Source organism: Sinohyriopsis cumingii, chromosome 7 (assembly GCF_028554795.1).
Source record: "Sinohyriopsis cumingii isolate HCF-2022 chromosome 7, ASM2855479v2, whole genome shotgun sequence".
In the NCBI taxonomy this organism is placed as follows: domain Eukaryota; kingdom Metazoa; phylum Mollusca; class Bivalvia; order Unionida; family Unionidae; genus Sinohyriopsis; species Sinohyriopsis cumingii.
This window is the reverse complement of record NC_142967.1, coordinates 18,882,900-18,954,988: the sequence shown is the minus strand read 5'-3', so window position 1 is coordinate 18,954,988 and position 72,089 is coordinate 18,882,900. Positions and strand designations below refer to the sequence as shown.

Genomic DNA, 72,089 nt, shown 5'->3' with positions numbered 1-72,089 from the left:
TAATGTCATTGATATCATAAATTCAGATCACGAAGAACAACTGGTTAATTTACGTATTCTTTTTCATGAATATTTGTCCGATTTGACATCTACGCGTGAAGAAATTATTAAACGAGTAGAAATTTTAAATAATATAGCTGATACTATTGAATATTTTCATAATAGAATCATAAATTTAGTTTTTGAATCATCGGGTTATAATAGAAGGTTTTTCGCAACCAAATACAAAATATCCGAAGCTGACATTGTAACATTTAAATTTCCTGATTATAATCCGGATAAATTAAGAAAATCTGTCAATGATGTCATTGATGAGTTTTTTCCTAAAATACTCGATGCATGGAGAAAACTAGCACCATATCCAACTGTTCTCAGACATGATAATGATCCACTCGGCGGCGGTAGACACGTATCTCCGGGAATCGTTAATATAACATCGACGATCGCGGTTAATCTAGTTTGTGACGTAATCGAAGGTAGTTATCAAATAGATCTTGGAAAATCAAATCAGGCTCAACAAGGATACATCCTATACACGTTCACACCGCAAGTCCCCCCTGGCGATTTGATCGTACAAGTACCAACCAATCCTGTTTATCTACGCACACATAGTCAGTATTTGTCACGAATAAATTTCAAACTCACGGACCACCTTAATCGCTTAATTGACCTACGTGGAGAAGAGCTTGTAATAAATCTGTATGTGAAATCGTAGATCTTTATGTAATGGAGTGTTTTTATACACGAGGATATTCGATCAACTAAAAAAAAATATTTTATTACTGATACAAAATTGTGTTTGGTACAAATTAATCGGCCTTGCAAAAAAAAAATATTTTTTTTTAAGTTGATCATTTTACACTACACGTTGACAGGGACCCCAGTTACCAAAACTTTCATTTTCATTATCATCAGTAACGGGGTTACTTTGGACGAAGTTACTCTCTGACATAATTTTTCTTAATTGTCTTATACGAGTACTAATCGTTTTCTTTGCCTCGTACTCGTGGGATAATAGCGATCTAATTTTTTCCACTGCGGCGGAGAGAGGAACGAATTCCTTCACCTGATTATCTTCTACGGTAGCTAGCGACTGAAACATTGCCGCCTGAATCCGTTTCATGAGCTTATATTCAGATGATAGTGTGTGTATTCCTTGGTTTTTACGTTCTTGTAAAGTCTCAAAATCAGAAACTATTTTTTCAGGATTTAGTTCATTAGATATATTAATTCTGTTTTCTTCTAGTTTTTTTATAGCAACAATTACATCACTGATATTTTCATGGTTCATTATATAATATATAAATCTTTAAAATAAAAAAATAGAACCCCTATCGAGTTCGTCGGGACAGCACAAACATATATTATGAAATGAATACAGCCAAGAACTCGCAGATTGCCACCGCATTCTACCAAGTTCACCAGGCACACGAAATATTACCCTCTATGAGAGCCCCTAACCCGTCAAACAACGGTCTAGAGGCCCAAGAGGGGTAAAGATAGTCCTCATTAAACTCGCAGATTGCCACCGCATTCTACTGAGTTTAGAGGACATAATTAAGGACAGTACAGCCAAGAACTCGTAGCTTGCCACCGCATTCTACCAAGTTCACCAGGCACAAGAAATCCCATAACTCCTAGTTTGCCACCGCAACCTAGCAAGTTCAAGGATATATATAAAGAGTACAACCTCATAACTCCTAGTCTGCCACCACAGACTAGCAAGTTTAGAGGCGGCCCCATAACTCCTAGTCTGCCACCACAGACTAGCAAGTTTAGGGGCAAACACAGCGTATGAGGCCAGTATATATAGTGGAGAAACCTGGAAAACCCATAATTGGGGGAAAACCCAAGAAAAATCACCCATCATCACTACAACAGATCTACTATTACACAATGAAAACGGTTAAGGGGAAGTAACCCAGTTGCATGAATATGCTCAACGGAGTTATCCCCCCTTCAGGTAAGTAGTATTTTTTGACCAAAAAAATAAATAAATATAATTCAATGTGGTGATGATAATTATTGATACTGAAAGGTAATTTTCTGTTTATATTTTTTCGAGAAAGCGGTTTTACATATATTTTCTGCTACTTTTTGTACTGAATGTGAGTGAATATTAAAGTATTTCGCAGCCGCGTTCATAGACTGAAATATAATTACTTCGCCAGTTTCTGTGTTTGTGGCCTTGATCACCCTTCTAGAAACTGTCTTACATCTTCCAGTATTACCACGTGTATTATTCTCGCTGTGTGAGATAGCTTGTAAATTGGATAAGGAGTTGTTCTGAGGATCCCCGTCAATATGATCGATGACAAGACCGTCTATGATCAACCCCTTGTGACATTCGTACGTAAATCGATGACACATATACCTTTTCCCCCCAACAGTGAATCTAAGATAGCCAGTATTAGAAACAACACCAACTGGTCTCTTCAACTTGCAGTGTCTGATGATACCATTAATATTTGATTCATAGTTTGTTATGACAGGATGTTGGACAAATTCATTTTGCTCCATTATAATAATATTATTTGTTTAAATCATTGTTTGTCTGAAATCTTGATATATAATCCTCCACGGATTTTATAGCATTTTCACCATTATTTTTTTTTTTTGTCATAATATCTTTTAAGTTCTCTGAACCGTTTTCCGCCGCACTTTCCACATAATTCCGTTTTTCCTCGCACTCCAATACCACACCGCAGACATGGTAGTGGTCCTAGACTTCCTCGTCGTATGTTTTGTGAGTGCATCCAGCAAAATTCCTTTCTGCAGGATTTGTTGCATCGATTTACTGAGCCGATCATCAACCATTTGCATTGAGACATTGTATATATATAATTTTCTTTATTTAAATATTTGTTTTAATTATATGAACGAGTTTGAGAGATTATCCCAAACTAGGCCTGTTAAATATAAATTCAACCTCGACAGATTATCTTCTGACTTGCCAGTGCGAGATTTGGTTGATCCGAAAAATAAAAGTTTGATCTCGAAAATTCACGACGCCAAGAAGGAATTTTACACGGATGGTGCATCTCATACATGGTCAACGTTCAAGATTATACGCAACACTGACTAAAATCAGTGTCGACTCTGTCACGGACGCCACAATGAACGACAAGCGAGCGGCAACTATCATCAACTACATCGCTGAATACGAGGGTAATCAAAAATATTTCTTCAGAGTAAAATTTATTGTACTAACAGAAACAGGTAGTTGGATTATCCGTGACAAATATGATCCTGTCCTTGGTAATAATAAAACTGTCATATTAAGTAAAAATTCCAGACCGGGTCTACTGACGGGCGTTGACAAACCATATTATGAGCGAGCGTATCCTGTAACAGCGGTTATTTATGGAATCTATGAGATAAATAAAAAACCCAGCGTTGATAAACTAGCGCCGATGAAATTTTCAAGGTTAAATTGTGTACCCGAACGAGTAATAGAACACTTTACAAACGCGATGCGTGGAAATGGATTAACTGATTTAAGGCGTGAAAAAATAAACTCGTGGGCTGATTCAGTTAAGGATACTGGTGCTACAATAAAAGATGTTGCTGAACTAGGAAAACTATTAAAATTTCCAATAACCGTAGCGACAATAACGGGAGAAATTCTGTATGAATCCAAATATAAATCGAAAGGAGCTCCAATAAATATTATCGATCATAACGCGCACGCATGGACTAACGCAGTAACAATATTTCCACGTGATCGAGCTGTTAGATTTTACCCCGGATGCATGTTTGATTTTATTAACGAAATAAGTAAAAACGATCCTGTATCGGTATGGTTATTTAAAAGTAATGAGGAAGGTGAATTTGATCAGTTTGTCATACCAAATGGTGAAATATATCGCACAGAATCCCTCCATGACGAGATGAAAAATCTTGCGGAGATGTTTTTCGCGGAAAATACTGACAAATTACTAACTAATTGTTTTACCGTTCCATCTGTTGCGGCTCATTTTGCTAGAGAAAAAAATTCATGGAAACCAACACGATTTGATTTACTCGAGGACGTACGCGCAAGTTGCGTCGAATACGGACATGGCGGATTATGGAATACCAAATATAATTACAATGATGTTATTTCGGTTGATATGGTTGCATGTTATCCAGGAAGTTTTCTGGGATGCGGAGATTGTTCTGTGTACTTTGAAAGATTTGGTCACCCTACAAACGAGATGACGCGAGTGGCAATTAATGGACCATTACCTGAATATGATCTGACTGGATTCGCCTGTATTGAATCATTCGAGTTTAACGAAAATCTTCACAAGATTTGTTATGTTTGGCTTGGCAGACATTTTTGTGAAAAACGTTGGGCACCTATAGTTTTATTACGATATATGCTAGATTGTGCGATATTAACATCGTTGGTGGTCAGTGAGGCAATTATATCATATCATGCACAGACCAAAGTTTGGTTGCCCATGTCAGATTCTGAAGTTATTAGCGAGTTTAAGGATGATATTCCTAATAAACTCAAAACCGCAAAAGATCTCGGTAGAAAAATTATAGGTAAATTTACTCAAGGTGGTGCATGTGATTATAAAAGACATCACGCACGATTAATTATAGATGATGCCGAGTACGATTTTATAATCGCTGATACAACAGCGAAAAATATATTTGTAAATCGAGAAAGTGTTTATTTATCCGACGGAACAAAATTGGGTACGATCGTTAGTTACATAAATGACGTCTCCCCACAGTATACTCATCTAAGATCTTCCATGTTGGCTTATGTTTCCATAAATTTATTATCGATGATTAATAGATTTCCCAACACCGCAGTCAGAGTCGCAACAGACTCACTTTATATTTCAAGTAAATATTTAGAACCTGTTATGAAATTTATAAGTGATGATGAACGATGGGGTTCGTGGAGAATAAAAAAAGAACTATTACACAATTACACAGAATCGGCAGATGTTCCAATGAGAGATTTTTATCGTAAGGGTAATAAAATATCAGAAATGTCGAAAGCGCCATCGTTGAGTGATCCAATAACTAGATATAAGACAGTATATCTCAATGGACCTGGTGGATGCGGCAAAACGACTCGAGCGATTAATGTTTTTAGAAATTCAGATATTATCGTGCTGACACCCACACATAGACTCGCAAGTGAGATGAAACAACGGCAAGTACAATCGTGCACGTATCATAGTTTCTTTCGGTGGCGTGGGGATGCATGGACTCCTGAACGGATGGGAGAAAAATATATACCTAAAATAATTATTTGGGACGAGATATGTACGGTGTCGTTGGATACATTAAAAATGTTTCTTGATTGGTTGTTGACGAAAAATACCGCTATAATAATGTGTGGCGATCATGGTCAACCGCCGCCTTTTGTTGGACCGTCTCCACATGATTGGTTAAAAAATTTCGTTGATTATTATGAAGAAATAGATGATGATCATAGAGCTCTCGATGCAAATTTAAAGGAGTTTAAAAAATTAATCAGATTGCAATCAAACAAAATTCAGTGTGAAATAATACGTGGAGTGATCTCAGAGACCTCAATGAGTGATTTTTTAAATTTATGGAGACCCACCGATTTGATCGTAGCAAGTAGAAAAATAATCAGAGACGATTTACAACAGCAGTTATTTCAACTACATAAAGAAAAATATTCAGAATTACCCGTACCGTTGTGTTATAGACCATCAGATACACGAAAACAGAATATTAATGTTGATATTCCAGGACAGACAGAGTCAAGGAAACAAAATCTCGTATTAAATGATATTGTCGCCGTTGATATCAGTGTGGTTGAAGATGCATTACATGCTGACAAATCTCCATGGGTGTTGGGATACGCCATGACGATCCACTCATCTCAGGGATTAACTATTTCTGATACACGAGTCTGGATTGTAGACGATCACATCGAGTGGTCAAATTTAGTTTATTTAGCGGTATCGAGGGTCAGAAAAATATCTCAATTACGTAGAATTATAATTCCTGAAATCGTTGATAAATTTAACATCATCGATGATGATATAATAAGAAAAAAATTAATCGGATACAAACAATCTGGCAAAAAAAATAAACGTGACTTCGATCATGATGTTGAATTTATTATTGAGTTAAAACAGCAGCAGAATAATCATTGCGCCAGTTGCAATTGTATAATGTCATGGCGGTATTTGAGTAATGATTCAAGACAATTTACCGTAGACAGAAAAGATAATAGTCGCGGTCATATACGAGAAAATACCATGTTGACCTGTCTTGAGTGTAATCGACGTCGGGGTGCTGGCACTAGCGCTAGTGCTAGTTATGTGATTTTGGCGGTAATTGTGTATCCGTGGGGATTACTTGTAATTGTTCACGTACAAATCCGCGTTGAGGAGCAGCCGAATCTAATCTGTAGATTGCGGGTCTACCTGAGGATCTTGTCACGGTAGATATTTTGTGTGTGGTAACACTCCAAATAGGATCAGTCGCTCTCGCGCTACCACCTTCAAGTTCGCCGGGCTCATATAAATATCTAACTGTAACATCACCCAATATTTTTTGTTTTTCAATATCTTTTCGTTGTGTTGGTATATTTTTTTTTTGACCGCGCTAATGGGTTTCATGTTGGTTGTTCGTGTGATCTCGCTATTTAGCGCAGCTATCACGTTTGGTAATCTTGCAACCCATTCGCGAGATCTTTTATCCTGAATAAATTCCTTCGCGTATTGATATCCAAATAACCGCTCAGCGAGTGTTCGATTAAATCGCTCAACAATTGCCTGATCACGATGAATTGCAGTATGCCCTCGTCGTATTTTGGTATTATGTTGTTTCATCAACGATGATACTGGACCAAGAAATTCCTTGCCAGGATCAACCTGTAGCAGCTGCGGTCATCGCAGACCACCTCGTTGATAAATTCGTTCAAATGCGTCGGCTACTTCAGCAGCTGTTTTGGTCGCTAACGGTTCTGCTTCTTTGTATCTACTTGCAACGTCAATGACAGTTAACGCGTACTTGTACGTTTTTCCACGCACAGTATCATGCGGTAAAAACAGAATATCAGCTTGATGAACTTCATTGGGAACACTGACATCGAAATACGCGTACTTAATTTGTTTAGGACGTGGTAGATAAATTTGCCATATTGCCTGCCTGGACAACCACGCGCTAGCAGTAGAATGTTTAACCGCTGCTGCATCAGCAAGCTTACTAATTGCTGCTTTACCCTTCCAGTATCCAGTTGGTGAATAATAAATCGATTCCATTATATATTACCAGCCCCTAGCGCTAATTTACTTTTCATCGCAGATCTTACTAACCAATTAGCTAATGATTCTCTGATATTTTTATTTTTTATAGAATTTAGTGCATGAATTAATTTCACATCTGCAATATGCCTATCTTGTAGATTTTTACTCTTATAAGCTACATCATGAACATGACAAGCTCGATCAATAGCATTTATTGGTTCCTCGCCTGGTTTTGGTTGATCCTGATTATCAAGCCTGATATCGAGTCGAGTACCAGGACCGCAATAATTATATCCTGGTAAATGTTTTTCTCCGCTGTATTTAGCCCATGGAGCACCTGGAAACTTTGACATCAAATTAGCAATATCACCACCGCGCCTATTAGGTAAAAACGAAAATATCTTTCTACCGCATACGGAACATTTTCCACCATACGCTATTTTTTTATTTTTTGTTATAACCGTAGCTAAATCAGTGGTTGGAGTTTTAACTTTACAGCGTAAACAATATAGATTCATGTTATAACATATATGGATATAATTGATTTCTCAGCAACTCGGCAGCGAGAGCCAGTTAAGCACCATCCTGCACTACCGAATTCCATCAGAATGATTATCATGGGACCATCTGGATCGGGTAAGACGCAATTATTACTTAATCTGATAATGAGATGGTTGAAATGGGATAAGTTGTATTTGGTAGCACCATCCGCTGATGATCAACGATGTTATGAAGTACTTAAAGATTTTAACGAAAACGCGCGATTACTGGACGAAAATAATGATGTTATAGAGTTTATAACAGATATTGATGAAGCACCGTCCGTTGATGTTTTAGACGGATTTATTAATAATTTAGTTGTATACGACGATGTGATGCTAGATAAACAGTCAAATCCAGCCAGAATATTTTCCCGTGGTAGACACAAAAATACAGATGTGATCTATGTTACTCAACGATACACACAAATACCAAAAGTGATCAGAGATAACTGTAATATTTTAGTTGTGTTTAATGGCGTAGACACACACACGTTGCGAAATATTCATCAAACCTGGTGCAGCGGAGATATGGATATAATTAAATTCAGAAACTTCTTTTCACGAGCGCAAACTACTCCGCACGGGTTTATAACAATAAATTTGCACGATCCTAGAACAAGATATCGTATTGGACTTGATAAAATATTTGGATGATAAAATCATTAATTGTACGTGGCTGCGTCAGGGAACCACTAACAAATGTCGTGGAGAATATTGCAAGAAACATAAAGAAAAACCCTCATGCTGGTCCACGAAGATGTGTTGAAAACAACGGCGTTAGAGGATTATATCAGATTTGCAAAAAATCGATACAGAAGTTTGATGATATATTACAAAAAAAGAAAGAACCACATCAGAACTTGAAAGATAAAACAAATAAAGATGAGGAGAAACGACAGCGAGAACGCGTTGAGAAATATTCAATGGTGGTAAATTAATAGCAGCAGAGAGGGTGCCTACCAACGTTGGTCGTCAAAAAAATAAACAAGAATAAATAAACACGTAGAGTACTTTATTTTTTCAGCTACTATTTCGAATTAAGGTTTTATTAGTATAATCGGCCATTACAGAAATAAAACATCTCGTGGAAAGGTTCATTTGTAAAAATCTGGACCTTTCTACGAGATGATTTATTTTGTTTGTTTTATTTGTTTTGTCGGAATTCTATGGTCTGTTCACCCTCTCTGCTGCTCATTGAGAGGAAGGGTACAAAAACAAGTTTTCGCGTGCTGCCAATCGTTGCACATCCAGCTCTTTTTCAGTTAATCAAGGAGTGTCTTGAATCAGCCTGTCAGGATGCAGTACTTCCTGCAGCGTTTCTGCGTGAAAAATATCTGAATAACCTTTTCAGATGAAGTGTTTAAATCCATTCGATTTCATCTTTCATCACATTTTGTAAATTGTCCAAATTTGCTAGTTTAGGATGTTACATTGTACATTATTACATCCGACAGTGATTTGGAAATTTTAGTAACTTTAGCCTTATAAAGATCTCTTATATGTTTTTATATGTTCCTCTTCCGTTTTTACCAGCGTTTTCTCAGTCACTTAAATAACCTAAGACTGACCAGTGGCGCTGAATATTTAAAAAAAAAAAATAATTTAAAAAATAACGAGCATGAAAAGTCCTGAAGATTACATCCGGGATGACTAAGAATATCCTCGATCACTCGAAAACATTGAAACACATTTAGCCCGACAATATAATCTTTTGCAACCCATTTACAATCTCGACTTAATCAAAATCCTAAAAGGCTGTGCTATTTCTGACATTTGCAATATTACTAACGAATGTATCGACAAAAATGCTAACAATGCATTCGCAGATAAAGATTGTGAACTTTGCATAGCACTGAAAAGGTTTGGATCATTAAATGTACATATTACGAAAAGAAGTTGAAAGTAGATACTAAAAACAAGTGCACTTGTAAGAAGTGTTAGAGATTCTTTCTTTGTATATGAACTAAGAAAATAAAATTGTAAAATCTTTAGGCATAAAAGGACGCTTATTTGCGAACCGTGCTTATTAAGGTAATGTTTTTACCACGTTACAAATAAAGAAAACAAATAGGAGAAACACAATCAAAATCGCGTAGCATAACCAGAGAAGTTGTACAGACGGTGCACTTCTCCGAAAAAGATCGGTTGTCAATAGAACATATCTACAGCAGGTATTAGAGGCAAAGGTTATAATAGAAGATTGCTACGACAAAAATTTAAAGTAGATAAAGTAAGTAAACATCCACATGCATTAAACAGATTATTCAATATACAAAGGGAAAAAGACGCATGTAAATGCTGTACAAATTGTAAATTCAACAATATAATACATAAAAATTTATGTTTAAACGTATTTAAAAAAATACAGAAGAGCTAAGACGTGGCATCAGCTAAGACATAGACCCAACAGAAAACGCAGCAGTGAAAGAAGAGTTGGAAAGTGTTGAAAATAAAGAATTTCAAATAGGTGGATATCTAACTGTCGTTAAGCAATATCAATTATTGTGGAAATTCAGCTGAAAGTGTTTGAAAATTGCTGTTAGGTAAAAGATAAAAAAATTATTCAAAGAAAATGGTGCAATAATGGCTGCTATAGATGTGGCTATCCCAGTGACAATATCATCATTTGTTCTATTTATACCAAATTTGGTAAAGGATGCTGTAACTTGTGGTGACGATGGTGGTCCGCGTCAATCTCATACTCAAGGTAAATCATTTTCTTGTGTGTTTTTATTTTTTTTATTTTTTGCTATTTGCTGGCAAAATAAAAATAGCTTGGAGATTTAGTAGAATTTTTATTTGATTTAGTGTGATGAGTTGGTTGATTAAGAGTCCAGTACACACGGTTTATTTTTTCTTTATCTGCAGAACATATTATTTAATTTGTTTTTACATTATTAGAATTCTTACTTTAATTTTTGATCCAAAGAGTAAACATGCCACTAAGAAGCGTAAGAGGGTTGTAATCGTGCTCAGTATGGGTACATTTATACACGTCTGTATTTCCTTTGCTTAGTTGATCTGCTTCATGTAGACCTCACCTTCCGAGAGTAAATCTACATAAATTCAAAATTACAAAATGTTCCTCGTTTCCAACAAATCATATATTTTTTGTAAAACTATTTTCCATTATCAAACTATTTTTTTTAAGACTTTCTCCTTTTGAAGAATTTTTTAACCCAGCGTGTATGGCATCCCTATTTGTAGTTTGTTTTCTTTCACGACCATGCATACTTTAAGGAGGCAGTTATCACCGTCAGGATGTAATTGTATCAATCATGTATTATTATGCTTACATTTCAACAATGTCTTCGGGGCACATCACCGTTACTGATCATTGCCATCTCGCCTCTGTGTGCGTGGGTTCGACTCTTACTCGGGTTCTGCCAATGTGTGTATTCGAGAAAGCTTGTTAGTAGCTTCTCATGGGTCGTTGGTTCTTTCAGGGGTTTTCCCGGGTTCTTTCTCCACCATTTATACTGGCCGCCATGTATAGCTTCTCGTGTGCTGAAAAATGGCGTTAAACCCTACAACAACAGAGAGAGAGAGAGAGAGAGAGTAACAATCATCTTAATTGCAGACGATCAAGCAGGAGATCGCGTGTATCATGGATTGAATAACATCAATGCAAAACCTGACAACGAACAGCGCAAAACTAGTTTATAATTAGTCTTTGCTCCTTCGACTCTCATGGGGTCTCATTGAAAGCAATTACAAAACAAACAAAAACCACAAAGAAAGCCTCGGATTCGCTTATTGTATTAAGACTATGCCTATTGGAAATATGGTTTGAAAAGTTTCCATGTTGCTTATAATTGCTTTGAACTCTCAGATAAAAGGGCAATCTACCTAGATGGTATTGACCTTGAGCAAGAGGAGAAATTGTACTTATTGTTTGTATTGTTTATCCCTGTTCTGTCATTACCTTTAACGAAGACTCGGTGAATTTTTAAAACACTTGTATACTTACACAAGCCAGCATGTATAGATAAGCATTCGCTACAAGTACCTCAGACCAACCCACAATCTACTTCAGTATTAACACGTTTACTTGCACCGTCAAATGAATTAGCTTAGCTCCTTTAGAGTACACCACTAACAAGATTTATATACATGTGTATGAAATTTCTGAACACAGGATCATATTCTGTTTTTACATGTTTTTAAATCATTTTTGTTATTCTGTATACCTGTACACTATATATTGGACGGATTTTGGAAAGCCACTTAGCTCTCGTGTTCTTAGCATAGTACCCTTAAAAACCTATCAACAACTACTTGCAAAAGTCGGAAATATTACAATCACAATGTCGAGCTTGCACCGGTTTGAGAGAGATATCGTATTTACATTCAGGGTTCAACAGTTGTAACGTTATTAAATGGACTATTGGCTCAGTTGCCTATACATCTTAGCGAATGGTAATGCCGTATGCGTTCATCTGTTTGCAATTACTTATTTTTAACTTTGTCAAAAACCACAACCAATTTCAACCAAACTGCGTTGACAGCATCATGACTTGGAGGCCTTTCAACATTGCTGACATCAATAGATGGTTCTTGTGATGTAGGGTTTTATTGATCGTAACTAGAATAACCCGGACTTCATTTGTGTCTTCCAATAATATTAAGATACAGAAACTGAGAAGGATACATACAGCAACAAAAATCGTCCTCAATGCTTTAATCATTCTTAACCTTCTTAACAGAAGTTGCCTAAATTTGACAGGCAGTATACTGGTAAGGCTGGTGCAACGGGTTTTCGAAGATGACACTCCTTCGCGGCAGCCGTTAAAAAGAAAAGAACGAAAACTCTTCTATTAGAGCGTTCACGATTGAACTAGATGACGTCACGGCACAGTGGCCAGCAAAACTGGTGGGAAATGTGAAGGGCAGTAGTAAGAAGAAGAAAAAAACTCGATTATTAAAAAAACGTGAGAAAATTTCACGCATTTCTTTTGATGTAGTCAAATAAGAATGTTTTAACAATATTTCAGTAAATCATAGTCCGAGTTTCATCGGACGCTTTCCATCTAATTTTGTTCATATTAGTACATTCATGTTGAGGTGTATGGACCCCACACTCCAACAAAAATGTAAAATTATCGAAAATGGAGCGTTAAGGGTCAGATGAAACTCTTAGTCAATCAGAGAATCGAAAATTTTCATTAGTTTTATTAACTCATGCAATTATATCTCTTGTCAACAAAGAGTGAATGCAATCCTGCCACTCAGAGTTGGATACGAATACAAATTGATGTGATCATGTTACATATTGCGTGCAAGAACTAGCTTGCTCCGTTGTCAAAAACCGCTCAACAGAATCGGGCCTACTTTGACAGAGAACAACCAAGTTTAATGTGGATTCAGATTTATACAAAAGACATCAATTCACCGATAAATTATGGTCACCACTACTAAAAAATATTTTTTTTTTAATAAAAAAAAAACTTTGTAATGAAAGCGCTTTACAGAATATAACCAAGGTTAGCGACACGCACTCATGCATAAAGGACTTTAACTTTCACCCAAATGATAGCCGATCGCGATCAAATATTCCTGCCGTTACTAAACGCACACACAACCAAAACAGATTACTTTTCTTATAAATCGCTCAACATGGTTTGACCAAATCAGACAAAAAGTACCCGAGAATGAAGTGTTACAACCCCATGGTCTTAAACTAAGTGACAGAAATGATCGAAAACCAGCAAGGTTTGAAAAATTAAGCTAATAATTTAATTCCCTAGAATACAAAGTGAAAATTTAAAAAGAACTTACAGCATTGTAAATTAAATCCCAAATAGTCCTAAAAGTTCTATCACAAGTCCAAATGTATGAAGTTCCAATTGAATTCCAGTGGTATTCTAAATAAATTTCTATATGGAATGTGTTGTTGTGCCTGTAGTCTCGCCTTGTTAATGTGCCAAAGGCCTTGAGTGTGGAGATGTGCTAACAGTCTTTTGATGTATCACAATAATATAATCCAAAATGTTTTTGTATGAATTCACTTTAGTTCCAGAATAATGTTTATTCTAATAATATTATGTAGCTTTGTAATTCCAGTGAATAGTAATCTGAATTAATACATTCAACCAAATTAAGAACTGAACACAACAATAAAACTGATTCTGCTTCAGATGTTAAGTCAGTAATGAGTAATCCCAATGCAAACAAAATTATATACCCCTCGACATGCTTTAGATCACAATTACCATTTTCTGAAGACCATTCCGGTGGCCTGGTGGTTAGAACGTCCGCCTCGGCATGACCAGTACAAAAAACTTATACAAATGGTACTAACAGCTGCCTCGTTAGGCGCTCAGTATTAAGAGGTTAGTGTTAGGACTGGTCGGCCTGGTGTCAGGATAATGTGACTGGGTGGGACAACATGCTACATGTCTGCGGCATGATGCCCCAGTGCTAGACTTGTCTATAACCTGCCATACAAGAGACATCGTAGCCATAGGACTGAAAAATTGTTAAAGCTACCTTTCTGAAAATATTCTGTCAACTAATAGGAAATTTCCATTCTGGAAGTTTCTGATGTCAGAATCAAGACTGTATCTTTAATCAAATTGAAGTAAGTAAAATACTGACTACTAATAATGATCTGAACATTTAATCCACAATGACAGAAAAATATTAGCTATGCATTATGTTGCTTATAAAATAAATGTTACTTTTCAGGTGCAACATAACTTGATTTTGGACAAGGTCAATTACAAAGTACAGATTTACATAACATATAATCATTAACAAAAAGCTAGCAAGTAATACAGATTAAATATACATATCATAAGGTCTTTCTGATTTGTACAAGTGATGCATAGTAACCATAAAATATGGCCGCCAATACAATAGAAATCCTTTTTTGAGAACTTGTTCTAAAAATTACTTTTCAGTATTTTATGAAATTTATGATTAAGCATCCTACTTGAGGGCTCTACAAATTATAACGACTCTCCATAAAAATGGGACAAATTCGTCAGCGAATGCAAATTATAAAACCATCGATTACAGAGCCGGTACGTAATACATTAATACTCTATGGCGTTAATGCAGAATGCATTTTAATATAAAAGGCAAGTATATAATAATTTATCGAATGTTTCATATGGAATCCTGTACAGCCATGAAGTGATGAGCAGTATCAGCAAATTGTGCTCGAAAAATAAGCTTTTTAAAAAATATACGGATTATAAGCGGAGCAAGAGTTCTTCTTTATAAAACTCAAAAATGTAATTGTAAGATAAATGTTAACGTATTGCTCGATTTGAAAGACTTACGCGTTTCAGAGTGAATGATTCTCTCTCGTCAATAAGAACCCGATATAATATCTTCATCCACATTTGCTAGCACATCAGCATTCATTTCCCCAATATTAAAAGGAACCTATGCCAGAGCACTTCTTGTCAAAGTTGTCATATTCGTTTGAGTTTGTTTTTTTTTTTAATTTAATTTTTTCTTTCTTCTTCTCTGTGATGGCCATATTTGGCGACCGATCAGCATCATTTGTACAAGCATGAAATGGTTTCAAGTAGGAATTCTTTCTGATAAATCTGGTCAAATTCTGTTGCGGTTTTTAAGATGTCATTGAAAGCATTTTATATTTTTAGTAATGGAGACATATTTAAAGCCCATAATTAATATCAGAATACATGCTTTAAAATTTGCTGAGAAATTTATAGAAGTGATTAATTTTTGTTTTTCTAATATTTTTAGTAATGGTGGCAGTTTTTATGGTAAATTTAACTCGTTTGTACAAACTTGAAAGGTCTTTATGCAAGGATTATTTTTGTTCAATTGGTCAAGTTATGTCATTTTCCTATGAGTTGTATAATTTTGTTGTTTTTATTTGTTTTTAGTAATGGTAGCCATATTTGATTGTACATTGGCAACATTTATATATCGTTAAAAGACCTGCAGGCCAGAATGATTTTGGTATAATTTGGACAAAGTCTGTTTAGCAGTTTTTAAAGGTTTTTATGTTCTTCCACTTTTAGTAATGGTGGCCATATTGGATGATGGATTGGCATTCATTTTGCAAACTGATATATCAAAGAGATGGGTTTGCTTAGGCTGACAAGTCCATCAACAGGAGTAACTGCAAAAGAGCTGCAAAGGTGTAAAAAAAAAATAATAATCTCAAAATCAATTAATTAAACATGGGTGCCTCACAACAGTGCTTGAAATAACCTCAATGAAAAACTTAACCGAGATATAGCATACATATGTGGAATAGGCACGTATCACTGCTATGGTGAGATAAAACAGAATAAGAGTACTGTAAATGGTGTATCATACCCCACCATGTCACGTTAATTTATTGAAAGCTTTTTCCATCCCTTTTTGACCTTGACTTTTGTTCGATTTACATCAAAATAGGATGGTGTCTGTCAAGTCTCAAAAAATGAATATGGTGTCTTCCTTGTTGAGTGTAGGCCATATACTGTCAAGAGTAGTTCTGCAGATATACACTTCCTTCTTGCAATCATGTGTCCTTGACCTTTTGATCCCGTTATGCATTGTGTGTGTGATTTGGATTTGTAACGTAGCTTTAACTATTTTTCAGTCATATCGCTACGATGTCTGCAGCGTGGCAGGCTATAGTGATGTCTAGCACTGGGGCATCATGCTGCAGACATGTAGCATGATGTCCCACCCAGGCACATTATCCTGACACCAGACAGACTAGTCATAATAATATCCTCCTAATGCTGAGTGCCTAGTGAGGCAGCTGTAAGTTTCATTTTTATGTCTTCGGTATGACTCGGTTGGGGTTCGAACCCGCGACCTCCCGCATCCATGTTGGCGCACAGGCCACATGGACAACGGAGCAGAATCCCATTTTAAAGAGGTGTCTTCCATGTGTGAAAATGATTTATGTCAAGTCCATGTTGGTGGGAAAGCTACACATAGCACGCTTAAGAAAGAATCAAGGGTTTCGTCTGTTTTGGGGGTTTCTTATGTTACTTGTTTAGGCTCGAATAAACAGTACCACAAGAAAGAGTGAAAACAACAAGCTTCGAAAAAATACAATAATTTACTTCCCTGGAAAATTCTGTAAAAACGAAAAAAATATGAACTTACGGTTTTAAGAATCAAATCCAACAATAATCTAAGAATAATCTACGAATACAATTTTAGAAGTCCTAATAAGAAAATGTTCTAATGATTTCAAGTTGGAGTCCCGAGGAAGTGTTCCTTGTAGAAACAAGAAAAATCACTCCAGTTTTGGAAATCTGAATAAACTTTTATACGAGCTGTCTTTGCTCAGGAATTTCATATGAGCACACGTATTTTCCAGGAAAAAAAGAATCGTTTTGAATCCGAGTAATCTGAAATAAGTCCAAAAAGCACGACATGCAACTTCCAGTGCAACAGCCTATTTAACACTGAGAATATCTCTCCAAAACAAAGGTTATATCGTATTCTAAAATGTAAAAGGGGTCACGTGATCATGTCCCAGCGCCTCGTATAAATTATGTACTTGTTAAAGATCATGAACACCCAGTATGGCCCTGACGAAAACCAATTATTTTACTCTAAGAAATAAAATTTTAACAAATTTTTTACATCTTAAACAGGTAGACCCATCATGACCTCGATAACAACTAATAATTTTAAAATAAAAATAGAACTTATTTACGTGGTTGGTACTAAGTTTGAATCATGGTCAGGATCTAGACCAATACCTGTTGTTTACTAAAACAGTCATGGTCAAACTATTTTCTGGAAAAAGTATCAACTCCAGTGAATAAATTTACATTACAATAGCAAGTAACACAAAATAATAAAAAAAACTTTAAAACTGACAATTAATTAAATTGAAATAAATATATATTAAATCAGATATAATTAAATCAAATATACAAAACAGGGTTGAAATTGTTTTCCTTTGCTTATATTGCCTTAAACCTTTTATGGAACTGGTTCATGCATACATAATTGTCACGTTGTGTGAGAAAATTTGAACCGCCACTATCTTGTACGACACTAGGTGAAGTTATCCCGCCCTTGTCGATAAGAGGTATGTGAAGCCAGAGGACAATACAGGGGAGGTAATTGAGGTACAGTACGCGAAGTTTGTACGTTAGCAAACGAGAATCTCAAGCAAGTGAAATCTTGTCAGGCGAGATACAACGAGAAACGCGCTAAAGCACGCAAGTATGAGGTAGGCGACAAGGTGTTGCTCCTATTGTATCGAGAACACAGCAAACTACAAGTTCCGTGGAGAGGGCCGTACGTCGTAACCGAGAAGGTTTGGGGACAAACCTACCGGATACTGCTACGAACTAAGGAGAAACTGTACCACGACAATACCTTTAAAAAATATAGAAGACGAGAACCAACTAGCGATTTTGTTGTTTGAACGATCGTCACCGAAGGCGACCCGAAAAACAGGAACACCGTTCCGAACTGTCCATTAACTAAGGCTGAGACACTCTCAGACGTGGAGGAGATAGAGACGTTGCTGACAGAGTATTCTGATGTACTTACGGAGCTACCAGAGAAGTCTAAGGCAAGGCAGCTGAGAAACCCACAACGAAGACCGGGGTGAATCATTCCTTGGATTGGCTGGTTACTACAGGAGGTATGTGGCCAATTTCAGCGCGATTGAGCAACCGTTGTCTGATCTTCCCAGGAAACGGGCCCCGAACAAGGTCTTTGGGACGGATACATGTGAGCATGCCTTCCAAACTTTGAAAAATAGACTGACGCTGTTGTCCGTTTACCACATTTGTCCAAAGAATTTGTATCACGCACCGACGTGTGTAATACGGGTCTTGGAGCAGTGTTACTGCAGGAACATGATGGGATACGTTTTCCAGTTTCATATGGCAGTCGGAAACTGTCCGCGGCCGAGAAGAACTACTCCGTATCGGACAGGGAATGCACGGGAATCGTGTTTGGTATATAATAGTTCGAGAATTATTTGTATGGGCGGAAGTTTATATCGGAGACCAATCATCAGCCACTCGCTTATCTCGCATAAGCGAAGCTACCGAATGGACGCCATATCAGGTGGTCGCTGTTCTTACAGCAGTACCGACTGCAGATCAGATACGTTAAGGTCACCTAGAACGTCGGAGCAGATTTCATGCGCAGGAGTGCCGAAACTGTTGATCTGTGGAATTATTGAATATCGTGCTGTATATTCGTGTCCGTAGCTAAAGTGTAGCCTCGTCAGGATTTCGTTCTATTCATATCGCGTGTAACCACATATATTCGCATGACGGAGCAAAATTTTATGTGAATAAATTCCGGATTTTATTCTCACAGTCAGATTCGCGGTTAATTCAAAGAGATCCTTGCCATGGTTGTAAAAACACTGGGTTTTTTTGCCATCAGCCAGTGATGTCAACTGTCGGCTTAGGTTTAGAGACCGGAAAACCCGACATTGTAACATGTCAGTTTTACTACCCATAGGCAGTTTTCAAAGAGACCACCGGTATCCAATAAGAACTAAGATAGTTTAATTTTGAGCGGGTTTCTCACGCAGACAGACCTTATCCTGTTATATTCATTTTGGAAGAATCAGTACATGTTTTGACGTGACTAAAACAAACAGTGGTAGTGCAGTGGTATAGGTCCATTGGATCCGTATGGGATGGAATAAGACGCTTCCAACTATGGGTAAAATAGTGTGATGATAGCACAGCATTACTGGGCGGAAGTCTTCCTCGATGAAGTCAACGGCCAGGGCGGAAAATGCCCCAAGATGAGCTCAACGACCATGTGCTCAGGTCAAGGGCGTGCCACGCTATATCAGTGGATTTCGGCTGTGGGCATTCAGTCTGGAGAGTAATGGGCTCCGCCAGGCTGTATCTTGCCCTTGACACACCACATGAAGACAACTAAAAATTCTTCCATACCGGATCGGTCGCAGCCCGGGTCAACAATGACCACACCTTCCGCTGCACACCAGGATGGAGGTGATTAGTATGCTACTGATGCCCCCACTACCAAGATCCTGGGAGTGACAATATCATCATCGGTACTTGGAACGCAAGAACAATGAAAGAACTTACACATGAGTTGGAGAGGTACAACTGGAACATGACTGGTCTCTGCGAAGTGCGCTGGAAAAACTTTGGCGAAATAAAAACAGATGAAGGGCATAAGCTCTACTTCAGCGGAAGAGAAGACAGACACAACCGTGGTGTACGATTTCTTGTCCACATGGGCATTGTGAACAGCATTATGGGTTACTGCTCAGTATCAAGCAGGATCATTACTGAGGGCGACTCCCTTCAGCATCACAGTCATACAGGCCTATGAACCCACATCTAAGTATGATGACAACGAATTGGATACATTGTACAACCAACTGCAAGATATCAGTGACAATTCACCCAAGAAGGACATTATGTTTGTACAGGGAGACTGGAATGCAAAGATTGGAGTTGATTCACAGACAAACTGGCAAGGCACATGTGGACCCTTCTGCAATGCAGAAAGAAATGAAAGAGGACTCAGGCTCTTGGTGTTTGATGCCTACAACAATCTTGTGCTAGCCAACACATTCGGCCCTCACAAAGAATCTAGAAGATGGACCTGGCACAGTACATATGGACAACACCACGACCAGACTGACTACATCTTGGTGAAAAAACGATTCTGCACACGACTGAATATCGCAAGAACACGACGTTTTCTAGGAGCAGATATTGGAAGTGACCATGATTTATTAATGACAACATTTCGCCTCCACCTGAAAATGATCAAAAGGTCTAACCAACCATGAATTAAATTTGACCTTGAAAACTTGAAAGATCCAAAAGTCTCAGAAGCCCTCCAAGCAATGATAGGCGGTAAATTTGCACCTTTGATAGCCCTGGACAGCCAAGACACCGACCTCGAGTCCTTAAGAACCACATTCAACACAGCTGTGACTACCACAGCTAGCGAGATCATTGGCAAATATCATCTAACAAAGAAACCTTGGGTCACAATAGATGTCCTTCGACTATCCGACAAAAGAAGAGAAACTGATAAAGGGAAAAGGAGATCATGAAGGAAGTAGAAAATACAGAGCGATAAACAACATGATCAGGAAAAACATAAAAAAGGCAAATGAATCCTGGGTAGAAAGACATTGTTGCAAAATTGAAGACAGTCTGAATAGAAATGATAGCAAAATTGCATATCAACTGGTGAAAGTACTCACAACCCATCAACAAGGGAAAACTGTGACCACCATCCAAGACAAATCAGGAAAATACCTCACAGAAAATCAAGAGATCCTCAAGCGATGGACAGAATGCTGCTCAGAATTGTACAATCATAAAACCCAAGGAGACACAGCAGTACTAAATTGCCCTTAGGCAGAAGAAATTGATGATAACCCCATTTTTCGTGAAGAAGTAGAAATTTCAGTTAAGTCACTAAAGAAAGGAAAGTCAGCTGGCATTGACAACATACCAGCAGAGCTCATTCAAGCAAAACGAGAAGAGATAGTCACAGTCCTGACAACAATCTGCAACAAGATATGGCAGACAGGAGAATGGCCCATAATATAGACTCAATCCTTGTCCATTGTGCTCCCCAAGAAAGGAAACCTACAGCTATGACAAACTAAAGAACCATCAGCCTGATCAGTTACCCGAGCGAAGTCATGCTGAAGATAATTCTCAACAGACTAAAGCCTCAAGCAGAGAAGTTTTTTGATGAAGAGCAGGCAGGCTTCCGAGCAGTAAGGAGCACCACAGAACAAATCTTCAATATTAGACTCCTTTGCGAGAAACACCTTCAGCATCAGCAGAATATATACCAGGTCTTTATAGATTTCCAAGAGGCCTTTGATAGGGTATGACATGCGGCCTTATGGGCAACTATGAGGAAGTCAAGCTCAGACCTGGTGCAGGTTGATGATCACTTGTATGACAAAGCCGCCAGTGCTGTCCTCATAATTGGCAGCAGAGGATATTGGTTTCGAACAACAGTTGAAGTCAGACAGGTGTGTTTACTGTCACCTACACTCTTCAACGTTTTCCTGGAAAGGCTCATGGGGGATGCCTTGCATGACCACAAGGGCACTGTGTTATGTATATTTGATTTAATTTATATTTGATTTAATTTAATTGTCTTTTTGTAAGTTTTATTTTTTAAAATTTCATTACATATCAAAGTAATGTAATCTTGTTTACTAGATTTTGCATTTTTTCAGAAAATTCAGTTTGACCCGACTCTTTTTATGAACACCTAATAATAGAAACGCTGTTTCTATTATTGACTTACTTCCCGACCTTGATTCAGAAACCACTAAGACAAGTAAACAACTTACTATTTTTATTTTATTCTCGGAGTAAAATGGTTGGTTTTTATCAAGGTCATACTGGGAGTACGTAATTTTAGATATGTAAACAGACTCTATTTCGCAATTCTGGATTTTCCGAAATTGCGCAGTAGTTAGATTGAATAGTTATGTTTAGAGAGATATTTCTCAGTTTGGGCTTTTACCTTGGACACTGGAAAGTGTTTCGTTGTGACCAGTTTAGAGTTACATTTTCATTTTTATTCAAATTATTTGGATTCTGAAAGATTAGTTCTTTTTCCTGGAAATATTTGAGTGCTCATACAGCATTCTTGGACAAAGACATTTCTTTAAATTTTATTCGGAATTCAAACACCGGAATATTATTTTATGTGGTTCACAAAGAACTGTAAATACATCAGCACTGCATTGACTACAGTATAGTCATCGCCTTCCATTTTGGATATTTCGTCGGGACTCGAACTTGAATTCATTTGAACGTTTAATTACTAGGATATCAAAAAATTTAATTCGTGGATTATTCTTGGATTATTTTTGGATTTGATTATTAAAACCGTACGTCTTATCTTTCTTTCATTTTTACATTGCTTTTCTAGGGAAATAAATTATTTGTTAAATTTTTCAAAAGCTTGTTGTTTTCACTCTTTCTTTTGCTACTGTTTATTAGAGCCTAAACACGTAGCAACTGTCAGCATCGGAGAAAGAACAATCACCAACCTTCGCTTCGCAGATGATATTGATGGTTTAGCAATAGAGGAAAAAGAACTGCCTGACTGGGCTGAGCGCATTGACACAATCTCCACAGCTTACGGTATGGAGATTGGCGTCGAAAAAAAAAAAACCTGATGACAAACAACACCAACGGCATCAGTATAGAAATAAAGGTCAGTGGACAGAAGCTGGAAAGAGTCACAAGCTTCAAGTGCTTGGGATCAGTTTTCACAGATGAGGGCTCCAAATCACAACTACTTTGCAGGAATGCCCAGACAACATCAGCAATAACAAGGTTGAGGCCAATATGGAAAGATACCAACATTGCTTTTGGTTCCAAAATCAGGCTGATACGCTCGATTGTCAGATCCATCTTTCTGTATGCTTGTGAAACGTGGACGCACACATCAGATCTACAAAGTTGGATTCAAACCTTCGAAATGAGATGCTACCGCAAGATCCTGGGAATCTCATACATTGACCATGTAACAGACGAAGAAGTCCACAACAGGATCCAACGAGCCATTGCATCCTACGAAGATCTCTTGACCACTGTAAAAAAAAAAAGCGTAAAATGAAGTGGTACGGTCATGTCTCAACATCATCTGGACTGGCAAAACCAATCTTGCAAGGTACAGTGTGAGGGTGCAGAAGAAGAGGCAGACAGAAAAATAGGTGGGAAGACAACATTAAGGAGTGGACATGCATGGGATTTAGAGATTCCCAAAGGGCAGTAGAGAACAGGGAAAGATGGAAAGAATTGGTTGTAAAGTCAACTGTGGTGCCCCAACGACATCTTGGGTTTAGAGTTTGATGATGACGACGACGACGACGATTATGATGATGATGAAAGAAACATCATAGTACTCTGAAAGCAAAGTATGCACTCGTAAATAAAAGCGGGAAAAAGGAGTTCTAGGAAATTCGGACGAGATTTGGACCAAAGGCTTCTGGGGTAAAATATCTTCGCCCGAATCTGTCTCACTTCCTAACTAGGTGTCATAAGATTTATACGTTATGATGTGCATTTAATGTAGTAGAAATTTAATCTTCTATGTATAGCTAAATTATCAACATGTCGTAATGTAGCGTATAGCTAATTATTAATATTCAAGACTAATGTATATAGGTTGTTAGGATAGAATCGAAGTGGATGGTGTAATCTGCTATGATGTTAGATCGTGGTGCAAAACTGAATTTAATATGGAGTTGTTGTAGAACTTATACTTGTTTGTATTTGAATATATAGATGTGGATTGTGCAGAGTTAGGCTTTGTTGGCCTTATGCATGTATAATTAGGCAATTTTATATCTGTGTCTTTTATAATTTGTATGGCAGGATTAGCGTAGGAATATTGTTAATGTTCATAGTTTACAATATAGAGAATTAGGGATATGTATGTATCAGAAGTCGTGATATTATTGTTGTTGTTATATCATTTATTATAGAACAACCGTGTATGGAATATTTCGATGTGAGTGTATGTGACCTAATGATTTAATTGTCATTATGCTGATGAAAGATCTATGAGAGGGTGTTAATTCTTCTGTGATTGAACAATGAGACAAAACTGTACGTCCTTTCTACTCAACATGAAGTTTTCCGGATGGGTTAGGGCGCCACCCAAAGATTAGAGAGAGTAGACGTGGAAAGCACGAGGAAAAAGGCAGTTGTGCGAAGGCGCAGGGTCGGGAGTATAGAAAGTTGTGCGAATACGCAGGGCCAAGAGAATAGGCAGTTGTGCGAAGGGGAAAATAGACAAGTTGGCCCGACTTGGGCCGAAATTAAGACATTTCATCCCAACTTAAAAGACAATTCGGCCCAACTCGAAAGACAATTCGAACCAACTTTGCGATAATTTTATCAAGTTCTTTTTTCTTAAACAAAAGGTAGATACTATGCAAGATATATATAATTTAAGTCGGACAAAATGTTCTTGACAATTTTTATAGGTTGTAAAATAGAATAGGTTTTAGGGAATATAAACAAGCTATTGTTACCCATTAGCGACAAGAGTAGAGGTGAGGCATACCTCTTGAAAACACTAGTCCTACTTTAAGAGGGATACTTCAAAAGGCTTTCTTACCTTTTAATGAATACTTACCCTTGCTACCCATGACGTGTTTCACTCAGGCTTCATGGATAAACATGTACTTCAAAGGAGGTACAGTAATTGTTATTACATCTTTTAACTGATTCTTCCATCGAATTCGTTTTTGAGTAATGTGTGTTTAGCGTAGGCACACACACACACACAGAGAGAGAGAGAGAGAGAGAGAGAGAGAGAGAGAGAGAGATAACCAACCGAATGCACATTTATTATTCATAAGTTATAGTGTTGTAGATTTATAGTGTTATACTGTGTGTCTGTATCTCGTATATTCCAACAACGCACTATCCATGTATTCAGTGCACTAAGGAGGTGACGATTCGTCAACAAGCGGTGGAATGTGACTGTTGTCATCGTTGGCAACACAGGACATGTGACACAGGTGAGAATAACTTACACATTTTGTTACCTAAATATTTGTTAATAGTCTCAAATGAAAATAGTATGTACTATCAAACGTAATGAAAAAAATAACTTTCATTTTTGCAGTAGATATGGACAAAGCAAGGGATAAAATAAAGATCGAAACAACATAGTAGAAGCACTGTTTCCGCTTGAAATGTAAAATGAGCAACTTTTATATTACAGCTCATTTTGGGACTAACTGTACTGTGACTTTTGTTATCAAAAACATATTCATAATATTCGTTTTCAGGAATTTCTTTTAAAAAAAAGTGTATAAGGAGGCAATGAAGTTGAGTAGTTTAATCTTGTCTGCAATCCATGCGTTCGTCCGTAAGAGAAAAAAAAAAGAGCGAGCCAACCGATTAAATCGATAAACCACCAACGCTTGAGCTTAGTGCAAGTTAAAACGAATTCTAGGTTTATTGTGTCCAGTTAGATAACATTAATAACTTCATGAAACTTTAACCAGTCAATGTCACAGTGTCATACGATGAAGATCCACCGACGCGATAGCTTATAAGTTAAAAACCAATGCAGCTTTATATACCCTAATATGATAATAACTGCATAAAATCTACTACCTATTTAGTTGTATATTGTAAGAATATATTAGTTTTTATAATATATGGTGAAATATTAACTTGCGCTGGCAACCGTCGCTTATATCGTTATACCTTGGTGAGCCATTAGTCTACTGGTTTAAATTTTCAGCGTTTGTAAATCAGCATTACACGTTTTTTTTTTTTTAATGCACCTTTCGTAATTCCTTTCTCAGGCTCCGGTTGAAAACATTTTTTTCTTCACATTTTACATGTTCTCTGTTCGCTATATATTTTGTCTCTATCTTAAAATCAATTTACATAATGTTTCATTATTAGGTGTTCCAGACTCTACTTCGACTTTTACCCATAGAACCATCAGTCAAGTCATTTGTAGCAGACTTCGAAAGTGGAAGGAACTCCGCTTGGTTTTTGATAATCCACATATAAGTGGATGTGCATTCCACTGTGGCCAGGCTGTGTAGTGAAAACTTCAGGATAAAGGTCTTCAGGAATATTTTTTTCTGTTCTTTTATATACTACTGTTATAGTCTATTTTTCATATTTAGTCGATTCATGACACACTGCCTTCATTTATATTTTTATCAGTTCTTCACTATTTGAACCTAGAGATGGTTCACGGTGTTCATTTGTAAAAATTCGCTTATTTTTGTCACTTACTTTTATTTCCTAAAACCCATTACTGATTTTTATCTTAGTTTGAATGAATCATATTCAAGCTGATTCATTCGGCAATATGCTGGTAAAAATATCGGGACAATGTCAAGTTTTACAGCAATGCTACACACAAAAAATGCAGTCTCTTGCCTTCTTAGAGTTAATGTGACCTTGACCCCACACAGCTGTTTCTCATATCTCAAATGGATACTATTTACAAAGTTTGGAAGAGGCATCCTTTCCTTCTTTCAGGAGATATGACCTTGACCTACCTTTGACAGTGGAGCCTGAAATCAACAGGTTCCTTCCTTGTCCAGAATGCAAGGTACTTAGAAAGTTCAGTAATAGTTGATGGCAGAGAATCTGAGCTGTATAGTCAAAACAAAACAAGCGAGAGACAGACAGACAAAACAATATAATATGCTCCACCTCACGATGGGCACACAAAAAGGAATATGATGCCAACATAAACAGCAGGGTAATAGAAAAGCTTGGAAAAGTTCAGGAAGCACACAGTGCCTTTCTCTGACCAACAGCTTATATATAGGGCGAGGAAAAGTCAGTAAGAAACATCCTACACTTAACATGTACCGTATGTACTTGTTTAAAAGTTGAAGCAAACTGAAAACAACAAAGATCCTGATCTGCCATAGCATAATGCACATGCAGATCAGAGTCTATGTTGTTTGTTCTACTGATTACTACAAATTGCACAGACCCAGATCTGATGGCACATATATCTTGGTCTGTGCAGTTTGTAGTTGGACTCGTTATAATCAGTGAATACATACAGTATTATGAAAAACTACTGTTACATACTATTGTCTCATGTATTCATTTTATGTTGAAGAGAAAAGGATAATAAAAGTATGACAGCTGTTTGAATGTAATGTGTGTTTCTGCAGCTTACTATGCCAATGAAAGGGGCAATGCTCTGAGAACCATCCTGGCTTGAGAAACATCAAGTCAATCTTATACTGCAATAAATTATAGGAAAAAATAATGGACAAAAATGTAGAAGAAAAATATCTTTTTTAAATGTCATTGTTTTCTTTTGTACATTTTGTTTTACATGAAATAGATAAAGTAAGCATCAAATTTCAACAAAATTACAAGCACATTTACAAGTGAAGAAAATCACGACACATGTTACAATGAGTATTCTGATGCACTCATGTAAAATGCCTTTTTAATAGCTTTTCACTCAACCTGTACCCTATTTCTCTTTGTATGTGTACTTAAATTTTATCTTAAGAAGCTAAAGACCATCAATAGTATACTGAAATGAAAACCTGTAAGTCTATTTTAAAATGCTCAATTATTACAATATAATGATTATACTGCAGAAACCATTTTTCTTCTTTCAGCCTCAGTGGCCTTGAACTTTGCCCTATTGATAGCAGAATTAACGTGTTTGTCTTTCTAGTCTCAAATGCAAGCCATCCACAAAGTCTGGTCATGGTTTGTGGCATAGAACTTGAGTAATCTTGTGGAAAACATTTTCCTTCATGGCATTCCTCTGACCTTGACCTTTCACCTTTTAAACCCATAATTAATAAGTCTCTTCCTTGTCAAATGCATGTCATCTACAAAGTTTAGCTGAGGCAGAAATTTAAGTAGTTTGGTACAAATCATTTTTCTTCATTCAATTCCTGTGACTGTAACCTATGACTTTTTGATCCCAAAATGAATATGTGATTTCCTTGTTTCATATGCTAGCTATCCATAAAGTCTAGTCAAAGTAGGGAATAAAGAACTCAAGATATTATGCAGAAAACAATTTTCATGTTCAGGTCACTGTGACCTTAACCTTTGACCCAAAATTAATAGATATATGTCATATCCTAAAGCTATGCACATAGTTTATTCAATGCATTTATACAAGTAATATTAATGTGTGGAAATAGTTCTGCTTCCTTCAGTCCTAGTGAAAATGACCTTTGGAGCCTGAAATTTATAAGTTTATTTTTTGTCTCAAATGCAAGCCATTTACAGTATTTGGACATGGCAGATGGTGGACAACTCAAGTTATTGTGTGGAATAGAGAAACATGGAACAGATATGTGTATGTGTTTGCACACATCAGAACACAATTATGATCCACCCTATGGTGGGCATATAATAATGAAAAACTTCCTTATGGTGGCATAAATTAACAAAAAACTGTCATGACTTATCTTTAAATGTCAAAATAGAGAGAACTAGATTTCTGCATAATATAAATATATCCCACTACTGCCAAAATGTCAAACTAGAAAATAAATAAAAAAGTTAAAACTTACAACAAAATGTTTTAAAATGGCAAAACAATACAATATTCATCTGGATGCAGATATAAACATACAAATTTATATGGCCTTTGCATATTACTCTTTTATGTTCAAAATAAAAAAGAGCATAATAATCATATGCTTTAATTACAGGTTTAAAGCTAGTCTCTATCATTTGCAATTAAATTAAAGCTTAACAAGAAAATGTTATGACATTAAATAAAAAATATATCTATCAATTTACGGCATTAAATAAAAAATATACCTCTCAATACATTCAAAGTGAAATCGATACTATGTATTCCAAGATTTATCAAAACTAATAAGTAACTTCTCCCTCAACCCAAAACTGAGTTTCTCTAGTACCTATATATTTGCTTACGAGTCCAACTGCAAACTGCACAGACCCAGATCTGCCATCACATAATACATTCACAGATCTGGGTCTGTGCAGTTTGTATAAACCAAAACAGAAGAACAAAAAACAGAGATCCTGATGATCAGGTGCATTATGCTATGGCAGATCAGGATCTGTTCTGTTTGCAGTTGGACTTGATTTATAGGCTAGCATATATGGTACCTGAAACTTGACCTTTTAAAAACCAAGGTCAAATATTGACTCTTCTAATCAGCTGGCACTAAAGACAGTCAACATAACAAGGCATGTGAATTTCCAAATTAAACCAGTAACCAGAAAGGAAGTTACAGTTTGTATAAAGAATAAAGAACATTTAATCAGACATGATTTTGGTCTTCTGTAAAAAAAAAAGAAAAGCTGAAACAATTTTAAGGGGGGTTTTGGGGTCCTCCCCCAACAGGGTCTGAAGGGGCAGCGCTCATAAAAAAAACTGCTCCTGGTGCAATTATGATCATAAAATAAACCAAAATAACCATTTGAAAAACTTATAAACTTATCAAAAATGTTCAACTTAATTTCAGAATATTTATATTCACATGAATTTGTTCTCCAATACTACTGATGCTGAAGTTACTTTATGTGCATGTCAGTGTTCACATCATAATTAAGTCACAATAATTTGTCAATTTTTGCAGCAAATATATTATAATTCTCTCTTTTCAGAACAAATCTACAAAATAAACACCCAAGTACATCAACTATATACAAATAATCCCATACATCCACTTGTTTCTTTCTCCAATGGACACAACCTGTTGATATGCCAGTCGAACTCTTCTGCAGCATTGGTAAAGATTTCTTTACCCTTCCTTTTGTCACCACTGACTTTTTTGGCTCAATGTGCAATCATTTCTTTTCCTTCTAAATGAGAGCCTTTTTCCTTTCAAGCTGGTCTTGTATTGACAACATGCAGTGCACATATTCTGACAGAGGGCTTCAGCTGTTCTTTCATGCAAGAAATATTTCTTCTTACAGTAATTAACTGCATTTTTTCCAGATGCCTTCTGAGCTTAAATTTTTCCATATGCAGCTTCTGTTGTAGGCGCTGTTCCAAACTCTTCCAACTGCAATTACCGTAATTCAGATCTTTATTACTGAGATCACAAAATGCAGTCCTCTAGCATTAAGTTTCCTTATAAACTGACCAACTCAATTTCCGTCAAATTTTTGCTCCAGCAATTCCCACTTCCATACGTTTTTTTAAACCTTTATCTAAACTTTTCGTGTCATGGTCTCTCTCAACAACTTGGGACACCATGTTTTGCAAGAATGCTTCTTCCTTCCATTGCCATCAGTTTCCATTACACGAAAATTCAATGAATGAAATTTAAACCTTTGACCAATCAGAATACTCTATATGACAGTCATATGCTAACTAATATATGGAATGAATAATTTACAAGGTTAATTGTGGAATGGGGCCGGACAGACCGTTTTAAAAAACCGGACCGGAGATGATATAAAAAATGGACTATATTAAGAAAAATCTGATTCAAGTAAGGAGAAAAGCGGAATCCTGCCTTAAAATGGAGAAAAATCATGTCTGATCTAATGTTCAAACAAAGATGATTTCATGTCATTAATGGCTACATATCAAACAGGTTTTGAGAAGAAGAAAAAAATTATTTGGTTTTGTCTGGCGTTTTATAACACAGCGACACAAGGAGGGTATTTAGTGCCAAGGCAAGTAAAGTGCCTTGCCCAAGGACATACCATGGTGGCCAAATTCAGCTGAATTGATGGTAGGATTCAAACCTGCATGCTTTAGGTCATGAATCCAGCATGTTATCCACTGTGGCTCCTCACAAAAATCTTGACTTATTCTAATTATATTTACTGTGTAAATCAATGATTGTCAATTAACAAACGGACTAGGTTCAATTAGTGTTATTCTGTAATAAAATAACACAATTATTTAATTTAGAATCTTAATATTCAAATGAATATTTTCCATCAGGGCTACAAAATTTAAAATGTCTCACCAGTGATTCCTCTATTTAATTACAAGTCATGGAAAAATGCAATCTGTGTAGAATCCAACCACCCATTGACCCTGATCTGCTACTAAATAATGTACTAGCAGATCCGAGCCTATACAGTTTGTTTGGAGCAATCAGTAGAACACCACAGCTCTTGACTTTCTGCTGCATAATGCAGGTAAGGGTTTGTGCTGTTTGCAGCTGGATTAAACTTACAAGCAAGCATTGTGTGTGTGTGTGTGATATTCAAATGGCTTGACAAAAAATGAAAAATAATGTTGTCCATGATACATGAATTCTGCACTTAGGATTGAAATGTAAATGGATACATACAGTGGGTACATACAGTGTTGTGTAAAATACATCTGGGTCTGTACAATCATCTGTAAAAATATTTAGCACAAATCTTCATGGATGCTACTGACGTGTAGCTTTCTTTCTTTATTAAATCTAACAAGTAATAATAATTCATATCTTTAACAAAAACACAGTGTAAATTCACTGTTTTCTTTAAATCTAATGAGCAATAATAATTCATACCTTTAACACAAATACAGTGCAACTTCACTGTGTTATGTTGACTCTATCAGAAGTCAAATCACCATTCTCTTAGGAAGACATTTGTAGATTCTTAAATATATTTTTGGACTATACTATCAACAATCTAGCATTCAAATTGTATAGGATTTTTTTTTATCTTTATTTTTGGGTTATTTATGATTTCTTTGTTAGTCTGTTACATCATTATGGAAAATCTTGTACCATTTCAATATTTCAAACAAGCCTCCAGAAAGCCATGTATGTGCTAGACATGTCTGATGGAAAGGAGAATCTAACCAACTGCAACAAAAACTCCCATCAAACATTTTTTTATGAATGTAAATCTGATTCTTTTTCTTATATAACTTCACATTTGTAAAATGAAACAATTGCATTATCAGACCAACCAAGCATGGGATGGCCAACTTTTATGACAGGTGTTAGATTACCTTGAGCATTGGGCATAATTGTTCCTTAATTTTGGATTCACACATCTACCAGAGAAACAAATTAAGTCATACACTGCCATGCCCAGGTAATTCCAGTTATCCTGTTATACCTGCATGCACACTGTCAAGCATCTAACAGATTATCCCCCTTTAACTGTCAGCATTGCTATAACAATAAACTTCCCTGCATCTTCATTTCAGATATCAAGTAGGATGAAAAGTTTAATGTGACAAAGTCAAGAAGTTCAACAGCAATTGGTCAAACCAGTGAGTGATACAACAAAACATCAAATGTGATGTTTCGTTTTGCTGTACATGTCAAAAGCATAAGAAGAATGTTGTCGGTATGTGTGTGTGTGTGTGTGTGTATATATATATATATATATATATATATATATATATATATATATATATATATATATATATATATATATACACACACACACATATTTATGTTTGTGTGTGTGTGTGTTCATTATACTGGCTCAGTGAACAAGGGCTGACTTTCAGAAATTTGAAACACCTTTACTACAACATTGTTTTTTAGGGAATATATATATATATTCCTTGAAAGCTTAAACTTTGGCAAAAAGAAACACTCTTGTTACTATGCATACACCAAACACAGTAGATGAAGCATAACAATATTCCAAACACCTATCAATAGAGGTACCTTTTCCATGGTATGCAATAGTTTTAAACCACTTACAGTATTTGGCACTAGAAGTTCAACAATCAAGAGAAAACACATTTCTCACACATGAAGCACAAGGCTTTTGCATTTTGTGCATGAAAATGTACAACTTTTGTCAAAATGACCTTAGCTTCCAGTTTTTCAGTTATTAGTTCATAAACAGTTGTTTACAGATATAATTTTGAAGTATTTACTTTCGCTATGGACTGAAGTGACTGGTAAATATATATGCCTTAACAGTTGCTGGAAATGTTAAAATGGTTAATAGCTCCTCCACTTGGTGCTGATGGAAAATTTCTAGACCTCTGGCATCATTCAAAGACATCAGTGCTGCAACAACTCTTACAAAATTAAAGACTGACATTAATATATACAAACATAAAACTGGGTTTTCTGCAAAACACACTGAAATTCAACCGGTAAACAAACACCCGAGGGATGATGATCTCTCATTGCAAGCACAGACAAAAGATGGGACATAGCTTGGTGTAAGGCCGATCTGAAACCAGGTGCGATTCATTTCAGAATACCCAAACACGACAGATAGCCAATAAATCTGGTAACAACAAAAATTCTTTTCCTTTTCAAAAATAAAAATGATCATAAAAATATTTTTTTTCTGTTAAAACAAAACAACAAAACTTTGGTCATACATTCACAATGTGAGACTAAATAAAACCTTCTGAAACGTTTTTCAAATCCAGATTTTCAGACACAAATCAACTCAATACACAATCTGACAAAGTAGTGGAAAACTAAAACATGTCATCAGTTATTTTTGGCTTCTTTTCCCAGCAGGTTGGGAGCTTTTCTCAGGCTGTTTCCTGATGGTAAGCATCTCCCTTGAGGTTAGGTACGGAGATTTTAGGTGGTGTGACATCACAGAAACACAAGGGTATGGTTATTTGATGGCATGGTGATGATGAACAGTTGGACTCTGCTTACAGATATACCTTTCATCTTCCTGGAAATGAAAAATATCCAATTACTACATGATGTAACAAAATATATTCATGATTGTGCTGATGTACTATTAAACTTAATGGATACGTATATAAAGACCTCCCAGCCATTCAATTTTTTAAAATATAAATCCATTTAAAATCCCTTGATTTTTGTGGGAGGAGCACAGGCCAATTTGGAAGCCGTCTTTTCTAGAATATGTTATGTGGAATTAATGGGATGTTATTAAAAATGAGAAAACAAATTATTAAATTTATTTTTAGAGGATCTACCGAAAACGCGTAATACAAATACATTTATGCATCAGGCGTAATTTTGTGGAAAAAAGCGTAATGATTACACCAAAAGCGTAATGGTTGGCATGTATGCATAGGTTAATATTTTTTCATAAACCGATTTTAAATTATTTTTTTTTTAATTTCATGCAACAACCTGAAAATCTAATAAGGTCATCTACATATGCATACAAGTACACAAGGCAATTTTCATTTGTTTACATTGAAAGGGTTTTGACACAATTTTTGCCAACAAGCTTCTCAGGACAGACATATGGGACCGAATCAAGATGTGCCTTCTGCAAACAGTGGGAGACACACCATATATACTCGCTCATAAGTAGAGTCCAAGCGCAAACCATACAGCTCCAATCTGTCATCGCATAATGCATGTCAGGCAGATTTGGGTCTGTCCAATTTGTTAGGAGTAATCAGTCAAACAAAACAACACAGAACCTGATCTGTAGGTGCATTACGCTATGACAAATCAGGATCATTGTTTTTGCAGTTGACGACTTATAAGTGAGTATATATGGTAATAAAATGCAACATGGACATTGCCTTAAAGTAAAGACCTCCCTATAAAATTGTGGGCTCCTTGTAACATTATTAACCAAATACCTTTCCCACCTGCAGTGGCCAGTGCTTGTGATGGGTTGGCAGCCGAGGCGTTTCCTGCCACCTTCTGTTTCAGCATTGTCCAGTCAAAGACGTAGTCATATTGGTAATTAAGTGTGCGGAATAGAATCCTGAAGAGCTGGCGGAGGTACATATAGTCTGGAGCTTCTTCAAATCGCAAACCTCGGCTGTAATTGAGATACATGGCAAACTCGGCTGGATAGCCCTGAAAGGGAAATCAAATAAATTAGGCTCAACCAAAACCATCCAGTGATATTCAAGATTTCTCTATGACCCCTTACAAGGGTTGCAGCCATAAAAAGTTCTGCTGTATATAAGCAGGCTTGAGATAAGAAAGTGTCCATTTTTATAACTTTTAAAACATGGCATTTTGATTTTTCCAAATTAAGTATGTGTATTTGTGAACATGGCTAGCTATGTCACTATCTCCTTACCCAACTGGTCCAATCATCTCAACACAAGCTCCCACAATTCCAAATGGGTTCATCAAATTAAACAATACTATGTACATCTAATGACCACCACTAGGTCCTCAAGGAATGAAGTCTTTCTTAACCGCTGTAGTAAATTCATTAAATTAATTATGCATTTATATGCATCTGCATTGATTACTGGGTGGAGTAGAGAAATATTATATAATTTTCTAGTCCACCCAGCAATTAATGGAGATGCATATGAATTATAAGGGCATAATGGCAGACCATTTTTGGCCCCTTCATTCCCAAATTAATGTCAAAGAAGATAAATTACAAATTCCAATTTATCACCAAAAAGCCATTAGAGCTAAATATGAAACACTGCTTATTATCTGAAACATAAATGTTTCTTAGTGAAGATGAGGTAACATGTCATCGTTGATTTAAACGTATTCGTACAAACTAAATGGAAATTTATGTAACATATTTTAAAGATCATAAATTACAAAACTGAAAGCAAATGTATTCACAACAACATTATATTAAGACAAATGTGTAAGCCTTTCAAAACCTTAAAATAAAATATCATTTCTTCAACTATTTTCTGCAATACACAGTTCTTAGGAAAAGCCTAAGAATTTTGAAGATAATGGCTAACATGAGAAATATTGATACAATGCTGCAGGTTATTTTAGCAGGTTATAAAATTTGGCATATTGGTTACAAAAAGGTATCAACAATCTTTAACAACTGGAATTTTGGTAGAATAAAGTTCACATACATTTTTTTCTTCTTATTTATGTCCACCATTATGGTCCTAATCATCTAAGTGAATTCAAGAATACAACCAGATTTCCCAAGATTTTGATATTTGTTGTATTTTTCAATCACAAAGATTAAGAATGTCTAATTTAAAACAGAATTCTATGTATTTTTAAAAGACAAAGTCTACAGAAACATAATAAATAAAGAGAAAATATTAAAAATGTTGGAAAATGTAAATCTTGCATCTATGCAAGTAATACTGTCAACTGCTTTGGGTAAAGGACTGGAGTTTTAAACTGGCATGGAAAATATTTGTAATTTTCAAAATCCACCAAAAATGCTAAAATCCTACCTTACAAAGTAGTTCTACTGGTGTGGACATCTTCTTTTCACTTATCTTTTCATATTTCTGTTTCTTAGTGGCTGCCTGGAATAGAAGGAACGTAATTATCATCACAACTTGAATATTCATGATATAGAAAGACTGACTCCCTTCATAAAAAGTAATCCCCCACTGCAGCTGGTCATTACAAGGCAAACATGTTGATGAAGTATTGTAACTTTCCATCCAGTGATTCAGTGGAAGTGGTAAAGGACAGACAGACAGACAGATAAATGGACAAGGAGATAGAAGATATGTCATTACTGTCTGCTAAAGTGTGGGAATAACCAGGCAACTAAAAACTAATATTTAAAAACAAGATAATGCCACCGTGATTAAGACAAAAGCAAAGAACCTTTCACTAAGCTAAACAAAAGTGACAGACTTCATTTAGGCTATTCATGCATAGATTTTCATTTGTTAGAGTTAATGACATCATTGCATGAGTTCTCGTGAATAGCTAATTTTAAGTTGCCTGACAGGTAATTTTCTGTGATTACTGCAACTGCATGACCCAGCAGCATCATCAGTCATGATTCAATATCAGCTAATGCAACCTTCCTGCTGAATTTTCTACAAACCATCTCTCTACAAACTACCTGACTTAAATTTCACTAATAAAGAGCCTCAACCTTCCACTTCTGATGACAGTCTATATTGACGAAGCTTTCGCTGTGTCTGTGTTTAAATTTTAAAGTAATTTTACTGCTGAGTAATTTCTTCATATTTGTTCCTAGATTAACAGTTTTCACATTACCTGATGTTCACTGCATATGTCATGCATTAAGACTGTGAGTGAGACTTGCATGTAAAGATGGCCATTTCCTTGAAGAAATGGCAGTCTCACAATTAATAAGGGATTAAGTTGTGTAGGAATGAAAATAAATTTCCAAAAATTCTAAAACTCTTAACCCTAGCAAGTTTAAAAATGCACCAAAAATAACTGAAGATTTCCCCACCATCTGTGAATTAAACTGCATGCATAATAAGTGCTGTTTTTAGCACAAAACAAGGTATATACATACAATCATTAAGTCCTGAAGACATTTTCTAGTTGTCATGTTATAATTTGTAACATCAAACAGAGCAACCAGGAGTTACTCTTCAGGTAACTTCTAGTCAGAGATATGACTATTTTACTCACAATTTTGGAGCACTGTAGTCACCAAGTCCCAAGTTATTTACTACTCTAACTTGGGAAGTGCAAGAAAAAACAAAACAAAAAAAGACATTAATATGCACTGGTGCCAGACAGGTAAATTTCACCCGAAGATCAGAATTTTATATCAGACAAGAGGCTTTGCTAATTGTCTGGCAAAATGTTCGGTACCTGAGGGTGGAATTTTTATATCTAACATGTTACATTACTGTTCTTATATTCCTTGCTACAAGGTATTGGCCAAAAACAAAATAATGCCTGGTCAGTACAAACAAAGCATAAAATATAGACTGACAATGTTTCTATATTTAAAGAGAGCATTTAATGCTTGGTTTACACCAATATTTTCAGTATAAACATGGAAATGAGGTTACAGATAAAGAAATTAGATAACAAAAGAAATTAAAGCAACAGAAAGAACAGCAGACAATATCATTATGCTCTTCATAAAGAAAAATATGTTTTAGACACAAGCTCCGGGCTGGTGACTATTAAAAATGCACAAGCTCTGACTAACATTCCACAAGCGCAGACTACAATTAAATGCCTCTGTCTAGTTGTAACACCGTATGGGCACAAATCAACTATGTAAACACAAGGGCCTGATTATTAATGGCTTTCAATCAATCTATTTCGTGGATAAAATCATTATGAAAAGCATAAGTTGATTAGTCGTTTTAGAAAGGTTAAGATGATGAATAAAGAGAACTAATCAGAATGGTTTATGTCGATAAGTTTTTTCCTGTATATGCAAAGAATTAAATGTCATCCCCTTTTTGCTGGTGAGCTTCATAAAGTAAAACTTTGTCAACCAAGAGTTCTGAAATTTAGTTTTGCTTGTGTTGCTTATTAAACAAACTTCAAAAATGAATAACACTTGAACTCTATTCCAACAAATGAAATTTTCATGCATTCTGTTTTAAAATATGGGGTAAAATCCAACTTCAAAGACGCATTGCCACTGTTCACCAGCTTGTCAATAATCTTTAATACAGATGGTTTAAACATTCTCATTCAAGGCAATCACATGTAATAACTTTTGTTTGCCTCCACACCTCTAGTATCTGTTTGATATACCTATATTGGGTTGTTCCCCTTTGTGAAATTTTTACCTATGCAAATTAGAACAATGGTCTCACCCAATGCAGTCTTTAAACACATCATACTGGCTGCTGTGAGCCTGTTAGGTAATACATGAAATGGTGGTTTATACCTGTCTGCTTTGCCTTTAAATTGCCAGTATTTAAACTGCCCAAGAGATAGTTTTATATTGGCTCCAATCATGACTTTTTACTGTTATACATGCTACATGTAATGAGTATATATACTGGAAGTGTTTTTTTGGTCCTGTTTTTTTTAAAACTGAAAATCATAATTTTCAAAACACATCCATGTTAGGGGTTTTGGGAAATAAAAATCATGTTTTTAGCATGTCTCACCATGTTATGGAGGGTCAACATCTTGAAAATAAATTTCAGCATTGCATCCATGCAATCAAAGTCTTCTAAGGTAAATTAGATTTCTTCTTTACAAGCTCGATGGGCACCTCACTTATAATACAGGAGGGACCCTAATCTGGAATTTTAGGGGCCCAGGCCATCGGGCTTTTGGATTTGTTGAGCAATGTTATGACACAATATAAATAAATCAAAGTGGTAATCAATCATGACATCATGCATATGATGTCACAATACAAATAAATCAAATAAGTGGTAATCAATCATGATATATGTATACAATGACACCATGCAAACAAATCAAAGTGGTAATCAATCATGACACCATGTACATGATGATACCATGTAAATCAATCAAAAGTGGTAATCAATCATGACATCATGCATATGATGTCACAAAACAAATAAATCAAAGTGGTAATCAATCATGACACCATGTACAAGATGATACCATGTAAACCAATCAAAAGTGGTAATCAATCATGACATCATGCATATGATGTCACAATACAAATAAATCAAAGTGGTAATCAATCATGACACCATGTACATGATGATACCATGTAAACCAATCAAAAGTGGTAATCAATCATGACATCATGCATATGATGTCACAATACAAATAAATCAAAGTGGTAATCAATCATGACACCATGTACAAGACAATTTTGTTGTTGTTGTGGGGTTTAATGTCATTTTTCAGCACACGATAGGCTATGCATGGCGGCCAGTATTAATGGTAGAGGAAGAACCCAGGAAAAGCCCGGGAAGAACCATTGCATGTACACAATGACACCATGTAAATAAATCAAAAGTGGTAATCAATCAGGATATATGTATACAATGACACCATGCAAACAAATCAAAGTGGTAATCAATCATGACACCATGTACATGATGATACCATGTAAATAAATCAAAGTGAAAATCAATCATGACATCATCTATATGATCATACCATGCAAACAAACCAAACTGGTTACATGCTAATCAAAATGTGACATCATAGGAAGTATTACAACTGCCAAGTAATGAAAATTAAGAGTTATCCCCCATCAGTGTTCTACACTGGAAAACAATCATACAGAAAATATATGGAACACATTCCAAATAATGAAGCTGGCACACACTTGCAAGCAAAACAGGTCAAATTATGTAGTGTATGAATTCTCTTCAAAAGCATGGCAATAATTTACAGCAGGTTTTTCTTAAATCAGATTTTCTATTTTAAAACTTCTGTCATAGCAAGAGAAAAAATCAGTACCTTCAGACCCTGCCATGGTAAAGTTCCTCTGTTGAAGTACATAAGAACATAACCAAGGGATTCCATGTCATCTCGCCTGCTCTGCTCGATTCCAAGGTGGGCATTTATACTGGCATAACGTGCAGTCCCCGTAAGATTTTTGTCTTCTCTGTATGGTATATGTTGCCTTGTTCTGTTATCTCTGTACTTCTTGGCAAGACCATAGTCTATTAAAAACACCTGTGAAAAATATTAAAATATATAATTATTAATATTAATTGCTGAGGTAACTAATTAATCCTTATAAAATAAAGATCAATTCAAGTGATTGTTGGTTGCATACACTTATTATACCCCTAGATCTCTATACTGACTAGACTATATGTAAAGAATAACAGTAAATTCATTTACTTTCCTGACTGCATAATTTTGTGGTATGGCAAACAATAGTCTTTCAAAGGAACTGATGATCTACTGGCCAAAACAAATTTCCAGGAATCCAAGAAAAGACCTTTTCTTTTTTTCAGCACTTCCTAACCCATCAGCAAAAGTTGAAGCAGAACTAAATCGCACGTTATTTAAATTTGTATGGGGTGGAAAAGTAGAGAGAATAAAACGTGATATACTAGTTTCCCCAGAAAACGAGGGAGGACTAAATATGATACACATATTTTCATTCATTAGGTATATTAAGATAAGATGGGTTAAAAGATTGCTGGAAAAGGAAGATGGAACATGGCAGAACTTAGTTAATACAACTATACTCAGAAATAAAAAGGATATTTGGAATTTAGGGAGAAGGAAATTAGAAGAATTTAGCAAGTTCATTAAAAACAGTTTTTGGAGAGATGTAATTTTGGCAGTATATAAATGGAAAGAAGAACCGCAAAGTCCTAACGAGTATCTATCCATGAGTATTTAAAATTTTGTCCCCCCTATAATGATTTATCAATACAAATCCTGGACAGAAGCTGGTTTTGAAATTCTGAACGATCTAGTAGATGATCACAGTAATTTAATACCTTTTGAGATAATAAAACAAAAAACTGGAAGCGATGATTTCTTGAAATACTTCTCCTTAATATCCAGAATTCCTAAAGCATGGAAAGATGCCATAAAAAACCACCTAGTAAATAATAATTTTGATAAGCAGGAGGATAAAATAACGAACTTGCGAAAACAAGATTCACTCAAGTTTGTTTACAAAGATCTTTTACAGGAAACTAAAAGGCAACACACTGCGAAGCAAGAAACTTGGATGCAAGTATTTAATAAAAATATAAGTAGTGAGGAGTGGTCTGATATATATAGCCGGGCAAAATGCTGTACCAAAGATACCAAGATGGTCTCTTTTAACTTTAAATTAATCCATAGAATAATCACTACTAATGATTTTCTTAAAAGAATTAACATATTTGATGACAACAAATGTACTTTCTGTAAGAGTGAAACTGAAAGTATTGAGCATCTCTTTTATGACTGCAGTATTACTTCACAGTTTTGGTACTGTTTTATTGAAGTTTCTGCAACCTTTTTGCCCAAATATTGTACATCTGTCCAAAAAGAAACATTTTTTAGGAAGTGAACAACTGGACAGTTTGGGTAATTTTCTGCTTATTTTGGCAAAATATTATATTTATACTTGCAGATTCAATATGAAAAATCCTTCTATTTTTGCTTTTAAGCAAATAGTTGCAATGCATAAGAACATTGAAAAATACACTGCTAAGGTAAATAAAAAAGAGGACCAATTTCTTCAAAAATGGACCTCAACAATGAACATTTAACTTGTCTCTGACTTGATGGTAAACAGGAACAAAATATTGTAATATCACAAAGGCCATGTCACCTAGATTGTGTGCCATATGCATGTGTATATGCATGTGTGTGTGTGTGTGTGTGTGTGTTTTCTTTTTTACTTTCTCTGTAGATTATATTTATTATCCCTAGATTATCTGATAACCAGAAATGTTTGATTGTAAGGTGACCCTGGATGGTTCCCCGACCCATTGGTCAACCTATTACGGGGTTAATAAAAAAAAAAAAAAAAAAAAAAAAAACAACGTGGCACTATTTTCATTCAGACCAACAAAAGCTTTGAGATGAATGTGTGTGTAATGTTTTATAGCAATCCTTCAAGTAGTTTAGACCTCTGCCTGCGTGGGTTCGAGTCCAAGGCTCGGCTAGCGTGGGTACGTGGAAAAGCCTGCCAGTAGCTTCTCGTGGGTCGGTGGTTCTTCCCTGGGTTTTCCAGGGTTCTTCCTCCACCAGTTATACTGGCCGCCGTGTATAGCCTATCTTGTGCTGAAAAATGGCATTAAACCCGAGAACAACAACAACAACAACAACAAGTAGTTTAGCTTGAGTAACAATGACAAAATATGGACAGCACAACAAACTACAAACTGTATGGTCTATGGCTAGTTGGGCTAATAATTGATTTTCACTGATACTCAAATTCATAGATTAGGGAAGTGTTCCTATTGTTTCCATACAAGGATCATTGTTTAAGTAGTTTGAAAACTAAAGAAACTTTCAAGCCAACAACACATGCACAAACATCAATCAGAATGTTAATATACATCAAATATCTTGTTTTGAAAATGCACCTATGAAAAACAAATGTATAAGCAGAGAAAGTAAGATGTATTTATATTATGCAGAACTGTTTGACTGTCTTATTATTTGATCAGTTTGAGACATCGATTATGAAAAGAAAGTTAGGAGCATGCCTTAAGTCACTGTCAGCGTTGTTAAATCCCAATGGACCTGTCTACTGATAATCCCAATGGACCGGTCTACTGATAATCCCAATGGATCTGTCTACTGATAATCCCAATGGACCTGTCTACTGATAATCCCAATGGACCTGTCTACTGATAATCCCAATGGACTTGTATACTAATAATCCCAATGGACCTGTCTACTGATAATCCCAATGGACCTGTCTACTGATAATCCAAAGCAACACCCCTTCATTAAAATGTATAACATTTTTTATCATATAAGCCAATTTTTCAATGTTGACTGAAATCATATTAAAAATGTGGAATCAAGAGTAGTAACAAACAATGTCGATGGCCAGATGATTTGCATAATAAGCAACCAGTTTACATGAAGAAAACATTAATAAAAACCATCAACACAAAACAAACCTGATCAACTGTAAAGGCTAACCAATGCAAACTTCCAGCAATGCATGTTCTAACATCCCCATGCCCCTTCCCACCCAGCACATTCCAATATCCCCATGCCCCTCCCAACCCAACAACAATAACTCATGAGCCATAATGTAAAATCCCAATACATAATGAAATGATGGGCTTGTTATAACTGCATATATAATGTCATTGTAACTGAAACATTTTGTATATCCAACCTTTAACCCCATGCAGACTTTAGAATGTAGAACAGGACCATTGCACACTCCTGCATGTCACATGGGGCTACTAATGGAGGCATGCTGTGTGCTCTGAAATGCATCCAGTGATGATGTTCTAGCTGAGGTATTGGATTTTTTAAGTGTGGTTTATATTTTTTTAAAATCTTTGCATTTTATTGATTCTAACCATTTTTGCCTTAATCATCCTATGTGTACTTTTTGGGAATACCTAAACTCACTTGGTACACCTTTCCCTCGATAACTCACGCCCTGATAATTCGTAAACCTGCTTATAATGCGGGGTCAGGTGTGGATCCCATTTTTAAAACCAGAAAATACTCCAAAACTTGATCTCTATTTGTTGAACTTGAAGAAAATTACAATCAAAATTGGTAATGGAAACTCTGATGTATCACTCATATCAAATTTAAAAATAGGTCATACAATTGTTTACATTTTCTTTCCAAACAACATTCATAGTACACCGCAATTAACAATATGTAAGGAAATTTTGATCAATGAAAGTGTCACTTATGCAGAGTGGAGGCAGTACTTATTAATAAATAAATACAAATTAAATTTAAAAAATCAATTGAAATTTGTGTTCTAGTTCTATCTATTAGTTCCTTTTAAGTGTAATCATCATAAATGCAATGTGTCTTCTTGTAATTAAACGTAAAATGCGTCAATCTACCGCAACAGCTATGTCTGCAAGCGTTTCTCTGAGTACCTAGTTAAGTGCTGACTGTGTTTTGATAACTGACCTGCGGAAGGATTTGTTGTATTGTTGCACTGAATTAGAAGCTGGCCTCCTTTGTATTATCATGTTAATTATGTCTTTTGAATCAAATAAAGATGGTGGAATAAAAGAAAAGTTAAAAGGCACGAAAATCCTACAAACATAAAATCTAGCGGCTCCGATCATATGTTGGGTGAACTCACTTTTGTTCGATCAATCGAACACTTATAAATGTTATTGTGTATGTAACATAAACTACCTTAAATGAACCAACTCTTTCATAACTGATCAAAGATAACAAAGCAGCCAAGCGAAATGAATACTTCATAAAATAAAGAGCTTGATTTCACAGATGCCATTGTGGGCAAGCGAGTTTCAGAGAATTCTTGAACTGGCACTTAGAGATATCCTGAAGGATGATAAGAAGTTTCATTATTACTTCCAATGAAATCACAACAGCAATACTGTACTAATTGAACAATACAAAAATTGAGTTTCGACGTAGACGATTGTCTCATGAAATAAATGTCACTTGTTTTTTTTTAAAAAAGGAATCTTGTTTGGTGGTGTATCAACAGTTAGTATAGTTCCCTGCTTCCTGGACCCCTGATTTGGCAGGATACTATTAAACACCACTGCGGGAACCAGACTCATCAAGAAAACAAAAGCAGTGATGTATTACAGATTTTTTGCATACATGTGATGGTTGTTGAAACTAGTTGGAACGATCTTTCACATGTTGGACATTTTAAAAATAACTGTAATTTAAACAGAATAACGAACAATTTCATTGGAAAAAACATGTTATTTAAAATTATTATCGAAGTGATTGTAAAATGAGGATTTAGTCAATAAAGAGCCCAGTTCCATAATGACACCCCCACACACGGTTTTCTCGGTCTCAAAGCAATTTTTTTTCAGTTTTGGAGGTCCCTCAGTAACTTGTGCCCTCGCTTATAGTGCGGTCTATGTTTGTGGACCCTGTTGTGCATAAGTTATCGAGGGAGAGATGTACTATGCAGTCAGTATTGTGCTGATGTACTATGAAAACACCACACACACACACACAGAGTGATCTTTGACTCCACCCATGGACCACAACTGTGGCACCCAAGGTTGACAATAACTTTTGCACATGCTTACCTCAGATATACTCAATGTACAAGTTTGTGAATTTCTACTCAGCAGTTCAGGCTATATCGTGATAAACATACAGTATCAAAATATACCCTGCTAAAGCAAGTTTTGTAAATTCAAACTAAATATGACTACAAAATGTAGCAATTATTGGATTGGTATCAATGAAGCATAATTATGTGGCTAAATGTAGTATCAATTACACAGTAAAGAAAGGGCTATGTAATACAGATGGCTGAACCCATATTGTGCCATATGTGTTCCAATCAGTCTGACCTACATTGTACACTGAGGACAGTAATGAGAGACCAATCTTTGATACATGTTCAGAACCAGAGTGTTTGTTATGTCTTAATTATCTTTTCAACTTTTTCATTTAATTGTCCACATGAAATATCTTTTTTCTACTTTAGGTTGCTAAGCTGCTAACCAAGTTACAAATCAGTCCCTATTATTATTTACTGTCCTTTTGACAAAAGGCTTAAGTAAGTTGCAACCAAGGACAAGTTAATCATCCACCTATACTTAGAACACAGGAATTAAAGTGGTACATTTATACTGACTGTATTTGTACCCACAAATCTACAGTAACACGGTTTGACCAAAACTTACTACTACTGGATGCATACCAGGTGCATGTCGCAGAATTTTTCTATACCCAAAATAAAATAAAGGTTTAAATTGTTTAAACTATAGACTAGCACTGATGTCTGTAAAAGTTTTGGGCAAATGACATCTCCATTCTATCTGAATACAGTAAAGTGAAAGAAACTTGGAAGAAGTGTAAACTTTTCTGATGGCAAAATAAGTTAAAGAACAATTGGTATTTTCCTGGTTCTGAAAATCAAATACACAAAATACTGACCATACTTTATTAAACAAGATGCCCAAGTTTGCTCACCAGACAGACACCTGTCTAAAAGACAGAATGCAACAGCAGTTGACCAAGATCTGGATCAGTAAAATGCTTCTGTTGAAATTTCTCCAATGCTGTTATATCACTAAAAATCCATACAAATACTGGACAGAATAGCTATATGGAAATGAGGGGGTGGGGAGGAGATGGTGGTGGGTGGGTGGACAGCTGTTTGTGGCAAGATAAATCCATCTTCACTTTAATTTAGAAACAAAATTTCAAAGACAGTGGTGACTATTTGGGCACATTGCCTGGTAGCATTATCCCTGTTTAATAATGGGGAAAAAAAAGACTTTTACCTTGTTACAATGCCTGCCAATTCCCATTAGGAAGTTATCCGGTTTTATATCTCGGTGGATGAAGTTTTTATTATGTACAAATTCAATTCTATTTATCATCTGAAACAAAAAAAAAAATAAAATAAAAACTGATCACCACCTATGCAAGTCTTTACAGAACAGAACAACAAGTGCATCATATAAAAGTAGTTATCAGTACATCATGACCCTTTATCAGTTCAATCTTTCTTCTACGGTCTTTCTGAACACTTTTTACCTGTGATGTTTTACTGGGATTTTAAATTTAAATTTCTTGCTAAACATTCCCTATTTCCTTAACATATTATATAAACTGTGTAAATTTATAAAACCTTAGAAATTAAAGGGCATTTGGACTTGGTATTCAGACACTTACTGACATGTTAGTCATTCTTTAGTCTGTGTGTAACAATGTCATAAATATATATAATTTTGTACAAAATACCTCTACAAGACCTACCCTAATTTTTTTTCTCTCAACTTGCCTAACAATTATCCATTTTTAAACACACTTGTGGAATCAGTTGCTGATATCCACCTAAAACATTATGGTTTTCTACCACAACACATGGATATTATCTCTACTTTCTGTCAGCGAAATCGGTCAGAAAAAGATAGGGATGTATGGCTTAATCAGGTTATCTGTATATAGTGGTATGTATTCTGCCAGTACATGTTCTGAATATATTGCAATATATGTCACAAAACACTTGCCTGTGCCCAAATATTGTAATATATATTGCAATACACTCTTCTGTACCCCTATATATCGCAATACATATCACATTACACTCTCCTGTACCCCAAATTGCATTTGTTATGAGGAGCTTTACCCTCACAAAATGTACCCTAATTATAATATTTTAGGCAGGTACTAACTGAATATGGCATATAGTATATCAACAATGACTATAAGGTGATGAGACTCAGCCAATGTGGGTATGTGAAATGCTTGCCAGTAACTTCCTGTGGGTTGGTGGTTATTATCAGGGTTTTCCCCGTAATCTTTCTCCACTAATTATACTGGCTGCTTTGTATAGCCTGTACGTGCTGCAAAATGGAGTTAAACACAAAAACAACTGAATCTATTTCAACTGCAATCATCCTAAGGCATTCTCTAGGTGCCAAGCAAAGAGGTCCATTACTTGTATACTATTCCCCATCCTCTTTCAAATGCAGCACCAATATACCAAAGGCAGTATGGCCAGATCACAAACCCTGAAACATAAGTCACAATGACCTGATTTTCAACAGCAGCTGTAACCATCCTCATGAAATACTTACACATCAAGAACTGTGACTCTACAAGAAACAGTGCCTGAGAAATTATGATTACAAGCAATAGAATTGAAGAAAATGACTTAAACACCAACAATAACCTAAGATAACACCAACAATGTGAAAAAAACCATGACCGAACCAATTACCTGGTCAGCCAGCATAAGAACTGTCTTCATACTAAACCTCCTTGAGCAGAAGTTAAACAGGTCTTCCAGACTTGGACCTAAAAGGTCCATAACCAATACATTGTAATCCTTCTCCTGGCCAAACCATCTGAAAGAAACAAACATGTAGATAAAAGTTATTTTATCATTCAAACGGGAATAACCTGCAGTTTTGTATATCCCTTAGGGAAATCTCTGGAAAGTTTCTCTCAATAACCCCCCACCCATAGACTTTCTTTTAAGTACCCCAATGTCTAAATTATTAAAGGGGAAAAAGAACGACCCTAAAAACAGCCTACAAAGTTCAACTCTGATACAACACTGCAACTTGTTTAACTTAATAAAATACTCAGATGTTTGTATATTGTAAAAATAAGAAACAAACTCCCGATTATTATCAAAACTATCCAATGCATTCTCCAGCATTCAAATTAGAGGGATTGTGAATGGAGTAGGACGGAAAGGTTGAAGGAGAACATTTGGATCCAAGACTTTGCAAACATTCTTAAGAAATGTTGCTTGAAGCTAAATATGAAAATTTACCATGTCAGTGATGTTGCTGCAATCCTTGTACACAACTAAACAATCCATGTGACAACAAGTCAACCTTTGACATTTTTAATGCATTGCTCCTCTTCTGAAAATTTCGTATTAAAATACATGGAGACTGATTATATAGCCCTTCATACAGTTCTTTTCAATACATGGAGACTGATTATATAGCCCATTCATACAGTTCTTTTCAATACATGGAGACTGATTATATAGCCCCTTCATACAGCTCTTTACAATGCATGGAAATTGATTATATAGCCCCTTAATACAGCTCTTTACAATACATGGAAACTGATTATACATCCCTACCATGTCTGCAGTGTGGCAGTTTATAGTTATATCATGAGACATCATGCCAACCAGTCCTAGCACTAACATCTTCATGCTGAGCACCCAGCGAGGCAGCTACTAGTATCATTTTTATATGTCTTTGGTATGACTCTGCTGAGGTCTGAAAGCTCTAATCACTTAGGACACAACAGCAGTCCACGCATGTGATGGGAAAACGGGAAAGATAAGAAAATAAAAAGGTGAAAACCATTGCTTCATACAATCTGAATTTATTTGTTTCTCTAAATTTTTTTAATTATATACTGCTAGTAATAAATACTGCATGATATAACTATATAGACATAGTGAGTGAGAAGCAGATATGTTTCAACAGCAATGAAATCCAAACACCAGATACATTTGGGTTTATTTTTTCAAAGGGTACCAATTTTGATGAAATTCATTGTTGCTCCAAACAACAAATTTGAAGATCAAAAGAAAAATAATAAGTCGCAGGCGATGAAGAAAACCCGCTCTCCCATTTTTTTTACTGATGTGTTTCTAGTGTTAATTGTCAATTCATCTTTTATTACGGTAAACAAACATTAACTTTTACATGTCTGATTTATCGGAATCATTTTTAAAAAAAGAATTATTAAGCCTTTCGTATTGTTCCAATCCACATGTATGTATAGAGTGTCTGGTGACTGTTGGTTCCACTCCTGCCTAAATTGATGTGGAGGATAGAGAGAAAAGAGAAAGAACATATAGTATTTAAGCACTAGTACTACTGTAAATGAAAGTATGAATAATGAAACATTGTATGAAAATTAGATTTAACGCTAACTAACATTATTCCTTCATTCACGTGAGACTACTGTCAACAAGTATTTTTGTGAAATATGTGCACTTTATTTCCAAAAGTACTCTAATTTAAGATGTAATCACAACTGTGATCCATCTCAATGAATAATCAACATAAAGCATAAATACCAACAAATTATGTTTCTAATTACTGAACACAAACTTCCTATAACAATTAAAAAATTTCCCAAAAGCACGTCATTTTAAAATTATCCCACACTAGAACTAATGCTTGAAGCACAAGTACTAATTAAGTACTAATCTTACTATACATAATCACTAATTAAGGCGGAGAGCTAAAGCTCACACATCACTCATTCTCTGACAAAAGCACTAAATAAACTGCGTCCTTCATAATAATCCCAAAATTGCAGAATATAAAAATCCAACTTTCTCAAAGAATTTGGTCTCATCTTTCTGACACATTATCATGGGTTTGTTGTCATCCACTCTGCATGAAACTGCTTGTATGTAAATTTTTGGACAGTCCTTTTTATAAAGTGCATTGATTTTTATCAGTGACAACTTTGTTTTTGCCTCATGGTTCTGATTCGCACATCAATCATGAAAGTTTGACTGCAGCCCCTTGTAGTGTTGGTAATAACTGTAATAGTTAGAAGTTTAAATGTTTAATAAATTCATTGAATAATGATAGTGCAAACTCAAATGAACAGATGCACTTCAGCTGCCATTTGACTTGGTGTTGTTTAGGGCACCTGCTGTTGGAATTGTGTTCATACTAACAGTAGTCCTGTTTTAACCATTCAAGCAACTACCATGTGTTCTTGGCATGGATTTGTTCTTTTGTATTCTTTTTCTTGGATAACTGGAGAGGTTAATCCACAAATGACTATAAACATATAAACTTTGACAGAGGCAAAACCGTGAATTAAAGTATCCATGAAAATCTATCTTACTAAGAAATACAAAACCAATGATACCCACATACACAAATGAAACTGTTGATGTACTGGAGTTTTTAAATACCCTTGTAACCTAGATCCATGATATTTTAAACACAAGTTTGTCCATAACAGATACATAACCTGTCAAAGTTTCTTCACTGAGCAATCCTGTACTCATATCTAATGCTGATGTTGAGGTAATAAGCATATATTCTGCAATATCCAAAATGTGTGTGTGTGATTAGGATTTTTAATGTATCTTTAACAATTTTTTAGTCATATCGCTACAATATCTGCAGTGTGGCAGTTTATAGTTTAAAGTGATGTCTAGCACCCAGTCACATTATCCTGACACCAGGCCGACCAGTCCTAACACTAACCTCTTAATGCTGAGCACCTAGCGAGGCAGCTGTTAGTACCATTTTTGTAAGTCTTTGGTATGACTCGGCCAGGGTATGACTTGACCACTAGGCCACCGGAACAGTCTCCAAAATGTTTCATGTTTATTTCTTTATCAAATAAAAATCTCTCTTAAAAAACCCAGAAATTCTTCAAAATTATTTTCTTCATGAAAAAGGTAGCAAAAAATGGCCAATGTTAAATTCAGTTGCTCCATATGACCTTAGGCTTCCATGCCCTTCAAACTCGCAGGACATGGCCCTCCTTTTCTGATGCATTTTTGGCAATGGCTTATGATTAACTGCTAATGAAACCTGCAGATTCTACCATGAAAAATACCTTAATGAAACGTTAAAGTCAAAGTTATGGATGGACCATGTGACCACTATTCATCCGAAGTGAGACAAAAAGCTGAGGCTATCATGACCATGCCAGTTTATTCATCTCAGAGTACTGGCTAGAATTCTCATACAAAGTCATTCACAATTAAGCCCATTTTTCAACCAATCAATACATACTATAGGTTATACTAAATTAATGAGACTTTACTGTTACCAGGAGAATTGTTACATCAACACATGTAGCCTATCAGTAATTCCCGATCCACAGCTTCAACAAGTAATACCGAGATAATAATTTGTTTATAAAACCATGAGAATCAATACTCCCAAAAATAATTTAATACACAATATACTTTTATTTTCCTCCTTCCTGAGTCACATGTACTGTGAGCGTTGGTGGCGCAAGAATTACTACAAACTATTTATTGCAATTTTCTGCATGCCTGTCCCTCAAGTGTAATAAATTTCCTCTTATCTGAAGACACAAAGAGTGAAGAGAGGTGGAACATGTCAATATATAAGACGTTCACACAAAGAAACCTCTCTAGGTATATTCTGTAGGTGTATTAGATTTCATTTTTGTACTAAGTTGCACAAAAACTTCAATAACACGTGTGAATTTAGGCTATGCTCTGCCAAAACTCATGCACATAAGAAAACAAAGATTTTTATATTTTCCCAACTTAGTATATCAACCAAATCAAAAGACAAATTAAGGCTAAAGTTTCTCAGATATTTTTTACTCAAAGTTATTTTCTTTATTTTAGTCCAGATTTCCAGAACATTTCTGCTGACCTGCATCATGTAAGAGGTGCAACTACACACACACACACCTGGTTTTTGGCTCTTCCATTAACTATATGCAGGTGCTAAGCAAGATTGACTGATTGTGAGGAAAGGTCCATTAACATGCTTAGTAAGTGACCCATCAAGTATGGGTAAGACAGATTTGCTCTCATGATTGCTTGTCTGGATACCTGATTGACTAACAGAGTATTGCACTAGGGATAGTCATAAACCTCTGCAGTCTTTTGGTACTAAAAGCGACACAATGCACTCTCCCATTGGTTGTAAGAGCAATAGCTGCAGTGGTTAGCATGCCTGCCTAAGACAGAAAGGGTACAGATTCAATCAGGTCACCCAGATCAGCTACCAAAGACTGTCCTTGCAAAAGATACTTGCCCTGGCACTAGAAACCTGAGCCGCTTTGGGTAAACCACTAAACCAAAGGTTATGATGGAAAAGTCCCAAGAAAAACATCATTAATATTAATATTATTGTAATGATGTAAAATCAAGAAGTCATTGTAAGGTTTATGTACCCATCTTGGCTAACAAACCATATAATTTGGCCATTGGTCATTGTAAGATTTGTGTACCCATTTTGGCTAACAAACCATATATTCTGGCCATTGGTCATTGTAAGGTTTACGTACCCATTTTGGCCAACAAACCATATATTCTGGCCATTGGTCATTGTAATATTTGTGTACCCATTTTGGCCAACAAACCATATATTCTGGCCATTGGTCATTGTAAGATTTGTGTACCCATTTTGGCCAACAAACCATATATTGTGGCCACTGGTCACTGTAAGGTTTATGTACCCATTTTGGCCAACAAACCATATATTCTGGCCATTGGTCATTGTAAGATTTATGTACCCATTTTGGCCAACAAACCATATATTCTGGCCATTGGTCATTATAAAATGTATGTACCCATCTTGGCCAACAAACCATATATTCTGGCCATTGATTTTAAATAAGCACCACATAAACTATTATACATGCAACAGATGAAAGCACTTAGGTTACACTATGGTAAGACAAAAATAGGAATGTTTCTGGTAAGCCGACCAGCTTATAATGACCACTCGGGGCCCCAACTGAAGCAATTAAGTATTGACATGATATTGATTGTGATATTAACTTACTGCATAAATATACTGCTACTTAGATTTAACATTAATTTCTCCCTCCTGACTCAGGGGGACATAAAATAGGTCAGATGAACCCTCCTCCCTGTGGACTCAGGGAGACGTAAAATAGGTCAGAAGCACCCTCCTCCATGGGGGTCCCAAATAGTCTAAAGCACTCTCCGTTACGGATCACTGCCATCTCACCTCTCTCTGCATGGGTTCGAGTCTAGAATTCGGTCAATGTGGGTATGTGAGAAAGCTTGCCAGTAGCTTCTCATGGGTCAGTTGTTCTTCACAGGTTCTTCCTCCACTATTAAAGCTGGCCGCCATGCATAGCCTATTGTGTGCTGAAAAATGGCGTTAAACCCCACAACAACAACCCTCCTCCCTGCTGACTCTGTAGGATGTACAATAGGTCTGATGAACCCTCCTCCCTGCTGACTCAGGGGGATGTAAAATAGGTATGATGCACCCTCCTCCCTGCTGACTCTGGGGGACATAAATGAACCCTCCTACATGTATATGTGGTATAAGATGGAAGAAAAAGCCAGTTTTATAGTTAGTGACTGAAAAGGTGCAGGTTCAAATCCTGCCATCGAATCAGCCAGTGTTGGCTACCATTGTGCATTCTTGGGTAACAACCGTCTCTGCACTGACCCTAGATGTTTTGACGTCCATATCAAGCCAAATAAAACCATGTTTCATTTTATAAAGCTGAAAAGTTTGGCATAGCAAAGTGTGCTTGGGCAGCCAGCATGATCATAAACAGTACTTCAGCTACAATGGGACAACAGGAGACCTGTTTCTTATTATAAACACTTCACATGCTAAAGTTTGCATCAGTTAACATCTAATTAATCTCAATCATGGGACATTTTACCTGTAATAAATATGAAATTAATAGAGGGGGGAAAAAACATACTGGCACAGTTCCAAAGATGTATCTGCTTTAAGAAAAAAAACTTGGAACAAAGGCAGTAAATTAGTGGAACAGTAAGAGGTAAAAATCTACATGTGACAAAACCCATGAAAATTTATATCTAGCTAGAGGCAGGTCAGTGTAAAAGACCTTTCTTTATGTTCAAGAAAGTTTTTAAGCATTTGTTTGTAGACAGGTCATTGGTCCATTTATACACAAGGTAGGAACAAGAAACCATGTAATACAATCAATGCCTATCTTCTAGACAGGTCACAGATGACTCCATTTCAAAGGAATGTCAGTATGGGTATACATGTAGTCAGCTCATTCTAATATTTCCTGGGTAAGCATAGCAAAGTGTCTTCATATGTCTTTTGTCCCTGTCAGATAATGAGTCAAGACCATGCTTTCTTCCAGCAAAGCAAGACACTTCACTGATGTACATACATTTAGTAAACTGGCATGGGTGGGGTGGCACAAGGGTCTTTCAAAAAATTCAAAAAAGGAGAGGAGGGATGGGGTGTTGTATTTGATACATACTACTGACATATGATAAATGAACCAAGAGGACCAAGTAGGCATGACAATGCTCACCTTGGATGGGTGAAATACAAATTTGCACATACAGAATATATACAGTATAACAAAAACTTTATATATATATATATATATATATATATATATATATATATATATATATATATATATATATATATATTACCACTTTCTCAGCACCAAGGGACAAGTATGTAACTACTCAGACACTGTAATGTGTATACACTTTCCTGGCTTTACAATGTGAATTTATCTGTACAGTAATAATAATAATAATAATAATGACCTTATTTAAAGAGGGTAACACAATTAGCTAAAAACTAATCTACCTTGAGGCCCTCATACAAAGGAATTCATTTATTTAAGCTGCATCTCTGAAGCCACTGGATATATTGGGTTTGGAAGAAGGAAATAGAGTGGGCATTTCTAATCTCAGCTGGAATACTATTCCAGAGCAGAGTTCCAGAGTATTGGAAACTTTTTTTAAATAACTCCTTATTTGGTTTGGGAATTTTATACTGTTTGGTTGACATGGATCGCAGGTGGGGAGTATTACCAGGTAGCCTATACTGGAATAGTGATTGTAAATATTCAGGAGCACTATTCTGAGATATCCTGTACATTAATTTGGCTTTTCTCAAACAGATTCGGTCTTTAATAGGTAATATTTTTAACCTACCAGCAAAACTTTCCTTGCTTTCTTTCTGGATTGATATTAGCCCAAATGCAGTCAGCATTGATTCTGCATACCTCTCCAAACAGAAGGTTGTGGGTTTGAACCCTGGCTGAGTCATACCAAAGACTTTAAAAAATGTTACTAACAGCAGCCTCGCTAGGTGCTCAACAATAAGAGGTTAGCATTAGGACTGGTGTCAGGAAAATGTGAGTGGGTGGGACAAGCTATAAGTATGCAGCATGATGCCCCAGTGCTAGACATCACTATAAACTGCCACACTGCAGACATTGTAGCGATATGACTGAAAAATTGTTAAAGTTACATTAAAAATCCTTATTACACACACACACTTTATTCTGTGGTTTATCCCCTCATGGGACCATCAACTGGAGTAATACAATGTAACTTGAAAACTATTGAGATTGCTACCCATGGGAGTTGCAGTGGTGAAGGTATCAGACTTGTAACCGAGAAGACATGCATTCAGGATTCACCAGTCTGGATCAACAACAGTATCTCAGGATTCACCAGTCTGGATCAACAACAGTATCTCAGGATTCCCCAGTCTGGATCAACAACAGTATCTCAGGATTTTTTAAAAGTCATGGATCAGTTTTTATCAGAGCCATCTTGCCTGACACCCAGATACCGATAGTATGTTTCCAAAATATTCTCCTCAGGAGAGACCATTCATTTTACAAGGCCACGATTTGTAGCAGAATGGATTGTCTCTTTAGTGGGGGACAACTGCATATAGTTTTATCCACTGGGAAATAGTGTGATATTTCATATGTACAGTGCATACAAACTGTACTGATCAGTTACACTGTTGCATGTACAACTGCCACTGATTATTACACCCCAATGCACTGCAAACAAATATCCAACAGCAGACCAATACTACACTGTGTCTTTGGGTGTTTGACTGTTACTGTTGTTGTTTAGGGTTTAAACCCATTTTTTAGCATATGATAGGTTATACATGGAGGCCAGTATAACTGGTGGAGGAAGAACTCAGAAAATCCCTGGTAAGATCCAATGACCCATGGGAAGCTGCTGGCAATCTTTTTCACATGCCCACATTGGCTGAGCCCAAGATTTGAACCCATGCAGACAGAGGTGAAATAGCAATGATCAGTAAAGGCAAGCATTTTAGATCACTCAGCCACTTGGACTGTTACTGACTTACAATAGTCTGAGTGACTAATTATTTAGAGTCCTTTCAAGAAGGGAATAAAATAAATATGAATGTAATTTACCAATCAACTCCGTTATGATGATGTTATTATGTTCCTGCACTGTTAGGTACAAATAAACCAGATGACGAAGTCTTCTATAAGCAATACAAGTACCAGCATTACACCAACATGACAATGAACATCACCCTGCATCCTGCTCTGATGTTTAAAGTGTAAACATGATCAATCTAGTACAGTTTGAACACATGTACTGTGCTAAGTGTAAACATGATCAATCTAGTACAGTTTGAACAAATGTACTGTACTTTGCAGAAACATGATCAATCTAGAACAGTTTGAACTCATGTACTGTGCTTTGCAGAAAAATGATCAATCTAGTATTCTGAACACATGTACTAAGTGTAAACATGATCAATCTAGTACAGTTTGAACACATGTACTGTGCTTTGCAGAAACATGATCCAGTGTACTATCTAGACAATGCACTCAATTCTACAAATAAAAATATTACAATGTCTTGATGTTAATCGGGACACCATCATTTATCTTTATGTCATCAAGATCATGTGAGAACTCCAAAGTCAACCTTGACATGTACTGAAAAATTATAACTGCCTTAAGCAATGTTAAGAAACTCAATCTACATGTCTGTCTTTACTTTTTCTTAATTAATATAATGGGAATAAATGTTTACATTTACTTGGATGGGGTTTCATCTTCCTACATTTTTTTCAAATTTGTTATCTGTACATTTGCAAGCTTGACTTTTAAAAGGACCAAATAGCCAGGAGTGTACTGATATGCTGGTAAACCCTACAGTCTAATTTGTAGCCATGTACAGTTGCCAATATCAGCATAGCCAAGAAACTAGAGAGACGGATAAAGTCAGCATGATGCAGTCTGACAAGTGCAGACTCAACCAATCATTTAAAAAATATCACTCAGGAATGTATCATTTTTCTATCTTTAAACAAACAATGCATGACTTCATTTTGTCATCTTGTTCAACCCTGATATATATATAATGCTGTCGGGCATTACTGCGCACCTAAGGTTTCTGTCTCCAATACTGAAGCAAAACGCATAACGAACTGGACTGATGACGAAAAAAAATATACTGCAATGCTTACCATTTGAAAAGAGGCAATTGTTACCAAATACATGTAATTCTGTTCAGAATAATATTAATTTTGCACACATGGGATACCACCCCCATGTTTTCATGACTCGCGACATGTTGACCTATTCTGTGCACAGCTTTCAAAAGATGTAATGTTTATCCATACTGCTATAGAAATTAAATACATTACGTTTCTGTCAGCAGTTCAGTCAAGTAATTAGGGCAGGTTCACAGCTAGTTTTACAAAATTCAACGTAACAATGCCAATAAATGGCAAGAGACGAGCAAACTAAACCGATCATGCAAACAAATTAGTAATTTCAATATTTTATAAAAAGTAATATATTATGTGGAAGAAAAGCAACAATGAATAGGATGTAATGCATTTACAACGTCTTGTTTATGGGGAAAAATTACAAAAGAATTTAGAAACAGACTATACACTGGGTAATTTCTTGAGAATCCTGTTCTAGTGGCAAGTTGACACGTTGGGCTGACATGGTGGGTTTACACACACACAGACATGCCCATAGCTATGACTTATCCTAACAGCAGACAAAAACACAGTTTTAAACCCTTTTGTTTTACATTATACATATAATTTTAACTGCAACCAGCAAAACCATTAAAACAATGGAATCTGGTGTGATGGGCTTAATTTGATTTTATGTTTAATGTTCAACAGATTACAGGTTATACTGTGCCAATAGACTAGCAATGAAGTGTATTATCCCAGGTCTCCACACTCTAAATAAAAATCCATTATCATCAATCATCTTTGGACCTATACGACTACAAACACCATTTGCAGGCAATCAAATTTTACCTCATGAATCACAAAGGATATAATTACTTTAAAAAGTGAACAAGATATATAAACACAATACTGAGTGTATCCTAATGAGATCAAATTGACTCTAACTTGCAAAGTTTACTTTAAAATCATGTGAGACTTCAATAGATTCAATAGCCTTGGGCCTCAACAATCATACTGTCGAGAAAATCTGCTTTTATCAGTTGTTAGCTGCTGATAAAAGCATGTATGTGTGAATAGTATGTATACTTACTTTAAAAGCACATGTTACTAACATGTTAAAGGCAACATGGCTGGTTTCCATGGTATGATTGCTCTGCTCTCCTATTCTCCCTCTCAGCCATTTTCTGTGTCCTTTAACTCACAAAATATTTAACCTTTCAGATTCCTACATACTATATCTGAACTTTTGCAAAAATGAAGTGCAATAAATAGTGTAACTTTATGGGTTTAATGACAGGCTATTATGTCTAGTGGAGGAAGAACCCAGGGAAGAAACACCAACCCAGGGGAAGCTACTGGCGAGCTTTATCACATACCGATGTTGGCCTAGCCAAGACTCAAACCCACATGGACAAAGTTGAGGTATCAGTGATCTGCAAAGGTGAGCACCTTTGACCACTCAGCAATCCAGTGCCCCAGCCTAATTTGTACCAATGAAGGTCCATGATAATCATTTTTAGAAAAGGTTAAAAAAAACCAAAAAACGAAAAACATATGCAGACCTCCAATCTAGGTTCACTGTGTGTGAGTGTTTGTGTGTGCATGCATGCATGTATTACATGTGCACAGTAGTCCAACATTATAAAGCATATCAGTATAACAAAGAACATGGTCCCATTTACAGGCATGGTAATGGTCTCCATTAAATGATGTTATTATGATACTATATTAATATATACAATGAACCCCAATATAAGGATATATCACATGGTCCCCATTACATTATGTTATATGCAATAACCCCAATGTATAAGGCTATATCACATACACCCAGTCCCTTATACAAGGTAGGTAAGGTCATGGCTCCAATTACATGATGTTACTGTAATATTACATACACAATAAACACCAGTATAAGGCTGTCTCACATGGTCCCCATTACATTATGCTATATACAATGAACCCCAGCATAAGCCCATCTCACATATAACACTGTCCCTTATACAAGGCAGGTATGGTCAAGGTCCCAATTGCATTATGTTATATACAATGAACCCCAGTATAAGCCTATCTCACATATAACACTGTCCCTTATACAAGGCAGGTATGGTCATAGTCCCAATTGCAGTATGTAATATATAATGAGCCCATTATAAGGCTACCTCACATATAATACACATTAAACTTTACAGCTCCTTAAACAGTGTTAAACTGGAAGAGTATAGTTTAATGTGGCAAAATGAGTAGATCCTAAAATGCAAGTGTATTTTTTAACTATGGGTCCATGCTATTTGCTTAAAATCATATTGTGAACAAAGGGCAGAGCACAGACTCTGACCTACACATAAACTATATAATCTCTGGGTCTACACTAGTAGGGAAAACCCTACAAACAAGAAAGAAAAACTGAATATGTATATATCACTAACTACTTCTTGAAGCTACAAGAAAGTTCAAATTGTGTGACATTTGTGTACATTCATTATTACCAGTTTTTGAAATCTGATGCATGAAAACAGGCTTGCAAATGATGCATGGATTAACAAAGATAATGTGAGAAACATTTTGTAATATGAATCTTTCCATTATACAAGTAGGTAGCTTACCACATAGGTGGCTTTCAAACTTTACCAATGTTTTGCATGCATATATTCATTTTTACATTATGTTGAACTTTAGTTTTAATTTACACATACTAATGCATATTCAAACAGTATTATTTTGCTATAAAGGTACTGGAAAATTTTCTTCCCTTGGTTTCAATAGCCCAATGTCATATTGTGCTAAATTTGATTTTTGTTTTCGTTGTTCTAGGGTTTAACGCCATTTTTCAGCACAAGATAGGCTATACATGGCGGCCAGTATAACTGGTGGAGGAAGTACCCTGGAAAATCCAGGGAAGAACCACCAACCCACGAGAGATGGCAGTGATCCGGAACGGTGAGCGCTTTAGACCACTCGGGGCCCCTGCTAAATTTGAGAATGTAGCCTTTAATAACATTGTTTTAATATAGGCATCTGCAACTTTTTCAATGGCCTGGGCCAAACAGAGATTTTCAAAACAACAATATATGACATAAAAGTAACCAGATTAAGACCAGGTTGTGGGCCACAGGCTGCAAAAAGGCCAGTTTTAAGATGACCACATACAGTGATACATGTATCAACAATTGTTTGAAATATAATATATAATAATTATAGTATACACCAAAATGGAATGACTTAAAGTGAAATTTAATATGCTATATTTTTACCCCATGTGGGCATGGTTTGTGTGTGTGTGTTTGTGTGTAATTTGGATTTTTAACATAGCTTTAAAAAAATTTCAGCCATATCGCTATGATGTCTGCAGTGTGACTGTTTATAGTGATATCTAGCACTGAGGCATGTAGTCTCTGGTATGACTTGGCTGGGGTTCAAACCCACAACTTTCCATATCCGAGGCACATGCTCTAACCACTAGGTTAATGGTTTCATGCTACAGACCACAAATTTGTCATAGCAGTTAAAGTTATCTCCTCCTAGACACATGTACATGTAAAATATCAAGTTGTGTATGGTAAGTACATATACTGTATATTTTTATAGCAAGAATTCATGATCCATACATACTGCAAACTTGCTTCATCCTATTTGAAAGTTTATTACAGGATCTGAGACCATTACAGTTGACACTCGCTTATAAGGCCAGTCAAATTGCAATTAATTAAGATCCAGATCTTCTGTAGCACAATGCGCATGCAGATCATAGTTTATGGTTTATTTTATTGATTACTCATAAAAAACTGTACAGACCCAGATCTGCCAGTTCATTTTATGTGATGGTAGATCCTTGTCTGTGCAGTTTGCAGATGGACTCTTGTAATAAGCAAGTATATAAGATAACTCATAAAAATAAACCTACCAAACAACTCAGCCAACAAAAACTAGATCAAATTTTCTACATGTAAAAAGGGGCTCCAATCAATAATGAACTTAAGCATATAGGTGCAAGCTGCCTTAACGGTCACTGCCTGTAAACAAATACCTCTTGTACCCAAGTTGGGTTTAATGCTGTCTTCTCTTTATTTTATCTACATTTTTTTGTACCTCTCCTTAACAGACACAATTTGTCCATTCTGTCAGTGGCTGCTTACCATATACAATGTGTAAAAATTAGTAAAGGTGATTAAATATTTAATTTGAATATCGTTTAGTTTACAGTTAAATATAAAGTAATAATGCAATAGATATAACAAAATACTCATCTACCTCTTAAGGTGCTTATCAAGCGACCACCTCTACACAAAGACCACCTTGCCTGACAAAAATAGTAGACCATCACCACTTTGTTGCCACCATGACGGGCCAAACATGGAAGTCCCCTTTTATAGTGGGATTTTTCATTACAGATAGGTAGCCGCAAAAGAATGGGGACCACTGTATCTATGTTATTTGAATAGAGAGTCATAATTACTGATTGCACAGGTTGCTAGATTGGAGAAGCCTTTATACAGGGAGCTGGCAGGAAATTACAGTGTCCATGATCTATGGGTGAAACATAAGAAGAGACCTTTCCAAAATGTCAAAATCAAGTTTACTTAATTGCTCCTTATCTTATTACATGTATCTATAACCAACTGGAAAAATAAACAAGTAAAGTCTTGTGTCTGTAGTTACATAATGAGGGAATTGTTATATTAAACTGAACTAAAATAAATGACAGTAATTTAAAATTTAAAAACAAAAAACTTAAAATTTTTTCTTTCACTTTTACTAAGCATAATCCGTATGTAAAATGTAATGTATCAATGAGCTGTGTGTACTTAATATCAATGCATTATAAAAATGTATGTTAATTTGACTGCCACATACAGCATTCAGTTGACCCATTGCTGTTGAAAGTGATTACAGTGAGAAATCTGATCAACTCAAGTTCCCTTGTAGTGGATTTGACCATAGTAAATTCTCACTGTCTTACCACAATACGGATGAGTTTTGTCAGGAAGCTGTCACTCTTATGGAAACAATCTTCTGTTAAGGTATGTGAAATACAAAACTGTATAGCTATTTGCTATCACTTTTATGTCACAGAACTGTTTTATATATTGAATGTATGGGAATTTATTCCAGTAAGTCAGTGGGGGAAAACGTTTCTAGTATTCTACGGAAGACTGGGAGGAGTGGGTGATACTTGGTTGCTCCTTGACCATTTGACAAGATGGAACTGGAAATATGTGATTATCAACTAGATGTCACGAGATACAAATCAATATAATTCAATGTCAATATATTGGTGAAAATCAATGATACATGCATCACACTTGTTGATGAACCATACAAATTTCATATTCATTAATAAATGCTCAAAGTTTATTCTCATTTGATTACTCGTTCAAGGCGCATGCTCTGCTTAGTTCCATTTAGGAATGATATAGTTTATATCTGCTGAATGATTATAACTTATATCTGTTGTTGAACAATGTGTGCATGACATTCTGTTACATCCACTGATGGACTAGAATCGCAGGTATATGGCATCAGATTCATTCATCGTTTAATTACATTATAAATGAACATTACATTCACAAAACTGTAATAAGCGTCTTCGCTAGATCGAATCCTTAGCACAATTTCATCCTGGTACATTATCAAAGACTAATAAGCAAATGAGTTTGGGTGAGACTTTGTGTAAATTTCTCAAAGGTCTTTTGAGCAAGATGACACAATAACATATATATTTAAAATGGCGATTTAAAGTCAAAGCTGTCATAGAATTAAATATGTTTTGGGTTTTAAAAAACATTGCACTCATAAAGATGTAAATCCACAAATTTTTAAAACTTTGTCTACAGACATCAATCAGCTAATTATCCCAATATCAACCCGTTCTTTTCAGCCATCGGAGACACTTGGCAAATAAAAGGTAGTGTACAATTTACTCTGAAGGCAGGGTAACATATACTCTATTGACAAAAGGCTGTCAAGGATTAGATTTATAATCCAAAAACTGTTAGATCAAACCAGCCAGTTGGAGCATGGCCACAATGAAACAAAATTAGGTACACCTTACTGATCTATGGATATTTAGATGTAGTCAATCGGTGGCTACATTTCAAAGTAGAGGGGTTTGATTTTCCACTGACCGCAAAAATAAGGGAAAACAGAAAATTTAAAATAAAAAATTCTATGCATATTAATTTTCTTATATAAAAAAACAAATACAACAGGTGACTGTACAGAGGATGTTTAGCTAATGAAAGGCCCATTCTTTCAGAGCCAATAAAAAAACAAGAGTCACTCGAAGGGATTAATGCTCATGTGGTTGAAAAGAACTTCCTGGAATTCAAGATACAACCATTTCCAAACCATCCAAGATATTCATCATTAATAACAAGATTTTCAAATTAGCCACTGTGGATCTCATATTGACACCTGTTTCATTTCAACATTAAAGGTCTTCAGGCTGATGAACCATCTACATATGTCACTGCATTCTGGAGAAGTAACAATACAATTTTTTAAAGATGGCAGCTATAGTGGCCATATTTGATATTTTGGCACCATTTCCATTTAGAACCAACTAGATGTTACAAGTAATCTCTTGGTGATACTGAAATGAGATGTAGCTATTGGTATAACAAGATTTTCAAGATGCCAATCGTAGCAGTCATATCAGAAGTCAGATTAGTACCATCTTCATTTAAGAGCAACTAAACATTACAAGTGTTTGAGTGAAAACCCTGTGCTGATACGCCAATTTATCCAGGAGTAAGATAACAAGATACTGGATGCATGAGCAGAGCCACTTTCATTTAGGACCAGTTACACATATACATCATCCAGTAAAAATCATGCATCCATTCAGTGGCAACAAGAAGAATTTCAAGATGGCCATACTGAATGTGCAACAGGCACCCTTTTCATTTACAAACTACTTGACATAATATGAAGTCTTTTGGTGAAAGCCCAATGGTAACATTACTTTTCATTCAGAAGGAGTTTGATCCCCATTTGATATCACCATCATTTCAGGAGGAGTAGCAATACAATTTTCATGGTGGCTGCTGCTGTGGTGGCCACACTGGATGTCCATGCAGCACTATTTTCATTTAGGTCCAGCTAAACCATATAATGAATGCATGTGTAAAGTTTCATTGTAATCCTCCTAGCAGTTTAGGAGTAGTAATAAAAGAAACTTGTGCTACCAGACAGATGGACAACAGACCATCTCATAAGTTGTTCAGGTCTTTAACCAGTACAGCTAAACATCATGAAATTTGTAACCATTATCAGACAACAAAGGGTTGCATTTAGGAACAGTGGATGACCTAACACAGTGGTCCCATGGATCATGACCCAAAACTGGATTGCCATGCTGTTAAGAGTAAATCACTGAGATCAACTTTAATAATTTTGAAATTTCCTACCCAAGTGTACTTTTTAGCATCTGATGAGTCACGAGTCTAACACCAGTGACCTAATCTGGGTTGCCACCCAAAAAGGTTAAAAACTGCAGGCATAACAGATGGAAATAACAGGAAACACAGTACAACAGATTAAACTTTAAATTTATCTCTCCTCAGGCCCAAAAGTCAAAGTAACCAAGTACCAGTAGACACAACTTAGTTCTGTACAAATACATGTACATTGGAAAGATTTCATCATTTGCTGTTAACTTTATCAGATTCTTATTTTAATTCTGCTCATACCTCTTTATTCTTTCTGGACTAATTCTATGTACTGGGATTGATTATACATCGGCACAATCAAGGCTATTCAGTGATTAGTAAGTTAGGTATACACCAAAGGACAAAACAAGTATAAAGCCCCAAAATGGTAAAATCCATAGAGTAGAGTTCAATCTTCATACAAACTGCACCCTTTTATGACCTAACAGTATAATAATAAGTTGTTTGCAAGTATCCATGTATACTTTCCATGAACCTGTACAATCTCAAACAGGATGTGGCTGCTTTATGGAGCACATTTTTTATGCACTGTTTAAAAATTCTTCCCAAAAGGTAAAATATATTTAAACTTTTTTTTTTAACGTTCCATACATGAATGCCCATCTTTGCTGTTTCAGTAAATGTTGACAGTTGTTGTAAAGAATTTGTATTATCACTGTATTTGGAGTAAAACTCTAACATATGCCAATGCCCATGGATGGCCAACCAATGATATCGATAGTACAAATGTGAAACATTATGTTATTCACCTATTTGACTGCCACTATACAACATATACAGATTCAAACTGTCACGACTTTAACGTTTCAATAATTTTTTATAGAAATTTTTAATGCACTCCCAAAACTTAATGTTAACACACATCCAGGTAAGTGTCCACATAAACCAGTTTTTATACGATTTGCCATGCTAATGAGTAGGTGTTTTTATATGATGTGTCATGCTAATGAGTAGGTGTTTTTATATGATATGCCATACTAATGAGTAGGTGTTTTTATATGATATGCCATGCTAATGAGTAGGTGTTTTATATGATATGCCATACTAATGAGTTGGTGTTTTTACATGATGTGCCATGTTAATGAGTAAGTATTTTTATATGATATGCTGTACTAATGAGTAGGTGTTTTAAATGATATGCTGTACTAATGAGTAGGTGTTTTATATGATATGACATACTAATGAGCAGGTGTTTTTATATGATATGCCATGCTAATGAGTATGTGTTTTATATGATATGCCATGCTAATGATTAGGTGTTTTTATATGATGTGCCATGCTAATGAGTAGGTGTTTTTATATAATGTGCCATGCTAATGAGTATGTGTTTTTATATGATACGCCATGCTAATGAGTAGGTGTTTTTATTTCTACTCATTTAATAGGCCAAATACAAACTTTCTGTGCAAATAAAAGCAGCAGTGATCTCTGCATGATGGGGGTCGGGGGGACAAGATCAATTTTTTTCAATCTTACTTTATATAAATCACAAGGAAACAATAAATACATGAAACCAATTTTTTTTTAGTAAAATATTTTCCTTCAATAACAATTACCCAATCATAATACCTTAAGAGATCTACTACCACCTCATAAATCCAGAACACCGAGATTTGTGCCATGTCTCATGGATACTCCAGTTACAATTTGAGTAGAAGGCATGTTTTCTATTTGGATGTAACTGCGAGGAGGCAAAAAGTTTGTTTCTTCCTCAAATTGTTTCTTCTTCAAATATGTTACCCAATCATAATCCCTTAGGAGTACTGGTAAGAGGTGGATAAAAGCCCTTTTCTCCGAGACAATCTCTGGTCCCCTAAGGTATTTGAGATAGCTTCTTGACAACCCAACTAGAGAACAGACTCTAACTAATGGGGAGAGGCTTTGAAATGAAAACATTTTCCCTCCTGCAATTCCAGTTGAAGTTGTGAAGTCACATCCTTAAATTAACCTCCTGCACCACAGCTAAAGGTCCAAACAGATCAAATTCAGCTGTTTAGGATGCAAGATCTCTGAGATAAATGCTAGTGAAATGGAAATGGATCTCCATCCAATAGCATAGATAATAACAGAGAACAGTTTTTCTCAAATGCAATGTCTGAGGCAACTGCCCAAACTTGAGCCGAGATACATAGTAAATTCATCTGGTCTGGGATTATTTTCCAATATAAATAATGAATGATACCCCCCTTTTTAAAAAACTAAAGTGTCTATGCTGATGTCGTCCTTTCCCTCTGTGAGTGGAAAGAAGAGGTATGATCTCCCTCAACACAATGACTCAGTCCTTCTTAAGTACCCCTTCAGAACTTGCACTGAATCCTGTCAACAACCCTGAGGCAATGTCCAGAATAGATAGGAATTTCATTAGAAAAGTCTGATTCCCCACTATCGAAAGCATGTTCTTGGCAATGAAATTAGAGGCATCAAGAGTGATACTGACACACCTTGCTGGAACTACATGCAGTTTGGGTCCACTGACAGAACGTGCATTTCGTTGATTCTGTCTGCCTTTTGCTAACACAATGATGAAGCAGGTCTTACATGAGAGGTGAACTAATGAAGTGCCTGAGAGCAGTCCAAATGATGACTTCTTCAACCAGGTTAGTATCCATGAAAAAGCCACCATCTTTGGATACGTGTAATCAAAATTGGACTGAAGATTAAATAGCTCTTTGGTTTGTCCGATATCTTCTCTTCCATGATGATGTAGGGTGTCAGTAATCATAGAATGGTGGCCTTCGATTGTAACTGGTGCTGTTTCTCTTCAAAGAGTCACAGAAGAAGTTAACTATTTGAAGTACTGATGACAGCAGGGATATAATATTTTCTTGAGAACACCACTGTGAAGATTTTACATTTGCCTTTGTGCCATCTCGCTGTAATGATTTCTCCACCACTGGTTATGAAAAGCATTTGTTACTATGGACTTGTTTCATAAAATCCAGACATACAGGTTCAGCAATTCTGGGTTGGGATGAGACATCTGCCATCATGGATGCCTGAACAGATGAGGAAAGATCCCACTGAAAGTGAGACCGAGTCCCTCAGAAACCAGAAGTCATCATAGCATATATTGTCCCATATTTATGGGCATGCATAGTGTATACTATAGAAAATTTCAGTCCAAGGGCACCAAAGTATACAAGGAGAGTAAAGTGACAACACTGAAAAGCCAGAAACTTTGTCATTGAGGAAAGAAAGAACAGAGAAGCTGGAGTATGAGTTTCTTTCAACTTGCCTTTAGGTTGTTGTTGTTGTTGTTGTGGGGTTTAACGCCATTTTTCAGCACGATAGGCTATACATGGCGGCCAGTATTAATGGTGGAGGAAGAACCCGGAAAACCCCGGAAAGAACCACCGACCCACGAGAAGCTACTGGCAAGCTTTCTCACATGCCCACATTGGCTGAATCTTAGACTCGAACCGCCGCAGACAGAGGTGAGATGGCAGTGATCCGTAACGAAGAGCGCTTTAAACCACTCGGCCACTCGGGGCCCCGCCTTTAGGTAGAAAACTTCCAAAATGCTCGTATGTGCATTGCATGCTACTAAGTACAAGCAGAAGTAGTAACTGAAGAATTAATACAACTTGGCACTAATCACTGTATCAAGGGGCGATCATTTTACATACCACTTAAAAGTGGGCAGATAACTTTTAACTAATTAGTTAAAATGTTTTATCCTAGGAGGCTGGATTTGTGAGGCAGCAGCTCTCCATTGGTATTATGATCATCTAATGTAACTGAAGAAGATATATCTAAAAAAAATTTTGGGGGGGGTCCAAGTTGCAGACAGAAACTGTTCAAAAATAAACTGCAACTCTTTGACATAGTACTGTATATATACCACCTGCAAACATAGACCCTGTGACAGCAAAGCTTGATCTATGTTGTTAATTCTACTGATACCAGATCTAGGTCTATGCAGTTTGCAGCCTGGTTCCACTTAAAAGTGAGTAGATTTGGTGAATGATTTTTTCTGGGACATGATGCCTCAGTGCTAGACATCACCATAAAATGCCACACAGTAGACATTGCAGTGATACGACTGAAAATTATTAAAGCTACATTAAAAATCAAAATCACACACATACACACACCTTCCCACAGACCATGATAAAAAACAAATCCAGCCAACCACAGTCAAAACACTATTGACAGATTAAGTATATTGGTTTTTGTCTTGATCCTTTCGAAGATACAAAATAACATAGGAAAAATATGCACATCAGATGACAGAAAGGAAAATATGTACATCAGATGAGTGAAAGGAAAAGCTGCTAAACTATTTCAAACTTCATGTTCAGCTGAGAATGGAAATTCAAATATTTCCATTGTGTTGAAAAAATGGAACATGAGTGTAGAGAAAGCTTTACATGAGAATGGAAATAAACTCAAATATTTCCATTTAGTTGAAACTGGAACATGAGTGTAGAGAAACCTTTACATGAGAAGTTACAGTGGTTGTTAGCAAACTGGGTGTATAATATATAGTTAATTATTTTAATTTGTGACAATACATTTTGGTTGGTTCTGCTGTAATTAAAATGTCATTACTTCAGATTGTGGAATGGAAATGGGTCCTATTCTTGGTTCACTGGATTTTTTATTTTATGGTTTGTAGCAATAGCAAAATTCATGAAAATTTGTAATGTCCCCATTAAAAAGAATTCACAATATCCTGCTAACAAAGGAACAATGTCACTCCATCTCTGACAGGAAATGGGAAAATAAATGTAACCCTGAGGGAATTAAAAGCAACATACAGTATGTATACACATGCATGTATCAAGTTTAATGACATGCCAGCACAATACTGCATACATAGTGCCAATTAAGATTTATGTTCCACAAATGTGAAGAATGAAATTACTAATGCAAATTAAGTTACAACCTTCCAAATCAACATAATCATGATGTCTTACAAAATAAAAGATACTGAATATACATTCAAATTCTTTAAAAGGTATATAGCATAAGACAAACATAAAAAAATATGTAAAACAGTAATGTCCAAGGGATAAAGTGAACATGAGCATTATAACATGTCAAATATTAAGGGCTAAAAAAATCAAACAACGACAATAGTTTTGTAAAGTTTAAACTATACCTTTTGTGAATGCCATCACTGATTTTAACAAAGGATATTCTAAGAAAATATTAATATTTGTTTTAATTTCTTCTTTCAGAAAGAAATTTTGGTATAATGAAGTTTTATTCTTATCTGTGTGTCTATTTATATATTCATCTATCCATACACACTATAGTACATTGTGTCCAATCATTTAATTCTTATGTCACATTGTTGATGCAATAACAACTGAGGCAATATATATTTTAATGTAAAAACGAAAATAAAAACTAGGCTATAAATAGTCGTAAGTCACCTTTATTTTAAAATCTTACATAGTTGGTAATAGAGGCGCAATACAGAATGGACCATGAACATACAAAGGAAAAATACGCGTATAAATGTTAGAGGTTGATTCATCGCTGACACAATGACAATTTTGTTATTTTGGTCAGATACACAAACGGTGAAGTGATAGGTACCAATACATACTGTATAAAAGTTAACGTTCAGTCTTCAACGGACTTGAATAAATACTAGTCATCTGCCTTTCCTATTTTGTTAAACGTACAATCGATACGTATCGTAGCTATAGGTTGTGTATTTCAATATGTTTAAGTACGTGGCACGGGATAATTGTTACATGCGTTTATGTGTCTGTGTGCATGGCAGTGTGTGAATGTGTTTGATGAAAGGCTATTCACAAACCGTATATGTGGGATTCCAACACCCCCTTGTAAAATCTTGTACAATTTACTCTCGTACAATAGCTGTGGGTGTCGGGCTTTTTGTGGTTCCATTTTAACTGCTACTTCCTGAAACGTCAAAGAAAAGTCAGTAAAACGACAGTTGTATATTAAGAACAAAAATTCAAAGCTAGATCGAAAAGGAAAACGGAACGAAAGATAGACATAAAATATGGCCATGTCTGACATATGTAAACAAAGAAACTTGTCTGTTGAACCCACCTCGCCATTTGCTATGTTGATCGCAAGGAAGATATCACCAAAACTTCCACTGCCTATTTTGCGAACCAAACGATATTTTCCGCCAACATGGAACTCTCCTTTTGATGAGCTTGTGGCACTCGCCATGACTCTGAATACCCGAAATTACTGAATATGTGTCGATCATGAAATATAGGTCACTAAAAACATTGTCCATTTGGTAATCAGCTGTTGTGTGTATCGCGCACCTGTTCTCTGTTCGAACACGACCATTCGCCACAACAAAGCGGCGCATTGGCTTATGGGATAGGGAAAGGGCGGCACTGACTCAACATGTAACCAAGTGTAACTAGGATCGTTTATTTCAACTTCCTGTATGGGTGGGGGCACGTTAATTCGTGTGACCAAGCAATTTATAACATTCATTGATACTTTCCTACCGAACTAGCAAAACTGTTTGTTCCTTGATATGATTCTGTTAACACACACACACACTATGGGACCTGCACTCGATGAGAGTCCCGAATACATTTTTTTTTTTTAAGATAACAAGTTAGCCGTGCATCAGTATGGTGTGTTTACATTGCTTTAAATGAATTAGAAGGCTTGTAAAAGTAAACACAATGTGATGCTAATAAACTGAATAAACAACACGCAAGGTCAATAAATGGTACTTAATCACCAAAGTTGTTGTCTTCTCTACTTTTTTTTTAATTTCCTTTATTACTCTTAATCTATACGAATTCGCTCATGCTCTTCCTTTCTTTCTTTCCAAAATTTGAACAAACTAAACTACATGATTGAATGGATGTTGGCACGTTCACTGAGAGAGAGAGAGAGAG

At 35.9% G+C, this 72,089-nt stretch overlaps 2 protein-coding genes across 3 annotated transcripts; one reads left to right on the top strand and one right to left on the bottom strand.

Annotated features, from left to right (window-relative positions):
- Nucleotides 1–10,360: 10,360 nt before the first annotated feature.
- On the top strand, nucleotides 10,361–20,525 carry LOC149794814 (protein CFDP2-like). The gene is made up of 3 exons (XM_089966237.1): nucleotides 10,361–10,484; nucleotides 15,781–15,845; nucleotides 19,998–20,525. The coding sequence occupies exons 1-3, from the start codon at nucleotides 10,361–10,363 to the stop codon at nucleotides 20,523–20,525; spliced, it is 717 nt and encodes a 238-aa protein (XP_089822363.1).
- Nucleotides 20,526–27,514: 6,989 nt separating this feature from the next.
- On the bottom strand, nucleotides 27,515–71,566 carry LOC149794813 (casein kinase I). Of its 2 annotated transcripts, none has more exons than XM_089964470.1 (8): nucleotides 71,269–71,566; nucleotides 71,009–71,115; nucleotides 48,067–48,193; nucleotides 46,622–46,720; nucleotides 40,170–40,388; nucleotides 36,260–36,334; nucleotides 34,709–34,931; nucleotides 27,515–33,813 (listed from the first exon to the last, which is right to left on the bottom strand). In XM_089964470.1, the coding sequence occupies exons 1-8, from the start codon at nucleotides 71,392–71,394 to the stop codon at nucleotides 33,806–33,808; spliced, it is 984 nt and encodes a 327-aa protein (XP_089820596.1). In that variant the 5' UTR covers nucleotides 71,395–71,566; the 3' UTR covers nucleotides 27,515–33,805. The 2 variants fall into 2 exon arrangements, with proteins under 2 accessions (XP_089820596.1, XP_089820597.1); XM_089964471.1 differs by having other exon boundaries at nucleotides 34,718–34,931; nucleotides 71,269–71,565.
- Between the last annotated feature and the right edge of the window lie 523 nt (nucleotides 71,567–72,089).

Coding starts and splice junctions, on each gene's coding strand:
- LOC149794814 (XM_089966237.1), top strand. CDS start 10,361: ATGGCTGCTATAGATGTGGCTATCCCAGTGACAATATCATCATTTGTT. Junction 10,485..15,780: donor GCGTCAATCTCATACTCAAG/GTAAATCATTTT, acceptor TTCCACTTTTAG/TAATGGTGGCCATATTGGAT. Junction 15,846..19,997: donor CTGATATATCAAAGAGATGG/GTTTGCTTAGGC, acceptor GTTACTGCTCAG/TATCAAGCAGGATCATTACT.
- LOC149794813 (XM_089964470.1), bottom strand. CDS start 71,394: ATGGCGAGTGCCACAAGCTCATCAAAAGGAGAGTTCCATGTTGGCGGA. Junction 46,721..48,066: donor TTCTTATGCTGGCTGACCAG/GTAATTGGTTCG, acceptor TTTTTGTTTCAG/ATGATAAATAGAATTGAATT. Junction 34,932..36,259: donor CAGTAGAACTACTTTGTAAG/GTAGGATTTTAG, acceptor TTTCCCTTTCAG/GGCTATCCAGCCGAGTTTGC.